The sequence below is a fragment of the Canis lupus genome, chromosome 14 (assembly GCF_003254725.2).
Source record: "Canis lupus dingo isolate Sandy chromosome 14, ASM325472v2, whole genome shotgun sequence".
Lineage (NCBI taxonomy): Eukaryota > Metazoa > Chordata > Mammalia > Carnivora > Canidae > Canis > Canis lupus.
The window spans coordinates 26,765,562-26,837,650 of NC_064256.1; the positions used below are offsets into that span (position 1 = coordinate 26,765,562).

At 36.4% G+C, this 72,089-nt stretch overlaps 1 protein-coding gene and 1 pseudogene across 1 annotated transcript; both read left to right on the forward strand.

Moving 5' to 3' along the window:
* LOC125752433 (60S ribosomal protein L7-like) overlaps nt 1–1,995 on the forward strand; it is a 4,938-nt pseudogene extending 2,943 nt beyond the window's left edge.
* Nucleotides 1,996–23,942: 21,947 nt separating this feature from the next.
* On the forward strand, nt 23,943–24,475 carry LOC112674801 (60S ribosomal protein L23a-like). Its single transcript, XM_049093443.1, has one exon. The coding sequence runs from the start codon at nt 23,949–23,951 to the stop codon at nt 24,423–24,425; it is 477 nt and encodes a 158-aa protein (XP_048949400.1). The 5' UTR covers nt 23,943–23,948; the 3' UTR covers nt 24,426–24,475.
* The last annotated feature ends 47,614 nt before the right edge of the window (nt 24,476–72,089 follow it).

Here is a 72,089-nt window from a genome sequence, read left to right on the forward strand (position 1 = left end):
ATTATTATTTTTTTTTTATTTATTTATGATAGTCACAGAGAGAGAGAGAGGCAGAGACACAGGCAGAGGGAGAAGCAGGCTCCATGCACCGGGAGCCCGATGTGGGATTCGATCCCGGGTCTCCAGGATCGCGCCCTAGGCCAAAGGCAGGCGCCAAACCGCTGCACCACCCAGGGATCCCCGATTTCCTGGAAATTAAATATTACTCTAAAAGATGCAAGAAACAAAGAAAAATGGAAACAAATTACAAAATACTCTGAATTAAAAATATTTCAAAATTTGTAAGGAAAAAAATTTGTGAAATAATATAGGTTAAGCAGCATTAAGAGAGACATTGGTAGCTTTATTTCATTTTTGAGACTTGAGAAATAATTAGTTGTGTTTTACATACTTTAATATTAAGAAATTATTTTTAAACAATTTATTTAAATGAATAATAAAGTGAACAGTTCACCTGTTTCTTCTACCCTAGAAACCCAGCCTCTGCTCTGGCAACTGCTAATCTGTTCTACCTGTGAGTTTTTTGGGTTTTTTTTAAGACAAATTACAAGACATTATACAGTATTTGTCTTTCTCTGATTTACTTCATTTAGCATAATGCCCCTGAGGTTCATCCATGTTGACTCAACAAGAAAGTAAGTGAGAATTCAATAAAAGAAAAGAGATTTACACCCAATACCACCGAAATACTAAGGATCACGAGACTGCTACAAACAATTCTAAGCCAACAAATTAGACAACCTAGAAGAAATGAATAAATTTCTAGAGACATACAATCTACCGAGACAGAATCATGATGAAACAGAAAATTTGAACAGACTGATTACTAGTAAGGAGACTGAATCAGCAATCAAAAACCTCCCAAAAAATTAAAGTCCAAGACTAAAAGGCTTCACTGGTGAATTCCACCAAACACATAAATAAGAATAAATACCAGTCCTTGTCAAACTCTTCCAAAAACACAGAAGAGAAGGAAACTCATTCAAATTCATTAACCTGATACCAACATCAGACAAGAACACTAGAAGAAATAAAAATTACAGGCCGATATTCCTTATAAACATAGATGTAAAAATCCTCAACAAAATATTAGCAAAGTGAATTTAACAATCTATTATTATTATTATATTTATATTATTATTATTATTATACCATGTACCCTGATCAAGTAAAATTTATTCCAAGGATGCAGGGATGATTCTCCATCTGTAAATCAGTTAATGTGATACACTACATTAAATAAAAGATAAAAACTGTATGATCGTCTCTTTTTTTCCAGCTGTGCCACAAATCCTTAACAAAAAGCAAAACAATTTTGCAGAGTAGAAGATCAAGCATCTGAGAAAGAAGTTTGCCCAAAAGGTCACTTCAAAAGGCAAGGAAGAAGCTTATCTATGAAAAAGCTCAGCATTACCACAAGGAATATAGGCAGATGTACAGAACTGAGATTCTAATGGCAAAGATGGCAAGGAAAGCTAGCAAATTCCATATACCTACAGAACCCAAATTGGTATTTATCATCAGGATCAGAGGTATCAATGATGTGAGCCCAAAGGTTTGAAAGGTGTTGTAGCTTCTTTGCCTTCACCAGATCTTCAGTGGCACCTTTGTTAAGTTCAACAAGACTTCAGTTAACATGCTAAGGATGGTGGAGTCATATATATATAGCATGGGAGTACCGAAATCCAAAGTTGGTAAATGAGTTGATCTACAAGTGTGGTTATAGCAAAATCAATAAGTGAATTGCCCTGACTCATTAACACACTGATTGCTCAATCTCTTGGTAAATATGGCAGCATCTGCATGGAGGATCTGATTCACGAGATCTATACTGTTGGAAAACGTTTTAAAGGAGCAAACAACTTCCTATGGCCCTTCAAATTATCTACTCCATGATTCCCCCAATAGAGAAAAAGACCACCCCATTTTGTAGAAAGTAGAGATGCTGGCAACAGGGAAGACCAGATAAATAGGATTATTAATAGGAGGAACTAAGGTATCTTCGAGGATTATTTTGTAAGTTGTAAGTCAGTTAATAAATGACTACTTCCAAATTTTAAAAAATTATGATCATCTAAATAAAAAACGATCTGACAAAATTCAACATCCATTTATGATTAAAAAAAATCTTTATCCAAATGGGTACAGGGAAACCTATATCAACATAATAAAGGTCATATATGGCAAGGCCACAGTTGACATTGTACTCAGCAATGAAAAGCTGAGAAAGCTTTTCCTCTAAGATCAGGAACTCATTTATAACATTAAATGCCTGTACTGGAAAATAGAAAGCTTGAAAATAAATTATGTATGCTTTTCTTTCAAGAAGTTGGAGAGAGAAAAGTGAATTGAATCTAAAACTATAAAAGTGAAAAAAGAATAAAAATAATAAATCAATAAAGTCTAATGCAAACATTCAAAAAAGCAAACTCCCTCTCTCTCTCGCTCTGCCTACTATTCCCCTTGTTTGTGAGTGTTCTCTAATAAATAATTTTGTAAAAGGCTGTTTGTTGACTGATAATTAATTAAACCACATTAAGATCAAACATTTTGTTTATTAAAAGACAATAAACATACTGTTATGATTGATATTTGCATTACACATACACAAAGGACTTAAATGCATCATATATAAAAATCTCTTACATATTAACCCAACTAAAAACTTGTGCCAAAGACCTGATACTTCATAAAAGGAAATATCTTAATGGTCAGAATGCAGGTGAAATGGTGCACAATTTTTTTCACAAGGAAATAAAAACCACAATTCATTTATCATTAGACTCTATTACAAAGGGTAAAATCAATTTTTAAAAAGAGGGATCCCTGGGTGGCGCAGTGGTTTGGCACCTGCCTTTGGCCCAGGGCACGATCCTGGAGACCCGGGATCGAATCCCACGTCGGGCTCCCGGTGCATGGAGCCTGTTTCTCCCTCTGCCTGTGTCTCTGCCTCTCTCTCTCTCTGTGACTATCATAAATAAATAAAAATTAAAAAAAAAAAAAAGATAATACCAAGTGTTGGAAATATGTGGAATAATGGGAGGTCTCAAAAATTCCTGTTGAGGGTGTAAATCGATGTCATTTTGGAAAATTTTGGCAGCAGTTGCAAAAGAAGAGCATAAACACACTCTGTGATGCAGTAGTTCTTTAAGTGTATAAGTGTATATGGCAGTGAGAGTTAACACTCTACAAAACAGGAAAAAAACTTGGTTGACTCTCACTAATAGAACATTGAGCAAAAGGCATGCATGTAGTGTAAGTCCACATACATAAATATGAAAAAACAGGCTAACTTATGTCAGAAGGCAGACGAATGGTTACTCTTGCATGATGGGGGCTTCCCAGTTTAATTGAAAATGTTCATTTTATGAAAATTAATTGTTTATGATATTTCAGTTTTCTGTACATATATTATACCTCAAAATTAGTTTGTAAAAGTTAAAAACTGGGATCCCTGGGTGGCGCAGCAGTTTGGCGCCTGCCTTTGGCCCGGGGCGTGATCCTGGAGAACTGGAATCGAATCCCACGTCGGGCTCCCGGTGCATGGAGCCTGCTTCTCCCTCTGCCTGTGTCTCTGCCTCTCTCTCTCTCCCTCTCTCTCTCTCTCTGTGACTATCATAAATAAATAAAAATTAAAATTAAAAAAAATTTTTTTTTAAAGTTAAAAACTACCTATAATTTCTTCAGTTTCACTCAAAAAAAAAAATTTGCACTGGTACTTCCAACTAACTGAAAATATAGAATCATACCTTGTATTATTGCCCTAAAGACTTTTGCCTTATTTTTAGCCAATTTTAGAAAGTTAATCTAGGTCTTTTTAAAATATTTTATTTATTTATTTGTCAGAGAGAGAGCACAAGCAGAGGGAGCAGCAGGCAGAGGGAGAGGGAGAAGCAGGCTCCCCGTGGTGCAGGAAGCCCAATGCAGGACTCCATCCTAGGACCCTACCCAGGACCCTGAACCAAAGGCAGATGCTTAACTACTGAGCCACCAGGCACCTGATCTAGGTCTTTCTTAATAAAACTAGCTTCAAAATATACAGAAAATGCTTTGAAATTCAAAGAATTTTAAAGTAATTGTTTTTCATTAATAATCCTTTCAGCATCTATAAAAAGGTAAGATGCTGCTTCTCCCTCTGCCTATGTCTCTGCCTCTCTCTGTGTATGATTCTCATGAATAAATAATAAATAAAATATTTTTTAAAACACAGATTTAGTCTGACAAATGAAACATAATTAGTGCAAAGCAAATAATCATATCTCCTCTTGGAAATTTTTTTTAATAGTTCCTTATTGCCCATAGAAAAGTCTATTTTTTCTTTTTTTTTAATTTTTTAATTGGACTTCAATTTGTCAACATATAGCATAACACCCAGTGCTCACCCCGTCAAGTGCCCCCCTCAGTGCCCATCACCCAGTCACTCCAACCCGCCCACCTCCCTTTCGACTACCCCTTGATGGTTTCCCACAGTTAGGAGTCTCTCATGTTCTGTCACCCTCACTGATATTTCCCACTCATTTTCTCTCCTTTCCCCTATGATCACTTTCACTATTTTTTATATTCCCCAAATGAATGAGACCATATAATGTTTGTCCTTTTCCGATTGACTTACTTCACTCAGCATAATACCCTCCAGTTCCATCCACGATGAAGCAAATAGTGGGTATTCATCATTTCTAATGGCTGAGTAATATTCCACTGTATACATAGACCACATCTTCTTTATCCATTCATCTTTTGATGGACACCGAGGCTCTTTCCACAGTTTGGCTATTGTGGACATTGCTGCTATAAACATTGGGGTGCAGGCGTCCTGCCATTTCACTGCATCTGTATCTATGGGGTAAATTCCTAGCAGTGCAATTGCTGGGTCGTAGGGCAGGTCTATTTTTAACTCTTTGAGGAACCTCCACACAGTTTTCCAGAGTGGCTGCACCAGTTCACATTCCCACCAACAGTGTAAGAGGGTTCCCCTTTCTCCACATCCTCTCCAACATTTGTGGTTTCCTGCCTTGTTAATTTTCCCCATTCTCACTGGTGTGAGGTGGTATCTCATTGTGGTTTTGATTTGTATTTCCCTGATGGCCAGTGATGCGGAACATTTTCTCATGTGCTTGTTGGCCATGTCTATGTCTTCCTCTGTGAGATTTCTCTTCATGTCTTTTGCCCATTTCATGATTGGATTGTTTGTTTCTTTGCTGTTGAGTTATTAATAAGTTCTTTATAGATCTTGGATACTAGTCCTTCATGTGATAGGTCATTTACAAACATCTCCCATTCTGTAGGTTGTCTTTTAGTTTTGTTGACTGTTTCTTTTCCTGTGCAGAAGCTTTTTATCTTGGTGAAGTTCCAATGGTTCATTTTTGCATTTGTTTCCCTTGCCTTCATAGATGTATCTTGCAAGAAGTTACTGTGGCCAAGTTCAAAAAAGGGTGTTGCCTGTGTTCTCCTCTAGGATTTTGATGGATTCTTGTCTCACATTTAGATCTTTCATCCATTTTGAATTTATCTTTGTGTATGGTGTAAGAGAATGGTCTAGTTTCATTCTTCACGTGGCTGTCCAATTTTCCCAGCATCATTTATTGAAGAGACTGTCCTTATTCCAGTAGATAGTCTTCCTACTTTGTTGAATATTTGTTGACCATACAGTTGAGGGCCCATTTCTGGATTCTTTCTCTATTCTGTTCCATTGATCTATGTGTCTGTTTTTGTTCCAGTACCACACTGTCTTAATGACCACAGCTTTGTAGTACAACCTGAAATATGGCATTGTGATGCCCCCAGCTATGGTTTTCTTTTTTTAATATTTCCCTGGCTATTCGAGGTCTTTTCTGGTTCCACACAAATCTTAAGATGATTTGTTCCAACTCTCCAAAGAAAGTCCATGGTATTTTGATAGAGATTGCATTGAACGTGCAAATTGCCCTGGGTAGCATAGACATTTTCACAATATTAATCCTTCTAATCCAGGAGTATGGAATATTTTTCCTTCTCTTTGTGTCTTCCTCAATTTCTTTCAGAAGTGTTCTGCAGTTTTTTGGGTATAGATCCTTTACCTCTTTGGTTAGGTTTATTCCTAGGTATCTTATGCTTTTGAGCGCAATTGTAAATGGGATTGACTCCTTAATTTCACTTTCCTCAGTCTCATTGTTAGTGTATAGAAATGCCAATGATTTCTGGGCATTAATTTTGTATCCTGCCACACTGCCGAATTGCTGTATAAATTCTAGCAATCTTGGGGTAGAGTCTTTTGGGTTTTCTGTGTACAGTATCCTATCATCCACAAAGAGGCAGTTTGACTTCTTCTTTGCCAATTTTAATGCCTTTTATTTCTTTCTGTTGCCTGATTATTGAGGCTAGGACTTCTAGTACTATGTTGAATAGCAGTGGTAAGAGTGGACATTCCTGTCGTGTTCCTGATCTTAGGGGAAAGGCTCCCTGTATTTCCCCATTGAGAGTGATATTTGCTGTGGGCTTTTCCTAGATGGCTTTTAAGATGCTGAGGAATGTTCCCATTATCCCTACACTCTGAAGAGTTTTGATCAGGAATGGATGCTGTATTTTGTCAAATGCTTTCTCTGCATCTATTCTCTACATCTATTGAGAGGATTATGTGGTTCTTGTTTTTTCTCTTGTTGATATGATCTATCACATTGATTGTTTTATGAGTATTGAACCAGCCTTGCATCCCAGGGATGAATCCCATTTGGTCATGGTGAATAATCTTCTTCGTGTTCTGCTGGATCCTACTGGCTAATATCTTGTTGAGAATTTATGCATGTGTGTTCATCAGGGATATTAGTCTATAATTCTCCTTTTTGGTGGGGTCTTTTCTGGTTTTGGAATTAAGGTGATGCTGGCCTCATAGAATGAGTTTGTAAGTATTCCATCCCTTTCTATCTTTTGGAATAGCTTTAGTAGAACAGGTTTTGTTTCTTCTTTAAATGTTTGATAGAATTCCTCGGGGAAGCCATCTGGCCCTGGACTTTTGAGTCTTCGGAGGTGTTTGATCACTGCTTCAATTTTCTCCCTGGTTATTGGCCTGTTCAGGTTTTCTGTTTCCTGTTCCAGTTTTGGTAGTTTGTGGCTTTCCAGAAATGCATCCATTTCTTCTAGATTGCTTAATTTATTGGCATATAGCTGCTCATAATTTTTTAAATTGTTTGTATTTCTTGGTATTGGTGGTGATCTTTCCTTTTTCATTTGTGATTTTATTTATTAGATTATTTTCTCTTTTCTTTTTAATAAGGCTGGCTAATGGTTTATGTATTTTGATAATTCTTTCAAAGAACCAACTCCTGGTTTTGTTGATCTGTTCCACAGTTCTTCTGCTCTCTATTTCACTGAGTTCTACTCGAATCTTTATTAACTCTCTTCTTCTGGGCATAGGTTTTATTTGCTGTTCTTTCTCCAGTTCCTTTAGGTGCAAGTTTAGCTTGTGTATTTGAGTTATTTCCAGGTTTTCGAGGGATGCTTGTTTGCGATGTATTTCCCTCTCAGTACGGCTTTGGCTGTATCCCAAAGATTTTAAATGGCTGTATCTTCATTCTAATTAGTTTCCATGAATCTTTTTAATTCTTCTCTAATTTCCTGGTTGACCCTTTCATCTTTCAGCAGGATAGTCTTTCAACTCCATGTGTTTGAATTTCTTCTAAACTTCTTCTTGTGATTGAGTTCTAGTTTCAAAGCATTATGGTCTGAAAATATGCAGGGTACGATCCCAAACTTTTGGTATTGGTTAAGACCTGATTTGTGACCCAGTATGTGGTTTATTCTGTAGAAAGTTCCATATGCACTCGAGAAGAATGTGTATTCAGTTGCTTTCTGATGTAACGTTCTGTAAATATCTGTGAAATCCATCAGGTCCAGTGTATCTTTTAAAGCTCTTGTGTCTTTGGAGATGTTGTGCCTTGAAGATCTGTCATTTGTAGAAAGCGTCATGCTAACATCTCCCAGTAGAAGTGTATTATTATCTAAGTATGTCTTAACTTTGGTTATTAATTGATATACTTGGCAGCTCCCACATTAGGGGCATAAATATTCATGATTGTTAGGTCTTCTTGTTGGATACATCCTTTAAGTATGATATAGTGTCTGTCTTCATCTCTTACTACAGTCTTTGGGATAAACTTTAATTTATCTGATATAAGGATTGCTACCTGTGTTTTCTTTTGAGGACCATTTGAATGGTAAATGGTTCTCCAACCTTTTATTATCAGGCTGTAGGTGTCCTTAGGTCTAAAATGAGTCTCTTGTAGAAAGCAAATAGATGGGTGTTGCCTTTTTATCCAGTCTGAAACCCTGTGCCTTTTGATTGGATCATTAAGCCCATTCACGTTCAGAGTTACTATTGAAAGATATGATTTTAGTGTCATCATGATACCTATTCAGTCCCTGCTTTTGTGGATTATTTCTTTGGACTTCTTTCTTTTACAGAGTTCCCCTTAATATTTCTTGCAGAGCTGGTTTGGTGGTCACATATTCTTTCAGTTTCTGCATATCTTGGAAGCTCTTTATCTCTCCTTCTATTCTGAATGAGAGCCTTGCTGGATAAAGTATTCTTGGCTGCATGTTTTTCTCATTTAGAACCCTGAATATATCCTGCCAGGCCTTTCTGGCCCTCCAGGGCTCTGTGGAGAGGTCTGCTGTTAATCTAATATTTCTCCCCATATAAGTTAGGGATCTCTTATCTCTTGCTGCTTTCAGGATTTTCTCTTTATCTTTGGAATTTTCAAGTTTCACTATTAGATGTTGAGGTGTTGAACGATTTTTATTGATTTTAGGGGGAGATCTCCCTATCTCCTGGATCTGAATACCTGTTTCCCTCCCCAGGTTAGGGAAGTTCTCATCTATGACTTGTTCAAATACACTTTCTGGTCCTCTGCCCCTTTTGGTGCCCTCTGGAACCCCAAATAAACATAGATTTTTCCTTCTAAAGCTGTCATTTATTTCCCTTATCCTTTCCTCATGGTCTTTTAATTGTTTTTCTCTTTTTTCCTCAGCTTCCTTCCTTTTTAACAACTTGTCTTCCATGTCACTCACTCTTTCTTCTACCTCATTAACTCTTGTCGTTAGGACCTCCAGTTTGGATTGCATCTCATTTAATTGATTTTTTTTTCGACCTGATTAGATCTAACTTCTGCAGTCATGAAGTCTCTCGAATCCTTTATGCTTTTTTCCAGAGCCACCAGTAGCTTTATAATTGTGCTTCTGAATTGGCTTTCTGACATCGAATTGTAATCCAAATTCTGTAACTCTGTGGGAGAGAGTAGTTTCTGATTCTTTCTTTTGTGGTGGGGTCTTCTTTCTAGTCATTTTGCTCAGTGCAGAGTGGCTAGAAAGGAGTTGTATTTGTTAGAAGTGCGAACTCTTCTCTCTGTAGCATTCCAGCTGTTCTCTCTAAATCTCAGGCCAAATTCATAGGTTTTCAGGATGATTTGAAAGTTATCTGGGTAAGTTGGTGGGGACAGGTGACTTGGGGACCCTACTCTTCCACCATCTTGCCCCACCCCCAAGTCTATTTTTTTCAACATTTTTTAAATAGTTTACAAAATGACCTTAATCTGGGTTTGCTGTATTAATTCCCTCTACTCTTTATTCTATTCATTTGTATGTTAAACTACTGATTGAATGTTTACATCGCATATACTATTTTAGAAGTTATCTCCATAGAGATAAACAAGGTAGTCAAATCCCTTCTTCCAGTGGAATTATACATCTCATAGAAATGATTTATAAGAAGGAAAAACTATGCATATAGGTCTATACCCCTTATCCCCACAACAACCACGCACTCACAGCTAATGGATGAAATCAGAAAATGCTCTTGTTTCCCTCCCACCACTCCACCCCGTTATATGCAGCTGAAACCCAAAGACATCCTGCAAGCTGGACTGGATTCTAATGATTCTGCTGAAAGGTACTGAGTCAAAAGCTACTGTTAACTCCCTTTATCCTTACTCTCAGTGCACTCCAAGACATGTTGTAAAAAAAAAAGGGGGGGGGACTACCTAATAAATATAAGCAAAAAACTTGAGAAATTACCAAATGGATTATAGTTTTCATTCACTGAAAGTCCACATCAATCCCACTACAAAGAAAAATCATCTTGGGCCTGAAGTTATGGCATAAGTATCCTTTAAGACTATGCTCCTAATATGTCAGCCTATCTCATACCACATTATTTCGAGGTACACTATTTTCATTACTGTACTAGATATCTTGGGCTGCCATAACAAAATTCCAAGGTCTGGGGAGCTTAAATAATAGACATTCCACAGTTCCAGAGGCTGGAAGTCCAATATTAGGGTGCAAGTATGGTCAGGTTCTCATGACAGCTCTCTTCCTGGCCTGCAAATGGCCATCTTCTTCCTATGTGGTGGCATGGAGGATAAAGATCTTCCTCTTTATCTTCTTATAAGACCACCAGTCCCATAGTTGTAAGATTCCACCAACATGATCTCATTTAATTAACTCCTAAAGACCATATTTCCAAATACAGTATTATCAGCATCAGTTGCATTATGAGTTAGAACTTTAATATATAAATTTTGGTAGGGACACAGTTTTGTCCTAAAGCAATTATACTTTATAAGTTTAGAATCTAGACATAGGGAAGCCCTGGTGGCTCAGTGGTTTAGTGGCACCTTCAGCCCAGGGCATGATCCTGGAGACCTGGGATCAAGTCCCACATCAGGCTTCCTCCATAGAGCCTGCCTCTCCCTCAGCCTGTGTCTCTGCCTCCCTCTCTCTCTCTCTCTCCTTGTCTCTCATGAATAGATAAATAAAATCTTAAAAAAAAAAAGAATCTGGAGATAAAGCCATAGTGACAAATGATTGCAGCAATGTAACTATATTCATATTTTGAATAAACTCAAATGTTAATTAGCTTTGACAACCACTTGGAAATAAAATAGAGTTTATAAAAAAGAATATTAGATAACCTCAGGAAACATGGCCAACTGATCTTGGCTTTAGATTTGGTCAAAACATCCTTCAGCTTGATTACACTTTAGACAGATTCCTTTGTGACTCTAGCCCTCTAACATCCTTTTAGAAAACTAAAATTTTCTTACTTTAGAATACGGAAGTAAGTTTTCGTACTTTAAAAAACCTGCTATTGGAAATTTGTTCTCTGATCCTTTGAAATATAAATCTCTCAGCATCTTGCCATTTTTATAACCCAGGAACATCTTTTCTCAAAGACCTAGAAGCCAAACCCTTTGAAATATAATCATCCAGAAAAAACAGTTCCAGGTGGTGGGTAGAGCCTAATTTCCATAATCCCCAACTGGCAAACACAGTTAACCTCATCCCCTTGACAAACCTCCCCTACTAATGCATCCTCCATTAGTTTTTCACTAGCTCATCCCAGTGCTTAAAAACCTTCCAGCCTTTTGAGCAGAGTTGAGTTCAGTCTACCTCTCTCATACTGCAATAGTCTTGACCTCTATTTCAATAATCTTGAATAATGTCTTCCTTGCCCGTTTAACTTATCCAGTGCAGTTTTTGAGAGTTCTAAATAAAGAATAATCTGTAAGATAAAAATAATAAATATCCTGTAATAAATATATACCATAGTAAATCCCATATTCTTATCTTGCTGAGTGGTAAATTTTACAGCCGTTAGAAGCATAAAAACCCCTAACTTATTTTTAACCAAGAGGAAAATGGGACAGATGAAAGAAAGAAGGCCACTGAGCTGAAGTCTTCTCCTTTGCTTTGAGAAAGATGCTGAGCTAATCAACCAATTATGCTAGAAATGTTAACTAACTAGGTAACTTTACTTAGGGATCAGAAGGAAGAGCCAAAAGACAATGAGAACTACTTTCTAAAACATGATTTTTTTGTAGGGTCTATTTATTATAACGTGACCACACCTATTGTTCTAATTTTAATACTAGATTTTTTTTTAAATATTTTTATTTATTTATGATAGTCACAGAGAGAGAGAGAGAGAGAGGCAGAGACATAGGCAGAGGGAGAAGCAGGCTCCATGCACCGGGAGCCCGACGTGGGATTCGATCCCGGGTCTCCAGGATCGCGCCCTGGGCCAAAGGCAGGCGCTAAACCGCTGCGCCACCCAGGGATCCCCTTAATACTAGATTTTTAAATAGAATTATTTTTAAAAGGAAAATAAGTACTCTTATTGGATTTTCTATAAAGAATATTTATTAATAAAAAAGACATCATGCTCTTAATTTCATGTTTTTATAAAAAATGTGTAAGTTGTTTGGTCCAGTACTATTATCTGTTCAAAAGGGCTTTGTTAACTGAAAAAAAAAAAAAAAAAAAAAGATAATTTCTGTTATTGTTTCTTCCTCCTGCTCTGTGTTGTCCCAAAACCAGAAGCATATATTTACTTATCCAAAGGGGAAAAAAGGAAAGTAACAAAACAGAGATAGACTTAAAATAATGAAACATTGCTTTCATCTTATTGTCCCAATATTCACAGCCATGTAACAACAGACAAGCCTCCAAGCTAAATATAAGAAATACAACAAACCAGTAACTTACAATTCTCTTAAGGGATAGAAATTGCTGAGAAACTTTTATATATCAAAGGAAATGCAAATCTACATAAGCATGATTTTCTAAAATTCTCCACAAAATATTATTCAGTAGATTATTCTATACAATCTCTCATTTGTCATAAAGTGTGGCTATTTCCTTAACCATGTTTAAGTGCTGTCTTAAAGAATCTTATTCTCCTAACTGGCTTTTTTGGTGAGGTTTCATTTTGGCAGTGAGGTATATCTCAGTTGCTCCTCCATGGAAAGCTGTATGTTACCTCTTTCATTGATCTATAAGCATCTAGGTCCAAAGAATTAATTCATCATCTGTGCTTTTAATTTTTAAATTGTTATTTGGCATAGTTTTCCAATTAAATTATTAAAAATTATAGGTTCCAAAGTGCCTCAATATTCATCTTACATAATCAATGCATATTTGAGGAAAACGCTCATTAAGTACAGATTTCTATATCCTATAAAAAAAAATCCTTCAACTGCCTGACAAAGACCAGTTGTAATCTTTCTGATGTTTATTTCCATTTTGCCTTGCAAAAGGAAGGCATACAGGTATATGTTAGAGTGAATTGAAGACTTCAAGTGTTCTTGAAGACTTGTTATAGCCTTCATGAATGAAGGCTACTATCTATCCTACTTCTCAATTATTTTCTCAGCAACACTTAGACTATTCATCAAATGGTTTTCTTTGTAGGGATGCTGCTGTTAAATTATTTTCAGAGGAAATTATAAGTAGAAATTACTAGTACAAACTAGTCAGAAATGCAAAAAAAAAAAATACCATCATTTGATTAGAAAGTTTCCTAAAGTGGGTTTTTTAATGCTATTAATATTTCAGCACTGAAGTTAGGGGCTGACAATGTTAAAGATACATACCCTAAAATGTTCAAAAGTGATTATGACCCTACCTGAAGAAAGGTTTGCTATTAGGACACATCAGTAATCTTGGCACCACATCAGTAGGTAGAGACATAGGAAAGTCACATTTAAGAGGTTAAAAGAAGTCTATTACTTGTACTTAATGAAGCCATCAGCTATAATCCAGTTGCATACTGCTGCTTTTTTATAAGTTGTCCTCAATTATATAAAGTGGTGCTTCTGGAGTTAAGAGTTTTAAAATGAATTCCTTAAGAGGAGACAAAACTGATGCTAATAGAATACATTTACTTGGACAGGAATTTTTCAGGTTCAGTATGACTCCAAACAGGGTATTTTATACTCTCAGCTGAATTCCATTGGCATATCTTAAAAAGAGACCTAAAGAGGCTTTTCAAATTGGTGACATATATAACTACAAAAATTCTCTGTAGTGACGTGTATTTAGACATCAAGGACAAGGCTTGGTCTTTATAACCTGGACAACACTGTGGCACTGTCTTAGGTTTCACTCTCTCTCACATATATGTGAAACAGAAAAAATATCATTAGGCATCAACCTCAGAAATGAGATATGGTCACAACAAGAGAGGCCAGGGCCCTTAAAAAATGATCCCTTTAGGATGAACAAGCACAAGTGGTTATTTTGAAGATAATTTACACATAAGTTTGTGGCATATAGACTTAGAGCAAGCTCATAAAGCCACAAGGCTTCTAAGAATACTGGATAGAAGAGAGAAATATTAGTAAGTTGAATATTAAGTGAATTTCACAGACAACTTCAATCCCAATTCCAGGTCCTGTAAAGTCCAAATTGTTCCCCATGTGGCTGAAAACTCACACGAGGCTCATTCTCTAATTCTAGTTGTTGACGTAGCTGGCAACAGGACAACACTGCCTGCCACATCTAGGATACATACATGGACCTATCGTCCCTCATGGATCTGTTGTCCAGAAGGACCAATCCTGTTGGCACCTTGACTTTTGACTTCTGGCCTCCACAATTGAGAGAGAATATATTTCTACTGCTTTCTGCCACCAATTTTGTGGTTGTTGTGGCAGCTCTTAGGCTCTAAAATACAGGGACACTTCCTTCTTCTCAGAGGGCCTCTGCTTCAGGTCTAACTCAAGGCCTCCTCCTTGAGGGGTTTTCCTTGATGATGTCATTAAAATAAATCTCTAAATCTACCAACCTCTATCACTGAATCCTATTCATTTTTAGAGCACTTACCAAAAGTTATAATTACATATTTTTGTGTTTATTTCCCGACTTCTGCACTAAACTATAAGCTCTATAGAGGCTTTGTTTTCTGCAGTTGATTTAGCACAGTGTGTCCAGCAAATCATACATACGTAGCACACAGTTGGGTTCAAAAGTTGTTAATACATAAATGTATTATAAATGAATAATCTATGAATGTAATTGAGCCCTTTAACTGGTTTCTAAAAATAAAATTAAAAGCACACACAAAACATTCATGAGCACAGAATTTACTAAGAATAGAAGGCAAGAGAAATGGATTGTTTTCTACTGCACAGTACAAAAACTTGAAATCTTAGATATTTCTGTTTTCAAAATTCCTTCTGGTAATGCCACAACTATTGGTTTCTTTTGACTTTCCCCCATGCAGTGCTCAATCTCATGTTTTCTCCCTGATTCACGTTCTTTCTGGTCCCTTCTACATTATTTCAGAAACAAAAAAATTCCTATCTTATACAGATGGGTTTTATACTCTTAAGCTTAACCCTGAACATAAGCTCCCAGTGTGGTCACCTCCTAAATAATTTTCCTGTTTTAAAAACATTTACAGAGTACTACTTACACATCAATGACTATTCTGTTAAGAAATTTTCACAACTTAGAAATAAGGCAAAGAGAAAGCCACAAATCTTTTTAATTTTATATGGTGGAGCATTGTTTAACCAGTCCATCTAAGTATTGTTTAATTACCTAAGAGACAGTATCTTTGACTTAGTATATATTATTAATTAAAAGCCCAAAGAAGGCAAAGTTACAGGTTAACTTGTAGGTTTTTGTCTAATACAAATGTAAATGATTTCTGTCTAGTAGAAAAGGGAGTCTCCAAGGTTACAATCCCTGTAGAACATTAACCCATTAGGTATCTAACATAGTCATTCTGGCTCGATAATCATACCACCAACATAGCTCTCTTCCAATAACCAGCTACGTAGATATGTGACATGTGCTCATCCTATTTAGAACTCTCATATATAGGATATACAAAATATAGAATATTCTATATGTGAGAGTTCTATGATAGACTTCTGAAAATGATAGTGTAGCAATTTTAAGTGTTTCAAAAAATGTTAACTCACCAATTACTTATCAAGTTGTGTTTTTCTTTTAAGAAATATTGTTTTCCCTTCTAAATGGAGTTGTACTGCCAGATCTTAGGATATTAACTTAATAGCACCCCCCCCAACACACACACACACCACGTAACACATAGCATGAAAAATGTTAGGAGATTAACATAGAAAGATAAAATGCTATACAGGATTCGCTTTCGCTTTCCCTCTGAGTAACAGACCACATTTTCCTAATATTTCCACTTTCTTTTTTTAACTCAAAGTGATTTAAAAAAGCAGCTACACAGAAGTTAGAAAACTATTCTCTCATTGAAACTAATAACGGAGAGATTATTAGTGTGGCCTGTATTCACATGCTGCTCCTTACCCTTACACAGCACACATAACTAAAGCCATCTCTGGGCAAAGGGTCTTGTAGAAATGGCACTAGGTCAGATATAAAATGTATGGCAGACCATCTTCTTTAAATATTCCCCTCCATTCTAGGGAACATCCCTGAAGCATTTAGTCAAAATAATATCAAGTAAAGCCATTCAGAGTTTATAATAGTCTGATTCAATCATCTTAAATATTTTTTTTTAAAAAAAAGATTTTATTTATTTGAGAGAGAGCATATGAGCAGGGGGAGGAGTAGAGAGGGGGAGACATGCAGATTCCCCATCAAGACCTGAGCCAAAGGCAGACGCTTAGCAGACAGAGCCACACAGGCGTCCCCTAGCCATACTTTAAATACTTGGTTGTCAAGGGCCATTTCTATCACTGCAGAAAGTTCTATCAGACAGTGCTATGTGAGATCTGACAGGAGGGGAATTCAGTACTTCACAATTCAGAACACAACAGCAGCTCAGCTAAAAGTTCTCACATTTATTACTGAACCAACCTACTGGTATAGAGGCATAGTAACAGAGAAAATAATTTCCTTGATAAGACATGTCTATTGGCCAGGTAGGAAGGATGTTTCCATATTGATAGGATAGGAACATGTGATCTCCATGCAGCTTAAATATGTGTGCCAATTATGTTTGCTATTTCATGATGTGTGATGCTTCCTCATAGACCCCGCTTGGTTCTTCTCCAGTGTCTCCTCTTGGAGTTGTACCTGATTTTATTACCAGTTTTCATCCGAATCCACTGGGGATGGGACAATTCTGCTTTTGTTTCTTGGCCAGTAATCACTTGATTCTGAAAGTCTTGTGAGAAGACGTGGAGAGGAACAGTCAACCACATACAACCAGGATGGCGGCGAAAAGGAGAGAATCATCTTAAATATTTACATAAGAATAGTAAGAACTAAAAGCTAAGTCTTCAGGTTATACGTATAAGCATAGACACGCACTTATACATATGAACTTATATACACATATGCATACATTTAAATTCTCACTATCATATTAAAGTGGTAACTTGCAGTTATATTAACTTACAATAGACTATCAGAGTTTAACTTTTTGTTAAAAGATTTGACTGCAGAAAAGCTACTTTAAATAATGTTCTTGTTTCTTTAAAATTTTTAATGTGTGCTTCAAGGTGACACACTGAATATCAAAAAATCTACTATCTTTCACTTAGCATTTGTTTTTAAGATAATAGGAACATTAAAAAATGTAACCTGATGATCATATTAGGATATCAGATAAGAAGCTGACATTATTAACAAATGAGAATATGTACATTTACATGTGTGTATACACATACTATATATCTACTTCTATTCTTTGACATACAGATTGTGAAAGATGAAATTTTTAAGTTTATAGCCGAGGGGAGGGGCAAGATAGCAGAAGAGTAGGGTCCCCAAATCACCTGTCCCTACCAAATTACCTAGAAAACCTTCAAATCATCCTGAAAATCTAGGAATTCAGCCTGAGATTTAAAGAGAGAACACCTGGAATGCTACAGTAAGAAGAGTTCGGCTTCTACCAAGGTAGGAAGACCGGGAAAAAGAAATAAAGAAACAAAAGGCCTCCAAGGGGGAGGGTCCCCGCGAGGAGCCGGGCTGAGGCCGGGGCGAGTGTCCCCAGGACAGGAGAGCCCCGTCCTGGAGGAGCAGGAGCTGCACCGACCTTCCCGGGCGGAAAGGGGCTCGCAGGGAGTTGGAGCAGGACCCAGGAGGGCGGGGATGCCCTCGGGCTCCCGGGGACACTAACAGACACCTGCGCCCCGGGAGATGCGCCGAGCTCCCTAAGGGCTGCAGCGCGCACGGCGGGACCCGGAGCAGCTCGGGGGGGCTCGGGGGCGGCTCCGCGGAGGGGGCTGCGGGGCGGGAGCGCGAATCCAACAGCGCAGGCTCCGGAGCACAGGGCGCCGGGACACAGCCCAGGATACCGCCTCCCCCAGGACAGGCAGAGGCCGGGAGGGCCCAGGACCGCAAGGACGCTCCTGCCCCAGCTGAGCAGATCAGCGGCCCCGCCCCAGAGCCTCCAGGCCCTGCAGACCAAGAGCTCTGGAGTTATTGCGGGGCTGACTCCAGGGCTGGAGAGCTGGCCCCGCCACTGCGGTTGTTCCTCCAGGGGCCTCAGGGGATAAACAACCCCCACTGAGCCCTGCACCAGGCAGGGGCAGAGCAGTTCTCTCAAGTGCTCACACCTGAAAATCAGCACAACAGGCCCCTCCCCAGAAGACCAGCGAGACAGACAAGTTCCAGGGGAAGTCAAGGAACTTAAAGTACACAGAATCAGAAGATACTCCCCCGTGTTTGCTTTTTGTTGTTGTTGTTGGTTTTGTTTTGTTTTGTTTTTGTTTTGTTTTGTTTTGTTTTGTTTTTTTGCTTTTTGATTTGTTTCCTTCCCCCACCCTTCTTTCCCTTTTTTTTGTTTCTTTCTCTTTTTCTTATCATTTTTTTTTCTTTTTTTCTTCCTTTTTTCTTTTTTCTTTTTCTCTTTTCTTTCCTTCTTTCTCTCCTCTCTTTTTCTCCTTTTCCCAATACAACTTGCTTTTGGCCACTCTGCACTGAGCAAAATGACTAGAAGGAAAACCTCACCTCAAAAGAAAGAACCAGAAACAGTCCTCTCTCCCACAGAGTTACAAAATCTGGATTACAATTCAATGTCAGAAAGCCAATTTAGAAACACTATTATACAGCTACTGGTGGCTCTAGAAAAAAGCATAAAGGACTCAAGAGACTTCATGACAGCAGAATTTAGAGCTAATCAGGCAGAAATTAAAAATCAATTGAATGAGATGCAATCCAAACTAGAAGTCCTAACGACGAGGGTTAACGAGGTGGAAGAGCGATGTGAGTGACATAGAAGACAAGTTGATGGCAAAGAGGGAAACTGAGGAAAAAAGAGACAAACAATTAAAAGACCATGAAGATAGATTAAGGGAAATAAACGACAGCCTGAGGAAGAAAACCCTACGTTTAATTGGGGTTCCCAAGGGCGCCGAAAGGGACAGAGGACCAGAATACGTATTTGAACAAATTCTAGCTGAAAACTTTCCTAATCTGGGAAGGGAAACAGGCATTCAGATCCAGGAAATAGAGAGATCCCCCCCTAAAATCAATAAAAACCGTTCAACACCTCGACATTTAATAGTGAAGCTTGCAAATTCCAAAGATAAAGAGAAGATCCTTAAAGCAGCAAGAGACAAGAAATCCCTGACTTTTATGGGGAGGAGTATTAGGGTAACAGCAGACCTCTCCACAGAGACCTGGCAGGCCAGAAAGGGCCAGAAAGGGCTGGCATTCAGGGTCCTAAATGAGAAGAACATGCAACCAAGAATACTTTATGCAGCAAGGCTCTCATTCAAAATGGAAGGAGAGATAAAGAGCTTCCAAGACAGGCAGGAACTGAAAGAATATGTGACCTCCAAACCAGCTCTGCAAGAAATTTTAAGGAGGACTCTTAAAATTCCCCTTAAGAAGAAGTTCAGTGGAACAATCCACAAAAACAAGGACTGAATAGATATCATGATGACATTAAACTCATATCTCTCAATAGTAACTCTGAACGTGAATGGGCTTAATGAACCCATCAAAAGGCGCAGGGTTTCAGATTGAATAAAAAAGCAGGACCCATCTATTTGCTGTCTGCAAGAGACTCATTTTAGACAGAAGGACACCTACAGCCTGAAAATAAAAGGTTGGAGAACCATTTACCATTCGAATGGTCCTCAAAAGAAAGCAGGGGTAGCCATCCTTATATCAGATAAACTAAAATCTACCCCGAAGACTGTAGTGAGAGATGAAGAGGGACACTATATCATACTTAAAGGATCTATCCAACAAGAGGACTTAATAATCCTCAATATATATGCCCCGAATGTGGGAGCTGCCAAATATATCAATCAATTATTAACCAAAGTGAAGAAATACTTAGATAATAATACACTTATACTTGGTGACTTCAATCTAGCTCTTTCTATACTCGATAGGTCTTCTAAGCACAACATCTCCAAAGAAACGATAGCTTTAAATGATACACTGGACCAGATGGATTTCACATATATCTACAGAACTTTACATCCAAACTCAACTGAATACACATTCTTCTCAAGTGCACATGGAACTTTCTCCAGAATAGACCACATACTGGGTCACAAATCGGGTCTGAACCGATACCAAAAGATTGGGATCGTCCCCTGCATATTCTCAGACCATAATGCCTTGAAATTAGAACTAAATCACAACAAGAAGTTTGGAAGGACCTCAAACACGTGGAGGTTAAGGACCATCCTGCTAAAAGATGAAAGGGTCAACCAGGAAATTAAGGAAGAATTAAAAACATTCATGGAAACTAATGAGAATGAAGATACAACCATTCAAAATCTTTGGGATGCAGCAAAAGCAGTCTCGAGGGGGAAATACATCGCGATACAAGCATCCATTCAAAAACTGGAAAGAACTCAAATATAGAAGCTAACCTTACACATAAAGGAGCTAGAGAAAATACAGCAGACAGATCGTACACCCAGCAGAAGAAGAGAACTAATAAAGATTTGAGCAGAACTCAACGAAATCGAGACCAGAAGAACTGTGGAATGGATCAACAGAACCAGGAGTTGGTTCTTTAAAGAATTAATGAGATAGATAAACCATTAGCCGGCCTTAAAAAAAAGAGAGAGAAGAGTCAAATTAATAAAATCATGAATGAGAAAGGAGAGATCACTACCAACTCCAAGGAAATACAAATGATCTTAAAAACATATTATGAACAGCTATATGCCAATAAATTAGGCAATCTAGAAGAAATGGACGCATTTCTGGAAAGCAACAAACTACCAAAACTGGAACAGGAAGAAATAGAAAACCTGAACAGGCCAATAACCAGGGAAGAAATTGAAGCAGTCATCAAAAACCTCCCAAGACACAAAAGTCCAGGGCCAGATGGCTTCCCAGGGGAATTCTATCAAACGTTTAAAGAAGAAACCATACCTATTCTCCTAAAGCTGTTTGGAAAGATAGAAAGAGATGGAGTACTTCCAAATTCGTTCCATGAGGCCAGCATCACCTTAATTCCAAAGCCAGACAAAGACCCCACCAAAAAGGAGAATTACAGACCAATATCCCTGATGAACATGGATGCAAAAATTCTCAACAAGATACTAGCCAATAGGATCCAACAGTACATTAAGAAAATTATTCACCACGACCAAGTAGGATTTATCCCTGGGACACAAGGTTGGTTCAACACTCGTAAAACAATCAATGTGATTCATCATATCAGCAAGAGAAAAACCAAGAACCATATGATCCTCTCATTAGATGCAGAGAAAGCATTTGACAAAATACAGCATCCATTCCTGATCAAAACTCTTCAGAGTGTAGGGTAGGAGGGAACATTACTCAGCATCTTAAAAGCTATCTATGAAAAGCCCACAGCAAATATCATTCTCAATGGGGAAGCACTGGGAGCCTTTCCACTAAGATCAGGAACAAGACAGGGATGTCCACTCTCACCACTGCTATTCAACATAGTACTGGAAGTCCTAGCCTCAGCAATCAGACAACAAAAAGACATTAAAGGCATTCAAATTGGCAAAGAAGAAGTCAAACTCTCCCTCTTCGCAGATGACATGATACTCTACCTAGAAAACCCAAAAGCCTCCACCCCAAGATTGCTAGAACTCATACAGCAATTTGGCAGCGTGGCAGGATACAAAATCAATGCCCAGAAATCAGTGGCATTTCTATACACTAACAATGAGACTAAAGAAAGAGAAATTAAGGAGTCAATCCCATTTACAACTGCACCCAAAAGCATAAGATACCCAGGAATAAACCTAACCTAAGAGGTAAAGGATCTATACCCTCAAAACTATAGAACACTTCTGAAAGAAATTGAGGAAGACACAAAGAGATGGAAAAATATTCCATGCTCATGGATTGGCAGAATTAATATTGTGAAAATGTCAATGTTACCCAGTGCAGTTTACACGTTTAATGCAATCCCTATCAAAATACCATGGACTTTCTTTTTTTTAATTTTTTTTTAATTTTTATTTATTTATGATAGTCACAGAGAGAGAGAGAGAGAGAGAGGCAGAGACACAGGCAGCGGGAGAAGCAGGCTCCATGCACTGGAAGCCTGATGTGGAATTCGATCCCGGATCTCCAGGATCATGCCCTGGGCCAAAGGCAGGCGCTAAACCGCTGCGCCACACAGGGATCCCCCCGTGGACTTTCTTCAGAGAGTTGGAACAAATTATTTTAAGATTTGTGTGGAATCAGAAAAGTACCCCGAATAGTCAGGGGAATTTATAAAAGAAAACCATATCTGGGGGCATCACAATGCCAGATTTCAGGTTGTACTACAAAGCTGTGGTCATTAAGACAGTGTGGTACTGGCACAAAAACAGACACATAGATCAGTGGAACAGAATAGAGAATCCAGAAGCGGACCCTTAACTTTATGGTCAACTAATATTCGATAAAGGAGGAAAGACTATCCATTGGAAGAAAGACAGTCTCTTCAATAAATGGTGCTGGGAAAATTGGACATCCACATGCAGAAGAATGAAACTAGACCACTCTCTTTCACCATACACAAAGATAAACTCAAAATGGGTGAAAGATCTAAATGTGAGACAAGATTCCATCAAAATCCTAGAGAAGAACACAGGCAACACTTTTTTTGAACTCGGCCACAGTAACTTCTTGCAAGATACATCCACGAAGGCAAAAGAAACAAAAGCAAAAATGAGCTATTGGGACTTCATCAAGATAAGAAACTTTTGAACAGCAAAGGATACAGTCAACAAAACTCAAAGACAACCTATAGAATGGGAGAAGATATTTGCAAATGACATATCAGATAAAGGGCTAGTTTCCGAGATCTATAAAGAACTTATTAAACTCAACAGCAAAGAAACAAACAATCCAATCATGAAATGGGCAAAAGACATGAACAGAAATCTCACAGAGGAAGACATAGACATGGCCAACATGCACATGAGAAAATGCTCTGCATCACTTGCCATCAGGGAAATACAAATCAAAACCACAATGAGATACCACCTCACACCAGTCAGAATGGGGAAAATTAACAAGGCAGGAAACCACAAATGTTGGAGAGGATGCGGAGAAAAGGGAACCCTCTTACACTGTTGGTGGGAATGTGAACTGGTGCAGCCACTCTGGAAAACTGTGTGGAGGTTCCTCAAACAGTTAAAAATAGTCCTGCCCTACAACCCAGCAGTTGCCCTGCTGGGGATTTACCCCAAAGATTCAGATGCAATGAAACGCCGGGACACCTGCACCCCGATGTTTCTGGCAGCAATGTCCACAATAGCCAAACTGTGGAAGGAGCCTCGGTGTCCATCGAAAGATGAATGGATAAAGAAGATGTGGTTTATGTATACAATGGAATATTACTCAGCTATTAGAAATGACAAATACCCACCATTTGCTTCAACGTGGATGGGACTGGAGGGGATTATGCTGAGTGGAGTAAGTCAGTCGGAGAAGGACAAACATTATATGTTCTCATTCATGTGGGGAATATAAATAATAGTGAAAGGGAATAAAGGGGAAAGGAGAAAAAATGAGTGGGAAATATCAGAAATGGAGACAGAACATGAAAGACTCCTAACTCTGGGAAACGAACTAGGGGTGGTGGAAGGGGAGGAGGGCGGGGGGTGGGGATGAATTGGTGACAGGCACTGGGGGAGCACTTGACGGGATGAACACTGGGTGTTATTCTGTATGTTGGTAAATTGAACACCAATAAAAAATAAATTTTTTAAAAAAAATTTGTTCATAGCCCTTTCACGAAGATGGCGCCAAAGGCGAAGAAGGAAGCCCCTGCCCCTCCCAAAGCCAAAGCCAAAGCCAAAGCAGAGGCTTTGAAAGCTAAGAAAGCGGTGCTGAAAGGCGTGCACAGTCACAAAAAGAAGAAGATCTTCACGTCACCTACATTCCGAGGACCCAAGACCCTGTGTCTCCGAAGGCAGCCCAAATATCCTCGAAAGAGCACCCCCAGGAGAAACCAGCCTGATATCTATGCCAGCATCAAGTTCCCCCTAACTACTGAGTCAGCCATGAAGAAAATAGAAGACAACAACACACTTGTGTTCATTGTGGATGTCAAGGCCAATAAGCACCAGATCAAACAGGCTGTGAAGAAGCTCTATGGCATTGATGTGGCCAAGGTCAACACCTTGATCAGGCCTGATGGAGAGAAGAAAGCATATGTTCGATTGGTTCCTGACTCTGATGCTTTGGATGTTGCCGACAAAATCGGGATCATCTAAACTGAGTCCAGCCGGCTATAAATCTAAATATAAATTTTTTCACCAAAAAAAAAAAATTTTTGTTTATAAAGTATATTTTATAGTACATTTTTTTCTGTTTCTTGAAATGGTATTTATTTCCCTCTTCCTCTCCATCACTTTTTGCTAATATATTTTGTCAAATTCCAATACTTGCTCTATCCCATATTTGTTTTGGTGGCATGGTGGAGGAAGTCTGTGGTCCACTGTGAGTGTTTTATTATGACTGTGGTTAATCACTGTAATTACTAATCCTGATGACTGCTCTAAAGTTGAAGCATTAGGATAGTAGTTTAGTGTTTTGAGAGTAGTTATTGGAGTGAGAGGCAATTTTCCACATGTATATTTCATTCACATTAAGTTAAACATTTTTTTGATATGGGATATCTAAGTGGAGATGTCAGGCAATTGGATGCCTAAGTTCCGGGAGGATTTTTTATTCAGTTTTTTAAAAAAATGTTTTGAGTTAGAAGATAAATTATCAGATTTAAGCAGGTAGGAGGTATTTACAACCACAGAAGCAGATAAGAAAAAGTAGAGAAGGCTCAACGTCCTCCAGTGCTACAATCATAAGAAATATTTAATTGACAAAAATGGATGTTAATCAATAAGAGGTTATTTAACTTTTAAATTCTGTCTTATAGCAAATGCTCTATTCAAATAATAGTCCTATCTAGTGATTCCCATCCCTGCCTACTAGTGGTATCAGTGGAGCTATAAAGAAATTAAAAAATAATGTCATTCCTCTGTTTTCTAGAAAGAGGAAAAATTGATGGAGGCACTTTTCAATTCAATTAACTTTTCAGTCCAGATCTGGCTCTTTGACTTCAGATTATTGCCAGGAAAATTAAAAGGTAAAAATCATGGATTAGGGGTTTAACAATAACAAAGATAAAACTGCTAACATTTCTTATTTAAACAGATATCTTAAAGTGTGAATGGTAAAAATGAACAATGTTAAAAAAATTGAGTCCCAAGATTATGGGCAGAAATATTACAGAATTAGTAATAACTAGTGTTTCTGAACATAGGCTTTGGATGGATTTAGGACTGGGTTTCAATCCTGGCACCTTTATTTATTTTTTTTTAATTTTTTATTTGTTTATTTATGATAGTCACACACAGAGAGAGAGAGGCAGAGACACAGGCAGAGGGAGAAGCAGGCTCCATGCACCGGGAGCCCGACGTGGGATTCGATCCCCGGTATCCAGGATCGTGCCCTGGGCCAAAGGCAAGCGCTAAACCGCTGCGCCACCCAGGGATCCCCAATCCTGGCACCTTTAGATACTTTGTAGCTCATGCAAGTTATGTAGTCTTTCAAAGCTTTTTTTTTTTTTCTTACTTGCAAAATGCTGATAATTCTTATTTTATGCAATTAATATAAGGATTAATTAGTTGTGATAATGTCTATAAAATATAGAGGTTTATTAAAGAGTCTACAGAATGATTTTAACCTTCCTTAAGCTTTGCTCACAAAAATACCAGGACCAAGAGATAACTCAAGTAACATGACCCAAATCAACACCACACGTAAGTCTTAATTCTCGGTGAGTCATCTAAAATGTCATAATATTCTGCTATTTAAAATAAGACGATCTTAATTATCTGTATTATGAAGGAAAAAAGGAGGATATGAAATTACAATAAACTTGTGGTTATAGAAAATGTTCCTTTCACTTAAGGAAAACTACAGTTTCTTCCATTTTTATATGTAATATCTGACTGTACATGCCACCCTGAAATATCCAGATTAAAGAACAGAAAACTGAATTTGAAATTGCAAAATATTTACATTATTCTGTATTTCTCCATCCATGAATCTCTTTAAATTGTCTCAGCAATCTTCAGAGACCATCACTATCCTGATACTCTGCTTATCTCTAGATTTCTTGGCCCCTGAAGTATGAAAGAACTGACACTTTTAGGACATATTTTGATTATTTACATCCTTTATAGATAAAGCAGGTCAGACTATCACAACGACTCCAACACAAAATCTAAAATATAATATATCCATCATCCTTAAGAAATACACTCAACCAGAAATTTCTGAAGGATTCTGAAAATCCCTTAGCACCCATACCTTCCCAGATAAGAGTTGTTATACTACATATATCATATCCTAAAAATCATTGAAGTGACATTTTTATATATTTCATTTTCCACCATGTATTTAAATGATCAAGACATCCAACTAAGATTATGGAATATGCTGACATATTCAACATATGAACCCTTTTGTATATTTTTGGCCAAAATACTCTTATCATTATGATGGTATGCTCTTAACAATGAAACTATTATATGTTAATCAAGAAAACAGATAAAAAAGCAGCTAGATAAAACTTTAATGTATTCAAAATCTATGCACTGGTTATCCTAATCAAGTTTCTAGAATGCCTGTTACTGAAATGTGATCTTGGCTAGTTCAAAGAATTATTTGCCAACTCTGATAAAACCCTTAAGTCAACCAACAATATTACCATCTAGCCTGGTTTCAACAAATTCTTACATTATTGGGTTTTGCCAACTGGATTTCACAGTGATCAAGTTCACTACACTTCAATGATCAGATCGTTATGAAAAGGCAACATGCAGCTGGGTTCCATGCTCAGTCACTGTATCAACTCATAAAGCACCTCTATATAGACAGAACAGCAGAAATAGGACCCTAAGAGAGAAAGCATAGAAACTGTTGTTTGTTCCTAAAAGGTAGAAAGTCACCAATGATTTTTAAAGTTGCTTCTTGTCATTGTTTTTATGGGAACTATTTGAAAATTATCATTTGCAAAACTTCCATATAGTATAACAACTGCAAATATTCAATAGTAGTATGCTGACCCAAACTTAGAACTTCAAATTAAGCAAATGAAGTTAGATCATCAAAACTGATGTGTAATATTAATTTCAGCACAAGTCAATCAAAACTATCCAATCGTAAATTCTGAATTTAATTTTCTCCGGAAGCTAGTATCCTTGAATGCCTCTCATTCACTGAATATACCTGAGAACGATTAAGAAAAGGGATCCTGGAAAATTTATTCCTAGGATTCCCCTGGAAGAATACATGAAGAATGTAGAAGAGGATAGCAATAATTTCAAGTTTACAACACAAGCCTAGCAAAGCAACCAAGTGCTAGTCTACACATTGGATTGTAAGGTTTCTAATCTATTGGAAACATTGTTCCGCTTTATTCATAATAAAAGAACAGCAAATACTGAAGATTTAAAACATCAGTGAAACTCAGTTTTTCAACATTGTTTAGAACGATGAAAAAAAGAAAAAAACTTAATATCTACCTACCAGAGCATGATTAATCCAGGCAGTGGAATGCTGTGCCACCAGTGTACATGAAAACATTGTAATTGAAAGGAACTAAGTAGATTGAAATTTTTAAAATATCCAATATAATACTGAGTTTAAAAAGACATAGAACAGGAAATACAGGAGCAGCCATAGGGTCCCATTTTAATAAAATGTCATTTTTTTCATAAGAAATCTAGATGGACATATGCTAAGTTTGTAGTAAGTACTCCTCTAAGGACTAATGTTTAGGTGGAGAGATTTTGACTTTCAAAAGTATACACCTTTCACTTGGTTTGATTTGCTACTAGCATATCATTTTTATATGAGAAATATAGATATATTTAAAAACTTTTATTGAGGTATAATTGATATACATTATATCAGTTTCAGCTGTACAACATGACTCCATATTTGTATATATCTGACCCATGTAAAATACCAGTTGGATTGCACAGATATGTGGATTTTTTGATACAGTATTATAAATAAACTTTCCTCTGATTTTTTTAATGTTCTTTTCTATAGCTTGCTTTATTGTAAGAAAACAGTATATAGCACATGACAAAAAAGTTAATGAACTGTTTATATTATTGATAAAGCTTCTAGTCAGCAGTAATCTATTAGTTAAGTTTTGGGAGAGTAAAAAGTCGTAGGTGGAAAAAAAAAGATGTAGGTAGATTTTCATTGCACAGGGGCAGGGAGGAGGGTTAGCTCACCTAACTCTCATATTGTTCAAGAATCAAGTGTGTTGTGAAATGATCAACACAATAAGTCTGTTTACACCTATCACCATACATGGTTAAAGGATATTTTCTTTTCTTTTAATTTTTTAATTTTTTTTTTAATTTTTTAAAATTTATTTATGATAGTCACAGAGAGAGAGAGTGAGAGAGAGAGAGAGAAAGAGGCAGAGACACAGGCAGAGGGAGAAGCAGGCTCCATGCACCGGGAGCCCGATGTGGGATTTGATCCCGGGTCTGCAGGATCGCGCCCTGGGCCAAAGACAGGCGCTAAACCGCTGCACCACCCAGAGATCCCAGGATATTTTCTTATGATGAGACCTTTGAAAGTCCTAGCAACTTTCAAATATGCAATATTATTAACTATGGTTGCCATGGTATACATCATATCCCCATATTCCATATAACTGGAAATTTTTACCTTTTGACTACCTTCATCCATTTTGTCCACCTCTCCCAAACAGCTCTGGCAAACACCAATGTATTTTATTTATCTAGGAGTCTCAATTTTTTTATGATTCTATACAAAACTGAGATAAGATAGTATTTGTCTTTTTCCAATTTCACTTAGCATAATATCCTCAAGGTCCATCATTGTTGTCACAAACAGAAAGAGATTATTTTTTAGGCCTGTATAATATTCTATTATAGACACATTTTTTTCACCCATGCATGCTTTTTCCCTCAGATTTGTTCCCTAATTTGTATTGTGAGTCTGTGAGATTGTTTAATATATAATCTCCCAAAGTAGATGGGTAAGATACTGAAGCTGTGCCTTGAAGTATATGTAGAATTTTTTTCCCCTGAACAATCCTTGATTTAAAAAAAAATTATTACAGTATAGTTAACAGAGTATTAGTTTCAAGTATACAATATAGTGATTCAACAATTCCATATATTACTCAGTGCTCGTCAAGATAACTGTATTCTTAATTCTCTTCATCTATTTCACCCATCCTCTACCCAATTCCCTTCTAGTAATCACCTAGTCTCTAAAGTTAAAAGTCCATTTTTTGTCTTTTTTTTCCTTTGTTCATTTGTTTTGTTTTTCAAATTCCACATGAGTGAAATTATATGGTATCTGTCTTTCTCTGACTTATTTCACTTGACACTATATTCTCTAGCTCCATTCATGTTGTTGCAAATGGCAAGATTTCATTATTTCTTATGGCTGAATAATATTCTATCATATGTATGTGTAGGTTTATGTGTGAGTTCTTCTTTATTTATCTACTGATGGACACTTGGGCTGCTTTCATAATTGGCTATTGTAAATAACAAAACAAACATATGGGTGCATTTATCCCTTCAAATTAGTGTTTTTGCATTCTTTGGGTAAGTACCAGTAGTGCAATTACTAGGTGAGAGCATAGTTCTTTTTAATTTTTTGAGGAACTACTGTTTTCCACAGTGGCTGCATTCACACACAGTGCAGAAGGGTTCCTTTTTCTCCACATCCTCACCACCATTTGTTGTTTCTTATGTTTTGATTTTAGCCATTCTGACAGGTGTGAAGTGATATCTCATTGTATTTTGGATTAACATTTCCCTGATGATGAATGATGTTGAGCATCTTTTCATGTACCTGTTTGGAAAAAGTCTGTTCTCTGGAAAAATGTCTGCTCATGTCTTCTGCCCATTTTTAAATTGGATTTAGGGATGTTGAGTTTTAGAAATCCCTTATGTAGTTTGGATACTAACCCTTTATAAGACATGTCATTTGCAAATGTCTTTTAGTTTTGTTGATTGTTTACTATGCAGAAGTTTTTATTTTGATCTAGTCCCAAGAGTTTATTTTTGCTTTGGTTTCTCCTGCCTTAGGAGACATCTAGAAAAATGTTGCCACAGTCTAGGTCAGAGAAATGACTGCCTGCGCTATTTTATAATTTTCATGGTTTCAGGTCTCACATTTAGGCCCTTAATACATTTTGAATTTATTTTTGTGTGTGGTGTAACAAAATGGTCCAATTTCATTCTTCTGCATGTAATTGTCCAGTTCTTCCAACACCATTTGTGCAACGACTGTCCACCCCCCCCACACAATCCTTTCTGTAAACAAAAAGGCTTTTCTCCATGTTTTCTATGACCGGTTACTGCTAACAACAAAGTCACTTATTTCACTTTCCACCTCATTTGTACCTACATGGAAAATACATACATACAAAGGATAATGAGTGAGGCAAGTAACTTTGACCTTTATTTTAGAAACTTTCATCTCGGCAGGCTCTCTGGCAAACATACAAGATCATGGATTTTGAGGTGTACAGGAGAAAGGTGGAAGAGAGGATTTTAGGAAAACAACCTAACAGAACAATAGAATGGGAAATGACAGCATTCTTCTCTTCTTCATGAACTCTATAATTTCTAGTCTTAATACTATATTCTTTACCTGGTACTGACATTAGAAAAATGTGAAAGAGGGGACTAGTTTTGCATTAACAGAAAAGAACTGAGAAAGGGAATTATAAACTGCAGCATCCACAGGGGTTATGGGAGCAGGGAGTTTGAGTAGACATTTGGCTGAATCAATTATTTCTAAAGTAACTTTTAAGATACACATATAAAGTAATCACCAAGAAGAGATTCCCCATGCACAAAAATACTTAGATAAAAACTAAAAATTTTAACTGGTGTTATTTATTTCTAACATTTAAGTTATTAATGTCATATGGAATATAGAATAGATTGGCTAGGTACCTGACATCAATAGCTCAGCTAGGAGATCAAATAAGGTAACACAAGCAAGGCAAAATAATTGTCATATTGTAGGCAATTAATAAATGTCAACTAGATTTTTTCCAATAATGTAATAAATACAATTGTGTTTCTCAAACAAAATTTGAAAAATCAGTATACTTTTTATTCTATAATCATTTTACATAAAAGGGAACCTAAACTTTGGTCACCATTTTGTATTGTTATCTTCTAATTGCTGTGTCATGATAATTAGACTCCCATTTCCAATCTCCCAGACCAAATCATGCGTAAAAAGCTATGAAATATGTCACACCCTTGATTTTCACCAAAACATCAAATCTAAAAAGTCAAGAAACCATAAATTTTTCAGTTACATAAAAATACTATTCAGACTACTTTTGCTCTCCAACAATGCAAAGAACTGATTAGCATACATGATTAAAATATGGACATGGAGAACTGCAAACATTTGCCATAATAGATTTGAGGCCATGTATTATCTGTTGCCATAAACCAATTACATGAATCAGACCTTTCTCTAGAGCTTACTTTAAAAGTTTGATTTCACAAACAATGACATGACTACCTTTGTATCCCCAGTGCCTCTGGCACAGTGGGTGGTATATAACATTGTAAGTAATCAATCAACTCCTCACAAAATGGACAATGATACTTCATTTGGAACAGTAGATGCAATTCCTGTTGTCTCTACATAACATCATTAGATCACTCTCCTTCCCACTCTAAGACCTTTGAAGAGGTGATAAAAATCAAGCAACAAAATGAAAATATAGTCATATCAGACAATTTTAGAAGAATAGCAGTTAGTAAAGAGAATGATATTTGATAATAAAAAGGTTCAGAATATAAGCAAAGGGGAAAAAAGCCATCAAGAAACATAGAGAAAAATGAAAGGAAAGGGGACTATAGGAATGGTATGTACTAGGGGTAAAGAACAGTTTTTATGTGTTACAACTGTCAACAACACAGATTAGTGAAGGATTAGGACTAAAATAGCAAGCTTCAACTAACCAGAGAAAGTAGAAACAAAAACCAGAACACCATTAGTTAAAGAGAAAAATGTAGGAGCATTCAGAAAAATTGAAGTCTGATACAAATTATTTATCAAAATATTGCAAGAAGCCTAAGGCCCTGAAGGTCTTATTTTACTAACAGTTTAGTATGTAAAGTTCATTTTTCTTAAAGAAAATGTAGCATTTTTGGCATAATTTCTAAAAAATGATTAATCATATCTATTTATGAAAATATTCATTCTTTGAGAACAGCAGCTGTGAGTGCTTTTATTTTTTCAATATTTACCAAAAATAACTTCAAAGGACTCAGATGATTGAGAAGACGATCTTCATTATTCTCAAGGAACCACACAGCATAGACAACCTAAACTCTTTTGTAAATTACTCTGTTTTATGCCCTCTCTCCATAAAAGCATCTCTAATTTTAGTTCTAGATTATCTTGAAAGTTGAAGAAAAACAAAAAGTATTTCATTAAGTTTCCTGGAAATATTTCTACTTGATATAGAACATAATATCTACACTAATTTGAGTGGGAATAAAGAAAGGAAGGCTGTCTTAGAGGCTTTGTTTCCTGGCTTACTAATGTCAGGACAACACGGGACAAATTATTTTATAAGAACTGATTTGGTGAACTCAATTCTTCCCCTCCCTATTATTCATGAAGAAGTCTAGAAATCGAAGAGAAGCAAATAGGCATAGCACCTTTCATTGTCTGTTAACATAAGACAATTTTTAACATAGCCCAGGGCAGGGAAAGGCAGATGCTCTTATGTTATAATAAGGCCAGAGTTATTAGTTATTTGTTTGTTACAAATAAGGTCAAAGTTATGTTAATAGAAGGAATATGAATTTCTTCCAGTACCAGATGGGGACCTTTAGAAATAAATGAGTCATCACAGTGGGAGGCATGTTTGATTTCAGATATTTGGGTGAAAACAAGCTACAGCCTGGAATGAAAACCCCTGCTCCACAATATCATCTATTTCCTCTGCCTAAACAAAAAACAAAGTCTTCATTATGTATCTCTAACACAGGCCAAAGACACAAATCCTAGCACAAAGTGTCACTCTCTGAAGGGCCAGCTGGAAACCAACATAGGGGAGAAAAGGTTTTAGCAACTGCTGTAGGCTGCAAAATTTGAAAGACACAAGAGATAATTGGGCACAGAGGTGTTGGGAAATCCCACATATCTGTGTACATGTGTGGTGAGGGTAGGGTAGGGGGGCCTCCAAACCAAAAGGAAATAGGTTAAAGGAAGAAGACTGAGGGAAAGGGGCATAGAATAGAGAAATTAAACTTTAATATGTTCAGATGTGACATGTACCCATTTCATACTTCTAAACCTAGTCCAGGTAAGTGATCCTGATGTGACAAGAAGTCAGATAGCTAAACACCTTATCTTCCACCTACACAACTAATTAAAACTAACTTTGGTCAACTACCTGAAGTCAAAAGTAAATTCCCTAAATTTCTCTTAATGTTCTATATATTCATTTTGGGAATAGGAGCTTACAACACAATCTAGAATAGAGAGGTTATAGCCCCATGCCATCATCAGTGGACTCAGGCAGCATCCTTGATGTGTTGTACTAGCAATGGGATCTATTGACAAGGCCACGTTAGGTAGATCAGTCATCCCTCCTTTCCCTCTCTTTCTAAAAAGTGGTCTGGGGCAACAGAGGCATATGGATGAGAGAGTAAAGGAAAGACCACTACATGGATTCTAGAGAATGTTGTTTCTCTTGAAATATGGCTATCATCAATTTCAGATTCCTCAAATGTAAAAGAATGATCACCAGAAAAATTTCTTCCCTTGCTATGGCTTTCAAATACCACAATTTTAGTTTTGCATAAAAAAAAAAAGATGATCTACATTGAAAAATGAGTAATACTATAAAAATCTTAAAGATTCTTCAGGATTAAGAGCAAAAAGGATATAAATGTATATATTAAGAAAAAAAGACAAAAATGAAAGGGGACAACTGTAATATTCTCTAGGTTTTCAGGAGGTCATAGTTTTTAATAGTACTTTCAAGTTGTTCCTATGTGTTATTAACATTCCGTGAGAGATTATACTGATCAGTGATTCCACTGCAAAGACCTTAACATAGTACACACTTTTTAATAATCTGATTACTAAAATACCCTGGAATGAAAACAATAGCAAATAGAAAGAGACTGGCATATTAAAAAAATGTGGGCAAGTAATTTTATAAAGCTCCCCTCAAATTGATAGGATGCAAGTGCCTATCAGAGAAATAGTATTTAGAATTTTTGGCAAAATTAAATATAAATACAACCCATAGGGTCACTATCTTTTCTTTATATGGAAAGTATTAAAGCACTGACAGAATATATATATATAGACACAACTGTATGTGTATAATATACAAGCAAATTCAATTTGGAACTATAATGTCTCAGCAGACAATCATTTTAAGTAAAAGCTCAGTGTTAAGGTTTTTCTGACTTAACCATGAAATCAAGCAGTTAGAATAAATGAATGGTGTTCCTAGGGCTGTAACGGGATGGAAGCTATTTTTACTAGAGAAAATAGATAAGGGAGAGGGAAACAAAGTTCAAAGTTTTTTAAGTTTTTTTTTTTTTTATGGCTCACTAGTTTTAAAAAAAATCTTAAATTTTGTATGTATAATTTCTGTTGTCATGGAAGTACCATTTGAAAATAAACAAATTTGACAAAAAATATTTTTAAATCCAGATAATATAAGCAGTACCCGTATGATCCATTTCACACTCTTTCCACTATTGTAAAATAAATTTTTACTATCTCAGAAAATGTTATTATTTTCAAGGCTGTCATACAGATTAACTTCTAAACCATGCTTATACTCTTGAGGTGCTAAGGGTACCAATAAAAGAAGTCAGAATACCAGTAAAAGAACAACTGAGAAACAACCCATAGTTTTCTTAACTACAGAGAACAAACTAAGGGTTGCTGGAAGGGAGGTGGCCGGGGGGTGGTTAAATGGGTAATGGGTATTAAGGAGGGCACATGTTGTGATGAGCACTGGGTATTGTATGTAAGTGATGATTCACTAAATTCTACTCCTGATGCCAATATTACACTATATGTTAACTCTCTAGAATTTAAATAAAAACTTGAATTTTTTTTAAAAAAAAGGACTGATGAAGAGTCTCATAAACTGATCCCTAATTTTTTCCTATATCCAAGCCATATTTTAAATGGCTGATACTATATAATTAGAGCAGAGACAGACTTGAAAATACGGGTTTATTCCTTTGAAAGAACACATTATTTCCTTATTTTTGCTGTCTTTTTTTCCCCCAAACATTCTAACTAAGCATAAAATACAAATCAATCAGGGAGAGCTAGTTCACTCTTACAAAATTTTTTCTTTTAACATTTTTCAAACAGTACTTCAATTGGTCTACAATGCTAGTGAAATTTAAATATTTGAATATGCCCTTCTTGTCAATATTATTGCAGCTGAATATTCTACAACTTTCAACATTATAATTTATTATTTTTCTTTCATTTCTAATGGAAAGCTTCTGTAATTTGCCTGGAATTTTGTCATGTTCATTCCTTTCTGGAAAATGCTTGCTAAATTCATTCTTGACAACAAACCAAACACTGAAAGCAGAGTGTCCCAGGAGTGGCACATTAATATTCAGCATTTCTGTTGAGATTCACAGTTTGTCCCTAGCAACCTTATACAGACATATTCCCATACTACAGGATGATGTATTCTATATGTGAAATTTAAAAATAAAAAGTAGTTGTTTTTATAAGCAATTACCTCCTTCTAACATGGGAGTGTCTTATTAGTAAGGTTTTTCCTTTTAATTGAAGTGTGTGATGGATGTCAAAGATTCACATGCTCCATTGTTGAAAATGTTGTTAAGGGACATGTTGGTATTAAAACTGAGGAGACATAACAGGCTGGATGTGGGAGATGGCAGATTTTAATAAAGTAAAATAATCAAATAACAGCACATAATTATTTTCTGAAAAAACATCATGTTGGATAAATGAAGCAAGCTCCCAAACTGTATGGATATTACAGTTTTAAGCAATCAACTCCCACAAGTATCCACATTACACAGGATGGATACTATTATTTTTGAGTGTAGGAGGCATTCAGCTTTTCTTTTTTTTTTTTTTTCATTTCAGTCAACTTTTATTGACTTATCTTTAAGCTCACTGATTCCAATCTACTGATGAGCCCACTCAAGATATTCTTCATTTCTGTTAATTTTTCTGATTTCTAGCATTTCCTTTTTATTCTTAGAATTTTCATCTCACTGCTTAAGTTATCCATTTGTTCTTGTATGTTGTCCACTTTTTCCATTAGGACACTTAGCATATTTATTAGTTATTTTAAATTCCCAATTTAATAATTCCAAAATCTCAGCCATATCTAAGCTGTTCTGATACTTGCTTTATCTCTTCAGACTGTAATTTTTGCTTTTTAGCTTGCCTTATAGTTTTTTGTTGAAAGCCAGATATGATTTATTAGGTTAAAGGAATGGAAGTAAATAATCCTTTAGTATTAGGTCTTATGCTTATCTGGATAAGAGGCTGTGTTTACTCTTTGCTTTAGGTGTAGTGTCACAGGCAAAAGATTCCTCTAGGATCCCTGGTTTGTTTCGTTTATTGTCTTTGGGTTTCTCTATGGATTCCTTCTTAAGTAAGGACTGAGCTGTAATTTTCTATCATTTTACAGGACCCCTAGTGATGTGATGGTATTGTGTGTGGTGAGGGGGCAATCTATATTCCTATCATTAGGTTGCAGTCTTTTACTGAGACTATGTCCCTGGACTATGACCTACACAAATGCTTGTCAGTTGTTTTTGTTTTTCATCCCCCTGAGGTGAGACAGGAAGGCTAGAGGGAGCTGAATTTAGCTATTTTCCTTCCATAAACTAAGTTAGTTTTGGTGAAGCCCAAATCAGACTCTAGTAAAAAGAGCTTCCCTTGAGGATAGGCCTTCTCTTACAGAACAGAAGCTTTAAGCTTATTTCAAGATAGTTACTTTTCCCTTCTCCCTGCTATAAATATGAATGACATTTTGCTTCAGTTTATCTCCCTAAGAACATGATGGGGCTCCGGGAGGCAAAACACAGGAAAGTGTAGGAGACTTCCTATGGTTGTACTCACAAATGTTTCATGCCCAGCGTCCAACAATAAGTCAATTCTCCTTCAAGTGTTCTTTCCAAGTTGCATGAATGGCTTCTCCTCCAGGTAAACTATGATTCTTTGTGTTCGCCTATCTCTGCAAATTTAAGGTTCGCAGTTGCCTTGTGACTTCACTGATCTGATAAATACATAATTGTTAATTTTCAGTTTGTTCAGTTTTTTTCTCATTGCAAGGATTTGAGTTAACACTTCCAAACTCTTTACATGCTGTGCTTAGCTTTATAAATGTAACTTTAATGAATTATTCATCCCCATTTGCTTAAATATTCTTCAATCATTAAAAATCTGATTACTCAGAGATTATAACCCATCACCCATGTATCCTACCTTAGGTGTCATAAAACCTCAGACTTTATTTTCCTGACTGCCGATCTTCACAATATCCTGACAACTAGTTGAAGCTTCAATCTGAAAAGGCTTATTTGTGGCTTGAGACATGATTGGTATTCGCTAGTATGTAAATACTTTGAATGGCAAGAACTTCTGGGAGATCTCTGAATGTGATTAGCAAGTCTGTCTTTATTATATTTTGCCAAAGGCAGAATACTAATTGTTAATTGAGAAGTTGCCTTCTCTTCTGGAAATCTATGTAAGAAACAATAAATCATCAGAAGCTGGAAAGCAGGCCTACTGTTTTGTTTGAATGCCATTCCCTGAAAATACTTTTACCTAATTTAGCAGACTTTGGTAGTAAGTATACCAAAACATTGCATGCCAAAAGTTAAATAAATGACCTTGAGACAATGAATGGCTACTTAAAAATGTTTTTAAAAAAGTAAATGTTTTCATGGTAAAGTCACTGGTGAAAAATGATCCTGTTGAAGAGTTTGTTTCTATGTAATCACGATTCATGACAGTCAAACTAAAAGATTTTTCTTTTGGCTGCTGTTTTTAAGTTACTTACTATATAGTACATTTGGCACCATTCACACAGCCAAAACAGATTATTTTTACTTTTAAAACATTGTTATCAAACAGAATGAGTCACCACATTTTCACATACCCACTTTGAGCCAATACTTTAAGTACTTTTTTTTTAACATAAAATGACAGAAGAGAACTACAGTAAGCTGCATGAAATTTCACTCAGTATTTGTCTACAGTAAAAAGAAAATGCCTTCATGGAGAAAATCACATAAAGGGAAAAAATATAACTAAAACTCTAAGGGAGGTGGGAACTAATGATGTGTGAGAATTTAATAGGCTTCAGTACGCCTACTATGCTGTACTCCATTTGTTAATGAATAGTAGAAGCAGCAGTTCTCTGGGTAAAGTGAATAAGGGTTATTAGCAATAATAATGGTTTGCTAGCTGATAAATTTGCAGATTAAGCAACCTCTGCCGTGGAAGTTAGTAATATTTCAAAGATATTGCTCAAAGGAGAATGGAATGGGTATTTTATTTTTATATCAAGAAAACTGGACTCTTTACCAAAGTGTGTGGCAGCAGAAGTCTTGATTCTCTCATTTTTCAATTTAATGGGTGGCAAGACTTCTACCCAGTACTGAAAATTTTATGACATTTCACTCACTCAATCATATAATGTTCTAGAGTTATACTCCAATCATCTGCTATTCTGCTCTTCTTGTTAAAGATCACATGAGAAAAAACAACCACCTATTTTATATCCAGGTCAGTTTTATAATAAATATAATGAATAATGTATGTAAGTTTCTCCACCAGGGTTGCATTTTTGCCATTTTTGCAATGAAAATAAATAGCTACTACTAAATTTTCAGAATGACCACTGTGTTTTTTATTTTTGAGGTTTCATTAGACAAAATGCCTTTAGGAAAAGGCCTTTAGAAATTTCATAAAGTGACCTTAGGGGGCCAACTAGTTCTAATTAGCTAGCCCCATGGCTAGAAATAAAGATATGGACCAGCTACATTGATTGATTTGTTGAAAGCATAGAGAATACAAGAAGGTCCTCAAGAATACGGCTCCAGAGGTAAGTGTACTGTGTTTTAGTCTTATCTATGCAGCTTTGTGAGTTGTCCACCAAAATCTCTTGTTTCATGATCATTTAATGGAAGCCCAAAATCTCTTGTTTCATGATCATTTAATGGAGGCCCAAACCACTCAAATTATATAATTATGATCCTTTTCAATCACAATTACTACTTAGCCAATGGCAGTCACTATCAGTAGTTCCATGAGCACCCAGTGTTAGCAGCAACTCTAGGTACTAGACAATTTGGCTAAAATAACAAAATTCACAGTAAAACATTCATAGATCATATCTAAATGGCATAGGAGTATTATTTTCCTGATCCTATCATGAAAGGCACAGTCAAAATTATTTAGGGGACAGGAAGGACTATGCTTTGACAATAGCTTGACTGAAGCTGTGTCCAGAGAGCCAATAGGGATCTAGCCCAGGGTTTCTGAGTGCCCGAGCCAGAGTTCCTCTATATCATGGGCAATTTAGGAAGCACAAGACCAACACTGGAGACCAGCAGACAAAGAACTCCAGTTGGTTTGGAGGCTTTCTCATAAAGGTAATGATCACAATTTACAATATAACCCTGGCAGAGTAAAGATAAGAATCACACCCAGGTGTTGAAGTTGATGATGGTGAAAATGAAAACTCCTGTACCACAAAAAACTCCTAAACTACTGGTTCTTAAACTTTGCTGTACGCTCAAACCATGTAAGTGTTCTTTATATGAAACTCTTGGGGAAAATTATTTGAGTAGATACTAAGCAGTTTCCTTAAAAATAGGGATCAAAAGTTCAAATATATTTTACAACAGTTTGTACCCAACTCCCATTCCCTTTCATTTCTCTACCTAAAAAGAGTGTCTGGCAGGTATAAACATCTCTTCCCTTACCTTTTCAGGTCTGACCAGCAAGATAACTAACAGTGTTTCTAATTTGCAATGTAAAAAAGACTAGCAGATTGCAGAGAAGCCAATCAGGATCATCTGGTTTCCATCCCTGAAAATGTAGTTTGCCCATATAAGCTAAAGGTCTTTTCCAGTGGTTTTCAAAGTCTGGGCCCAGAATAGGAACTTAAAAGACCATCTGAGAATATTTTAGAAATGCAAATTTATCCAGACCTACTGAATCGTTAACTTTTGGGGTGAAACCTGGCAACCCATATTTTAATAAACTCTCTAGATGATTTTGTTGCATTCCAAAGTTTGAGAAGCACTGGTCTTTATAATTTGTGAACTCTTCACTATTTTTCTTCTGAATTGGTGAGCAGCCTTATAATAAATATGTAGATTTTTTAAAAAATCATTCAATTTTCTGTGTTCTAAATTTTTATCCAAATACAAACTCTGTGCTGTCTTGTCTGCATATTTTACTCAGTTTTATAAGTCAGAGGGAACATTTGTTATGACTCTCACTAAAAGTAATCTTTTAAGGACCTGAACAAATAGCCCACATTCTCAGAGGTTTTCTGAATCAGGGATTAGGTGTAATTTTGCAGGACATCCCTTTTCTGTCTGCCACCTTATAAACTATCTGCAATAGCCAAAAAAGAAAAGACTTTTGAATCAGAGAGCCCAATTCAGTTGTTGGCTATCCCTTAACTAGAAACATGACACATGACAATTTTATGAGCTCAATTTCACAAGTGAGAATAAAAAATAAAATGAAAATACAAGTAACCTCCCATGATGAGAATTTAAAAAGATGATTTACATGGAGAAAAAGTCTTACCAAAAATGTGCACATTTTATCAAATAATTCTGCTGTCTGACAGGACCTACTCTGTCCTGTGTAGAATAATGTCCACCCTCCCCAATGGCTGCCCACATCCTAATCCCCAGACCTGTGATGTATAACCTGACATGCCAAAAGGGACTTGGCAGATGTGCTTAAGGTTAAGGACCTTAACATGGGGAGAGTAGCTTGGATTACCCAGGTGGGTCCAATCTAATTATATGAATTCATTTAAGTAGAGAATTATTCCCCGTTGTGGTCAAAGGTCTATGAACAAAAGAATGGTCAGAGAGCTGAATCTTGCTGGCTTTCAAGATGGAGGAAGGAGGCCATGTCCAAGGAATGCAGGCAGCTTCTAGAAGTTGGAAAAAGCAATGAAATAAGTTTTCCCCTAAAGCCTCCCAAAGGGAGCAGAGCCCAGCTGATATCTTGATTTTAGACCTGTGACATGTTGGAATTTTGGCCTCCAAAATTGTAAGATAATTGTTTTTTTTAGGGCACTAAGGCATAGGTAATTTGCTATGGCAATAACAGGAGGTTAATATATACCCTATGCTTACTCTCTTTAAGTTACTTTGAGATGTCAAAACTGGGGTATGCCACACCCATACACATTACAGAGCCACTGACATCCAGATGGATCCAGGACTGTATTAATGGTCCAGAGTATTATGATTTTAACACATAGGCAAGGTAGTTACTAGAGGTAAGCAATATGTATCCTCCTTTCACTGAATCAAAACATAAACTCACCTGAAGAAAACAGAGGTAAATCACTATTTGACAACGAAACTGGGCTTTTAAACTTTTCAACTTGCTTTTTGAAATAGATTTTACTTTCTTCCTCTCTCTCTTGCAAGACTTGAAAAATATATAGCCTTGGCAGCCTTAGCCACCACAAAACAGAGCTAGACTTACCATAAGTTCCCCTTGGAGAAATCAGAAATCATTGGAACAATGATTTTTTTTGAAAGTGCCTAAATGACTTCTGTTTGCCTAACAGCATAAGCAAAGAGTATAAGAAACAGACAATGTTAATCGGAGAAGGACAAACATTATATGGTCTCATTCATTTGGGGAATATAAAAAATAGTGAAAGGGAATAAAGGGGAAAGGAGAAAAAAATGAGTGGGAAATATCAGAAAGGGAGACAGAACATGAGAGACTCCTAACTCTGGGAAAAGAACTAGGAGTGGTAGAAAGGGAGGTGGATGGGGGGGTGGGGGTGACTGCGTGATGAGCACTGAGGGGGGCACTTGATGGGATGAGCACTGGGTGTTATTCTGTATGCTGGCAAATTGAACACCAATAAAAAATAAATTTATATAAAAAAAGAAACAATGTGTTTATATTGGTTTTTAAACAAAATAAGCATCCAATTGCCTCACCAGCAAAAATATTCTAATATTCTTGAAAAGACATTGAAATATACTATATTGACACTGTTTTGCCAGGACTGCAAACAATCAGGATCTCACTTTTAGAAATAACATTTACAATTTTAACATTTTAAATACAAACAGAAATATTAATTGAGCAAAATAGGAGCCTATAAAAAGTTTTAACTAGCTTCTCTAAAGACAATGAGAATTATTTTCAAGATGTTTGCAAATGGCTGTCTTCTCATGGTATCCTCACATGACAGACAGAACAAGCACTCATATCTCTTTTATAAGAGGCATAACCCTATTCATGAGGGCTCAACCCTTATGATTTAATTATCTCCCAAGGCCCCACCTGCTAATATCACCACAGTGGGGGTTAGAATTACAACATAAGAATGGGGGGTATCCATCTCTACTGTTATTAGTATTAAGTGGAAATCTATCAGAGGAAAAGAACAACCTACATTTTTCTTCTCCTTTCATCTAATTTTTTATTGTTGTTTTAACTAAGATAAGATCATATGCCCAGCCCTAGGCTTACGGAAAATATCCAATCAGGTTCCCATGGGACAATACAGCAAGCAGTAGACTGGTTGTCAGCTATGCAACTGCAGGAAAAGGAGGCAAGAGGTATCCCCAGGTTTAACAGGTGGGCTAGACGATGAAATCTGAGGGATCTAAAACTTCATCACCTATGACACCCAGGCTGAAGACAAACTGGCTATATGTACTATTGCTAAACCTCACATAGAAACAAAGTTGAACTTTTTGTGCATTCCCGATTGAGAGTTGACACTATTTGATTGTCTATCCAATTTATTCCCCTTCCTCCTGCATAGGCCCAAGCTCCTGGAGGTCAATGCTCAGTGATAGTAACTCCAGGCCATCACCAGTGATGCATGGGTCCCTGAACAAAGCTGAAACAGATTCTCTTTTCTAGAGCCACATGAACTTTGAGTATGGCTAGACCTGCCACATGCAATATAGGAAAATAGCCCTATCCTATCAAGTATGCAGAAGAGAAAACACGTCAGCAGATAGCAAAACAGACGTGCAGGGTGGAACAAAGATGAAGGATGCCAAGTCCCAGTGACTTTTCCTATTTGTGTTAGCTGAGGCCTGAATGAATTTCTGTCCTTGGATTCTATGCTGTGCCCTAGTACCCTGATTATTAATTTGTCTTTTGACTTAAGAAGTATCTCAAGTTGGTTTCTGTTACTTCAAATCAAAGAATTCAAACAATGTAATTGTATATAACCTCTGCTGAGAGATTTTTACCTCAATGATTACCTTCAAGTTCAATGTGAAAATATTATTGGATCTTCCCCTGGAATAGTGAAAGTAATGGGCAGAAAGAATTACAACTGCAACAGCCTAATCCTGTGAAGTCATTAAAGGTTTTCATGTGTGTCAATGCTACTTTATAGAGATGACAGTATGACATTCTAGCTGACTCCAAATAATAAACCTGAGCCAACTACAAAGCTGCTAAAGTAGCCTGAGGAATCTTAATACCATTATTAACACCCTGTAGCGTGAAAGTCCAGATTTTTGGAACTTTGTTCACTTGTGTATAATTTGGGGGAGATTGTAACAGTTTGCCAAGTAAGCAAAGCACTCTTCATATATATTTATTTAAATATTCATTTTAGTGGTTACTTTGTTTCCATAACAGCTGAAAAAAAAAAAAAAAACTAAGGCTAATGCTAGGACTAAATTTAACTCTATTTTTAGTGATTATGCATTTATTTTTTTAAAAGGATCTTTCCATAGGGGAAAAAAAAATAAACATATGCACCATCTAAGACAATCAAAATATAAATGACAGAGCATAGAGATTTTCACTCCCAAACAAAATTTCAACCTATTCATGGATTTTGGTTGATAGATTACCTTTGTTTCCAACCCTCGCTGCTATCATATGGAACTACTGTTACCAACTTACATTCCAATAGTGTAGCACCATATTCATCGATGGTAGTTTACTCATGAGAACTGGAATCTTGTTGCTATCATCCTACATCTTGAAAGGAAATTAGACTTTTGTATAAAGAGTATTTATAATTAACCTAATTAGAATTATTAATACAGGAAAGAAGAAGCCATGTCATTTAGCTTTAAGTGACATTTTTTTTTTCCTTTTAGCCAAAGATTTACTTGTTTTAATAACACAGAGTTTTATACTAAAATGCTAATGTTCATTCCTTGGGTCAATGAAGAGCATGCCAACTAGAGGCACTTCAAACATTCTGAAATGGAAGACACAGTAGGAAGAGTAAAATGCAAACAATGTTTCATGAGCCTGTTTGTCTAGTAAAGTAAGAATTACAATCCAGTCTCCCCTTGGCTGAAAGAGGTGGTTGGCCTAGAGATGCAGAAAAAAAGGTGAATTATTGTCTGAGTCTTACACAGCCACAAGCTAGGAAAGCAGAGGAAATTTGAACTTTTAAGTACAAGGTAAGTGGGACGAGCACAAGACAAGATTCAGCACCCAAATTTAAGCAAGACTTGGAAGGTGGATTTGGCAAGTCCCTCTGGATGTCAAGTAGTTAAGTAGAATAGCCAAGTCAATGGACAAGGTATAAAGGACACAGAGCGTAACCATGCCTCCCTCTCCTGCCCTGAGTTTCCCTAAATCATCTTATGCAGTGTTCTCCACCCAGGATGTACACTGAATCACCTGAAGAACTTTAAAAAAATATTGATACTTGCTTTCACATAAGACCAATTTAGTCAAAATCTCTGGGGGTTTGACTGCACAGCCAGCATTAAGAACCACCCATAAAATTGAAGGAATTACTCAACTTGAGAAAAAGGTGCTGGTGAAATGGGAGTTCTTACAAGGAATTCCCTGAAATCAAGCCTTCCCAGGGGATTGTGCACAGAGCTGGCAAGGCCATAAGGCTTATACCGTCACAAGCAGTCATCTGAGGAGAAAGCTACCAAGGCACTAAGCCATCTCAGGGGACGTGCTCAGCTTCCTCTAGCAGAAAAAAAAAGTACATAAACTCAGACATAACTTAATGTCTATAATAAAGTTTATTCTAAAATGGATTATCACAATATAGCTAGAACCTAATACCCTACGTAAGTGTCCATAAAAAGCAAACAATGGGAGGTGCCCTAAATTGTTTCCAGCTTCAGTTCAAGGCATAATAGGAAGCAAAATATTCATGTTTCCTTTTGTTTAAAATTCATTGAAAGGATCTTCATTTCTAAAATCTCCTTTTGTTCCAAGTGTTCAGAAATTCATATATGCAAAAACAAAACAAACAAAAGAAACCTCTTAAGAAGCTGATCCTTATAGCTGCAGTACTTTTCTATTCTGAAAAAACAGCATTCTTTTGTGTTTTTCTAGATGTTTTTCTCCTAAAATGTACACCTGACAACCAAAATGAGATGCCATCCTCCTCTGAGAGACAGAAAAGGGGCCTCCGGCCTTTGCCCCGAGGAAGTAAGAGCCCTCTTGGAATGTGTCCATCATTAAAACAGTGCTTGAGGGAATTTACCTGCTCATATTTTAATTATTATTTTAGTCACATTATTTATTTTAACCCTTTCAAAGTCAACCCCAAACCCACTTCCTAGCCATCTTCCTTGTTTATTAAGATATTTGGGATTACATCAAAACAATACTGTTAAAATTCATCCTATATTCTCTAGCGTCATGGTGAAATCAATCCCTTTACCCCACTGGTGCTGGAGGACAAGACAAACATGCCACATGAGTGAAATTTTAGCCTGAGTCAGCATAATTATCATGCTATTAGAGAATTCTGCTCTGCTGATTAGCATACAAATCAGCTTCAGTGTAACCCAAAACCTCTCTCTAAATTTGAGTGCATTTATGCAGTTCATCATCCAGTCCTCACTTTCTCTAAGCCAAAGCTGAGAAACTTAGACCCAAAGAAGGATTTTAAGTAATGTTGCAAAAATAAAAAAAAAATAGCCTGGATAAGACAAGGTTTACTTTGTAAATTAACTATTTTCCTGCTTTAAATATGTAACTTAAGGCAAATTCAGAAAAACCAGGATGGGAGAAAGAAGCAGACAATACATTTGATAATGTGAAGAGGATTCAACATTAAAGGTTGGGTCCCATGTATGTCCTGCCAAGGGTTAAAGAAGTTAAGAAAGAGGGTAGCCCTGGTGGCCCAGTGGTTTAGCGCCACCTTCAGCCCGGGGTGTGATCCTGGAGACCCAGATTCCCTGCATAGAGCCTGCTTCTCCCTCTGCCTGTGTCTCTCTGTCCGTCATGAATAAATAAATAAAATCTTAAAAAAAAAAAAAAAAGTTAAAAAAGAGATCTTTGGACAGTTTGTTGAAATGTGAAAGAAAACAGGAGTTCATTCTCTTTTTTCCCCTCTTTTATTGATACCTTCATTTTTAATATTTTTTATAGTTTTTGTTAAATTTTGTTAGTTAATATCTAGTGCAATATTGGTTTCTAGGGTAGAATTCATTGATTCATCACTTACATACAACACCCAGAGTTCATCAAAAAAGTTATCCCTTGAATATCCATCACCTGTTTAACCCATCCCTCGACTCACCTTCAATCAACCCTCTGTTCTCTGTAGTTAAGGGTCACTTATGGCTTGTTTCCCTCTCTCCTTTTTTTCTTTTCCCCCTTCCCATATGTTCATCTCTTTTCTGTCTTTGGAGGTTCCTCAAAAAGTTAAGAATAGAACTACCCTAAATCCAGCAATTGCACTTCCAGTTATTTACCCAAAGGAGTTCATTCTCTAAAAGGGCTCCTTAAGGATAGGGATTAATTCTTGGAGGCCCCTGAAATTCAGTACTTTTTTTTCTCTCTTCTATGAGCAAAGGCTCTTTAAGAGGCAAATTTTCCTTCCTCAAACCTCCACCCTTTCTATTCTCAACCTGTAATTTAGCTAATTTCACTCTTATCTACCTGTGATTACTATTTGCTTTTTTTACATTATAGGGTTCTAAAAAACAGAAATCACATCTTACCAATTTTTGCCTTCCTCAAAATGCCTAACACTCAATGTTTCTATATATTCATTATGTGCTCCCTTCTAAGAAAGGTAGTAAGGGGTCTGAAAAGGTATTTGCTCAGGGCATTTCCAAGTGAAGGACATGAATGGTATCTCCTATGGGAACAAGTATTACCTCCCAGATTTGGCATGTGCAAATAGGAACTATGCTTACTATAAAAAATTAACATATTCTGACATATAGAAGGTCAAACTGCATATCCAAATGAGTAATGAATCTTATAAAGTCATTCCTCAAAAGTATGAATAGTAATTGCTGAAATGGTAAAGAGCCATGACTTGGAGCCACACATGCTGTAACACACTTGGAGTAAAAGAAGCTCTAGGTTTTTCAGCTGTGCTTTTAGCATGTCCTGTTTCATCCTTGGAGATATCCTATTTACTATCATTTCTGTTTTTGCCCTTTGTTGTATAGAGCTAACGGGTCAGGAACTATAAACACTTTGAACAGAGACTAGTACTTCCTAAGTTATTAATATAGCTAACATAGCTACAATAATAATGATTAAAGTTATCTTGTCTAAAACTATTTTTCCTTTTCTACATGTAGGGATTCTTGGTGGCTAATATGTATTTCCATAATTCTTAGTTCAACAATTCATACAGTGTTGTATCACTTAAGGAGAAACATGTGAAGATCAGGATGGAAAGCATGGTTAAAATAATCAATCCTCAAATACACCAATTGTAATCATGTGCCTATAAAACATTCTATACATTATAAGTAATAGTCACTAAGTAGTAAAAGATAAAAACCAAAAATTAATTTTAACACAAATGAACTAAATCCCTTCGAATTTACTCGGCACATAAATAAACTAAAAAGCAAATAACACAAAGATATAGAAGAGCATGTTTTCATTCATGGGCTCAGGAGGATAATGATCACTATGGTAAAATAAACAATGTTGATATTAATCCATTCATCAAAAAACAAGTCAAAGTAGTAGTTTAACAAATTATTCATATAGGATATTAGTTATTGTATATGTCACAAGTGAAAGTCATGCTACTACTGACCTCCAGTCATTGGAAAAGCTCCAACATCAGAAGCTAAACTTTTCTAGTTATGTATATATGCTAATAGTTCAGTGTCTGCCATCTTCCCAACCCATCCTTCTGTAGAAAGTCTCTGCACATTAATGGATGGTTGTGGCTTACAGGCTGTAATGAGGAGGAATATTTTTCTTGTTAAACTAAGCTACACTGATCATCTATAAAAGGTATCAACACTTAAATGAATGCCTAGAGATTTTGCTAGTAACTCATATCTGAGATTTTTGGAACCAGATATTTCAGAGTATAATTTATAATCTATTTTTCTCAAATCAATCACTTCATTGTTTCGTTAAGTGTTATGTCAAAGCTGTAAGTTACAAGTGCTTCTAAATGATGAAATATCTAAGTCCTTGCATCTGCCTTACTCATTTGTTTGCAAAGCTATGTGAAATAGGCTTCTGGGGAAATGGTATATTAATGTGCATTTGTAGTAATTCATAGTGTTGAGTTATGTGAAGTAATAAAATGTCATTTCCTCTAATCTATCAAAGGAAAAGGTTCTCACCACAAATTGAAAGAAAGGACATTTTTATAAGAAATGTGAACTTACACTGAATAACAGTCAAGAGCAAGAAATAACTTACACACTTCTGTGCTTTTATATTTGTCATCATCACTTTTACTATCATTCAACCTCAAGTGCTTTCCCTATTACCATTTATTACAAGACAGAAAAATTAATTGCAATGTTAAAAAATGAAAAAGGCTAAGTTCAGACATGAGCCACAGTGAGAATCCTGTTGATGCTTGGTTCTAGTTACAGCATGGAGTTTCAGGTACAGGTTACATAGTTACTCAACTTTTAGACTACAAGCTTATGCCATTCAAAAATATAGACTATTATTTGGACTAGGAAATCTAGACATAACTAATTATTAAACCAAGTTATCCATTATATGTTGTCTTTTAAGTACATTAATTTATTTATTCCAGGTTAATATCTATTTGCTGCACAATAGGAATATTTTTGAGTAACCCAGTCAAATGTCCTGAAATCAGTTCTCACACATTCTATAAAGAATAATATACTTAAGTGGGCTTTACATTTTGCACCTTCAGTGATGCACTGTGCTTTCTGCAGGAAAACTTGTTGCTGACCAATGCTCCTGGCCAGCATTGGTTTTGGGAAAACCATCCAAAATCCAAATCACACCGTTTTTAAGGCATTGGAGAATTATCAAAGCTGTAGACTTGCGAGGCCCTGATCTCAGAAGGGAAATAAAAACGATAGATCCATTTATTACTGTTTTCCCTCTTCAATCATTTGGTAATTTGCAAGCAAAGGGTAGAGGCTGAGAAACTAAACAGAACTTCTTATCATTGGGGAAATTAGAATTTGGATTAGAGGCCATGAAGGAGAAGAGATCCTAGTGAACACCCCAGTAAGGACCCATGAATGTTGATATCAATCACAGATAGCCAAACAAAATTATATGTTAGATGTTTAGGCTTGTATTTGTGTATTTTGTCTACACATGTGCACACATACTTCAGAGTTGAAACAAAGGTTGAGTAACCCTACAACTGAACTGCAATTCTGAATAAGCTTCATCCCTGACTGAATACAGTCTGTCCCTTCTCTATGTCTGAAGGAAGCAAAAGCATATTTTCTCTTAAGGAAATAACCAGAGCCCCAAATTACTGTTATAATTTCATATACAATGGAAAGAGAACATTCCTTTACAAAATTTTTGGTATACCAAGAAAAAAGACCAAATGAGTCAAAGTCAGAAAACAAGTAGGACAAGAGAAATTTATGGCAGATGCAGATATCAGAGTTATCAGACATGGATATTAAACATGGTGAGTACAGGGATACCTAAGTGACTCAGTGGTTAACCATCTGCCTTCAGCCCAGGGCCTGATCCTGGAGTCCCAGGATTGAGTCCCATGTCAGGCTCCCTGCATGGTGCCTGCTTCTCCCTCTATCTGTGCCTCTGCCTCTCTCTCTCTCTCTCTCTCTCTCTCTCTGTCTCTCATGAATAAATAAAATCTTTAAAAATAAATAAATTAATTAAATAAATAAATAAACAAACAAACATGGTGAGTACAGTCATGTAATTACATAAAGTGGTAGAAAACTCCAGGCAAGAGCTGGAAGCAACTATAAAAATCAAATAGTCAATCTAGAAATGAAGAGTTTACAATGACTAAAATTGAACACATTGTGTGACTCTAGACATATAAGTATCATACTAAAGTCTATCCAAATGAGATCAATACCATGCTTACTCTAAAAAGTTTAATTTAGAAACTATCTTTGGTTGGAAAAAAGTATCTTTGGCCAAATTTTCTAAAAATTACTCTATAAATATCTGAAGTTCATTATGCCCAAATATGAGAACTCATTCTTATTCTTCATCTATAAAAGTTTGTATGTGTATCAGACCACTTGAAAATTTTACTTGTCTAAGAACATGAAAAATGATTCAATTAATCATACTGTAGTCAGGCTAGCCAAAGGGAATGCTAAAACACTATGTGATCCTCAGATATCATTTAGTATTTCAGCCTCTGTATGTTTTATCTTTTTCATTTGTATCTCTAAGCCTTTTACACTGTTAAGGAACAAGTTAAAGGTAACTGCTTTAATTGTCTTTATTTTTCCTAAATCTTCAAGAAACTATGCACAAAGTAGAAAAAAGCTTCTTAATGTTGTATTTAACACTTTTTATACAACAAGTCTGAAGGTATATCAATATGTACACACACACACACACACACACACACACACCAAGATAAAACTCATTCACCACTGAAGACATCAAGTCAGATACAAATGAAAGATTATCCAAGGGAAGGCTACATATTATTCAGTGAGTAAGGCCATCATCAATACACTATCATGCATGATGTTATCACTGACCTGAGCCATGTGAGGTTGTCTCTGAGCCTATATATATGCACAAAGGAAATGATGCTTAATATCTACACTGTCTCTTTTAGATTGTATTACATATTTGAATATGCTGTTCTATCTTGTTTTCTATTATTTTGTGTCTCCTCCCTCCTTGCCCAGAAGAGCTTTTCTCTTCCCAGTCCCCTCTGCTCTCACCCCCCTTCTCTTTGCCATAATCGGTCTCCTTCCATTTGTTCCCTTCCTGAGTTCCACCCTTCCTTATTCATACCCAGTTGTCTTTTATATTTCTTTTTCTAGCCACTTTGCTTTATTTTTAAAGACTGTATTTATATTTATTTATATATTAGTTATATAATATTTATTTATTTATTTATTTATTTATTTATTTATTTATTTATTCTAAGTCTTATTTCTCCACTGATATAATAAAAGTACATCTTATCCTGGGAAACCCAGAACTCAAGTATATGTTCTAATCCAAAAAGCCTTCTCTATGTCAGAAATTTGGAATTAAAGAAAAATAAGCATTAAATATATCCATCACCTTCCTTCTTTAGAAAAACAGAATAGATTAAGAGGCAGATTGCTGGGGTTCATGTTCCACAGCACTATACACCAGCTATATGAGTCTATAGAATGTACTTAATATCTCTGTGTAGTTTTCTCATTTATAAAAAAAAAATCACCTACTTCATAGGACTGCTATAAGAATAGAATGAAATAACATGTATAAAGGGCTTAAAACAATTCTTGGTAAGCTTTATGTTGTTTGCTACTCTTGCTCTTGTGACCATTGTTATCATTACTATTACTAATATTTACATATTCAAGTCCCTTCACCCATTATGAATTTCTAATCTTCCTTCACTTAGTAAAATATTTCTCATTTTCAAAACCTGACTCAAAAGGCTACCCTGAACCCCTAAAACAATCTCTTTTTCAGTGTTCGCCCAGAGCACTCTCTCTATGCTGTCATTATCAACCAAATTATACTGAAATTATCTATTTGAATATCTAATATCCCTTTACAACTGCATCCCTCCTCCCCACCATAAGGCTACTAGCTCTTCAAGTGCTCCATCTTTGTTTCCTAGCACTAAAGCTGTGTCAAGGTTCATAGAAGAAACCTCAGGTTCAATGGTTTACTGGAGGGCTCACAAGATTTACGATATAGTTGCCCTCATTATTTTGATCACCAGAATACAAAGCAAAATTAGCAAAGGGAAAAGGTACATGAGGCCAAAACCAGAGGAAATCAGGTATAAATTCCAAGATTTTCTCTCAATATGGAGTCACACAAGATATATTTTTTGTGTTGTGTCATTATTCCTCTAGCATGGAATTGTTGTAACACATGTCAAGTGCTATCTACTAGAGAAGCTCATTAGACATTCAGTGCCCAAGGTTTATAGTGAGGATTAATGACATAGGTATTCTTTGCTTCACCAGTAGTAAAATTCCACACTCACAGAATAAAAGCAGATGTTCAGCATAAACCAAGTTTGAACAGTCTAGGCAGAGTGAGCCCTTTCTTACTTTAGATAAAGTTTTATTATCACTGTAAGGAAATGTTTACTATTCAAGTTCCCGGATGCCAGTCAAGGCCCAGCTTTACAAGCAGGCCTTTCTTTTCTACACAAAAGCCTAGCACATAAAACATATCCAATAACTATTTGTGTTAATTGAACTAGACAAGCCAAGCTATCCAATGGAACAATGCTAACAATAGTGAGTAAAATAAACCCAACCCTCAAAATTTCATGTAACTTATAGTGCAACCATAATAGCAGGTTATTATGTACACATTCATCTAATAAACAACTTTCTGGGACGTCTGGGTGGCTCAGTGGTTGAGCATCTACCTTCAGCCCAGGGCATGATCCTGAAGTCCCGGGATCGAGTCCCACATCAGGCTCCCTGCATGGGGCCTGCTTCTACCTCTGCCTATGTCTCTGCCTCTCTCTGTGTGTCTCTCATAAATAAATAAATAAAATCTTTAAAAAAAAAAAAAAACATCTTTCTGGATACTTACACTGTACTTTGCAATGCATTAGGCCTGGAGATACAAAGATCAATAAGACACACACTCTGTTGTCAAATGGACTCATTTGGGTAGGAAAGTCAGATAGATTTAAAAAAAAAATACTTAGAATTCATTCTACCTCATGTAAAATACGTAATTACAGCAATATCAATGTTGATTAATAAACTATCATACTTGATTTTCCAGAATTAGATATTTCAATGTTCTTAGGAGTCTTATAATTAACAATACATTAATTAATTTACAATATATCATTGTTTCAAAAAAGTGTCAACACATTTCAACAGCTTCATTTATGGTTCTGATTTGGATAGTATATGTTGGGCAAGATATCCTGAAGAGTCTTACAACTGAATCCAGTATAAAAGATGCTTTTAATAGTTTACTGGTTTTCAGAAATGAAGGGAAACAATTAGGGCTTCTCCACAAAAACAAGCAGACGTACGAATAAAATCCTGAAACCAGGGCAGAACACTGAGTTGGAAACAAATGTGAAAGCTGCGTTTGAACTGGGGGATTAATCCCAGTATCAACATTGAAACTATGCCTTGGGGCCACACAGAATAGGAGAGCTAAATGGGGAAGGTAGAAAGTTAGGAGAGGAATGGTCAAGAGGAAGAAGGTAGGAGAGAGGGAGAAAGACGAGAAGAGGCAAAGCTTTCACCAGACTCCCATTGTAGTCTTACTTTTAAAACAAATTAAAATCCATTAAACTAGAAATTTATTGTCTATCTCTTTTAGGAATCCAAGCCTTGGCCATTGATCTTTAAGCACCACACAACTGAAGAAATCATGCCAAGTTCCAAAAGAAAAATTCACTATATTTCAAAAGTAGACTAGGAGAAGATTCCATACTAGGACCTACACAGGAATAATTGTTTTTGAAAAAAAAATGATAAGCTTATATGTCTGATAAGCTTATCTGTGTGAATGTAGTAAAATATACCTTCTCATCCTCTTCAACTAGCTTATTGAAAGTATTGAATGATTTTGAGTAATCATGTGTGATCCCATTCTTACCAGGCTTTATATAAATTAAACTCTTTGAAGTATGTCTTCTTGGAAAATATTAAATATTGAGGTAAAAAAATTAAAATATGGAAAATTTTTCTTGACTAGCTAAAGATAATCTTAAAAATACAGCTAAATTTTTATTTTTATTTTTATTTAAATTCAATTTAAAGCTAAATTTTGAATAACAGCTTTCTTACAAAAATCTTGACAGAAACTCTCAATATCCATAGAAAAAGAGAAATGTAATTTGTATAGTAAATATGAAGAGAATGTGGTATTGTGAGAAGCCATGAACATTTAATTACAAACTAGTGTATCTGCTAATTTAATATTATCTATAAAGACGCCCTTTGTATTATCCATTATTAAAAGCACATAACTAAATGGATGTAGTCAGTATAAGGATCTAAATAAAATTCAATCTCCAAAAATATTAACAATTAGCTTAAATCCATTTTATCCTAAATGATTCATCTCAATTTCTCCATGCATAGCCAATTTGATTTGTCAATCAGCCAGTACAAACCTCCAATTAAGTGGATTACAAAACTACCAGGTACTTAGGACATCACGAATACTATAAAAATTCTCATAGGTTATTTAACGGGTGCTTATGTTTACAGATTATATTGTATGTGATTCTTTTTTTTTTTAAATTTATTTATTTATGATAGTCACACAGAGAGAGAGAGAGAGAGAGGCAGAGACACAGGCAGAGAGAGAAGCAGGCTCCATGCCGGGAGCCTGATGCGGGACTCGATCCCAGGTCTCCAGGATCACGCCCTGGGCCAAAGGCAGGCGCTAAACTGCTGCGCCACCCAGGGATCCCAATTGTATGTGATTCTACAAATATAACTTTTGTCATTATTTAAAAGTGTTTCTATTTATGCTCAGAGCAGGAGGAAAAACAAACATATGCAAAGGATATCTTAGATGCTATATTAAGAAATACTGAGGTTTATATGGCTTAATATGATTTAGGGATTAATTCAGGTAGCCTTCCTAAATTCAACTCCAAGGCCTAAGTACTCTGCATATTTTACAAATCAAACACTGTAAATTTTTAAGTAGTATTCTGCTTTATTTTGTAACATATTCATGTATCTGTATCTATCTAACCTATATAGACTATATAAATGTATTTATATTGTCTAAATAGGCTAGGTTATGCTGCAGTTACAAACAGTCTCCAAATTTCATGGTCTTCAAAAACAATTTCTCACTCATACTATATACCTATCCACATTAGTTGGGGGTTCTGCTCTATTTTGTGGTCTTCCTGGGACTCAGGCTAAGAGATGCTACAACTCCATGTTAAAACAATTTGCCAAAGGCTAAAGAGATAGAGAGGGGAGAGAGAAGAGAGAGCAAGAGAAGTAGTGAAAAGAATACAGATTTCTGTACCACTCATGAACTCAAATTTTTCCTTCTGCTCAGTATTTCATTGACCAGAGCAATTAATATGATACATATAATTTCCTCAGTTTATGAGAAATGTCAGTCCTATCATGTACCCCAAAAGTGGTGAGCCAATAACACTGGGTGAACAGCACTAAGAATTACTATAATAGTCAAATATATGCCAAGTACTCTGGTTGTTCCTGCAACTTTGTTGCTACAAACATAGAAGCAGTTTCCTTTCTAAAATCTATTTTAAGAATATATATTATCAATACTATTCTTTAATTTATATTTTTTATGTTGTTCTCCCAAAAGATTAACTGGAAAGTAATTTGAAGTGTGTCAGGGGATAAAAAAGTCTTACACCAAAGACACATATATTACTTTTTAAAATATTTCTTTTAACTATAGTTGTTCCTAAATTACCCAGTAAATTTAAAATCAAATTATTCTTGGCTGCAATTGATAATTACTCTTAGTACACTAATCCATTCAATCAACAACATCTATTAAGTTTTTAGAATTCATGAGTTCATACCTAGTTGTTATGGAAACTTTAACGATATATGTAAATTTCTCTAACACAAGGTACTTACCATTTTATTACATGGTTCCACTAACTCTTATTGAAACATGACTTAAATGCATCATCCAGTATGAAATATCTTGCATTATAACAGTGTTACAGGTCTAGGTATACAATTGAGTTATATATAGAATTTTTTTTTTCACAGTGAACTCTATAGTATTACATCAGGTCATCTAGAGACACTATTAAAATCTCATTGTTGCAGAATAATAGTTTCAGAGTCAGCTATTGAGACCCCTGGGTAGCTCAGTGGTTGAGCGTCTGCCTTCAGCTGAGGGCATGACCTGGAGTCCCACGATGGAGTCCCACATCAGGCTCCCTGCATGGAGCGTGCTTCTCTCTCTGCCTGTGTCTCTGCCTCTCTCTGTGTCTCTCATGAATAAATAAATAAAATCCTTAAAAAAAAAAAGTCAGCTATCCAAAGAATATTTTTGAAATGGTATTAGACCAGAAGAGCTATCTACTGAGAAATCCTAGAACTCTGTTCTATTCAATGTTTTACTGAAGATTAAATTCTCTGTATCAAAGCAGTACTCAACTTCATAACGACGAAGAACAAAACATGAGAAACCAGCATTACGTATGTTTAATTATTCAGCAATAATTAGAGAGCTAACATCTGTAATTTATTCCATTTTTAACTCTATCACCGTATCACTATTCCTAACCTGTTTCCTAAAAGAGTTCTGAATTAGCTTTCACTCCAGAGTTTTCAAATGTTTGTTCCCAAGGAAGTAATTTGGTCATCTCAGGCTTCAATTCACACAAACTATGAAACCCTATTTATGGAAAATATTATCAGAGAGAAATATGCCACAAGATTAATGAAGTATAAGCTTCTACAGCCCTTAATAGCATGAAACTCTTCCAAACTCCTGAGAGATCATAGAAATATGTTCACTTGGTCCTATGATTTTGTAAAGTTTGTTTTGTAGTTTTTTGTTTTGTTTTGTCTTTTACAAATTAGAATATTTTAGATACTTTCATTCAAAATCACTGTTTTTTTTTTTTTCACTTTGCTTCTGTTCAGTCTTTCTTACATACTTTGGGTGCCACTAGACTAACAAGCATCTTTTGATATTTAACCACGCAATGACTGATTTTGGAAACAAGCTTAAAATAGATTCATGCCATAGTAGAATATATGTAATCATTATCTGTCTGGAAATATCAATCATACTCCTAATGATCACTCCCCCAGTGACTTTTTTCATAGAAATGTGAAAAAAAAAAGAAGTGTGAAAAATCCTAGTCATATTTTCAAGACTCCTTCTAGGGCCCAACACCAGAAGTATGTGGGTATTAGAAGACAAATATATGCTCAAATGTAGCCAGGAGCTAGTCATTGGAAAGTTACTGCAGCTTTTATAACTCTTAAAATAATGAAACTTCAAAGAGGTCATCTCAACTCCCACAATCCTAAAAATTTACATAACATTACCGATAAAATGTTGTGAGGCTGAAAGAAAGTTTTCTATTAAAATAAAATTCCAAAACGATACTAGAGAAAACATTTCCTGTTTTTTTCTTTTCACAAAAAATATGAAATTGGCATATGAACAGGTGATCAGAGTATGCCGCCGAAATATAGAAAAACATATATAGAAATGTTTTAGCCAATTAACAGCATTAAGTTATTTTTCAGAATATGGCAATGGCCACAGTATTTAATTCCGATTTCTTTTAGTCTAAGAAATCATTTCATATATAAATCTGTATTTGTGATTTTATAGTTTTCCTAAAGAGAGCTCCTGAAATTGCTTTACACTTTTACCTTTGGGCCACGCAAAATCTAGATCTACCTCCTGAATCATGACCTATAACACTCTCATCATCATCTTTACTTTTTTTTTTTATTGGTGTTCAATTTACCAACATACAGAATAACCCCCAGTCCCCGTCACCCAATCACGCCCACCCCCCGCCCTCCTCCCCTTCTACCACCCCTAGTTCATTTCCCAGAGTTAGCAGTCTTTACTTTATGTCTCCCTTTTTGATATTTCCCACACATTTCTTCTCCCTTCCCTTATATTCCCTTTCACTATTATTTATATTCCCCAAATGAATGAGAACATATAATGTTTGTCCTTCTCTGACTGGCTTACTTCACTCAGCATAATACCCTCCAGTTCCATCCACGTTGAAGCAAATGGTGGGTATTTGTCATTTCTAATAGCTGAGTAATATTCCATTGTATACATAAACCACATCTTCTTTATCCATTCATCTTTCGTTGGACACCGAGGCTCCTTCCACAGTTTGGCTATCGTGGCCATTGCTGCTATAAATCGGGGTGCAGGTGTCCCGGCGGTTCATTGCATCTGTATCTTTGGGGTAAATCCCCAGCAGGGCAATTGCTGGGTCGTAGGGCAGGTCTATTTTTAACTCTTTGAGGAACCTCCACACAGTTTTCCAGAGTGGCTGCACCAGTTCACATTCCCACCAACAGTGTATGAGGGTTCCCTTTTCTCCGCATCCTCTCCAACATTTGTTGTTTCCTGCCTTGTTAATTTGCCCCATTCTCACTGGTGTGAGGTGGGATCTCATTGTGGTTTTGATTTGTATTTCCCTGATGGCAAGTGAGGCAGAGCATTTTCTCATATGCATGTTGGCCATGTCTATGTCTTCCTCTGTGAGATTTCTCTTCATGTCTTTTGCCCATTTCATGATTGGATTGTTTCTTTCTTTGGTGTTGAGTTTAAGAAGTTCTTTATAGATCTTGGAAACTAGCCCTTTTTCTGATATGTCATTTGCAAATATCTTCTCCCATTCTGTAGGTTGTCTTTGAGTTTTGTTGACTGTATCCTTTGCTGTGCAAAAGTTTCTTATCTTGATGAAGTCCCAATAGTTCATTTTTGCTTTTGTATCTTTTGCCTTCATGGATGAATCTTGCAAGAAGTTACTGTGGCCGAGTTCAAAAAGGGTGTTGCCTGTGTTCTTCTCTAGGATTTTGATGGAATCTTGTCTCACATTTAGATCTTTCATCCATTTTGAGTTTATCTTTGTGTATGGTGAAAGAGAGTGGTCTAGTTTCATTCTTCTGCATGTGGATGTCCAATTTTCCCAGCACCATTTATTGAAGAGACTGTCTTTCTTCCAATGGATAGTCTTTCCTCCTTTATCGAATATTAGTTGACCATAAAGTTCAGGGTCCACTTCTGGATTCTCTATTCTGTTCCACTGATCTATGTGTCTGTTTTTGTGCCAGTACCACACTGTCTTAATGACCACAGCTTTGTAGTACAACCTGAAATCTGGCATTGTGATGCCCCCAGATATGGTTTTCTTTTTTAAAATTCCCCTGGCTATTCGGGGTCCTTTCTGATTCCACACAAATCTTAAAATAATTTGTTCTAACTCTCTGAAGAAAGTCCATGGTATTTTGATAGGGATTGCATTAAACGTGTATATTGCCCTGGGTAACATTGACATTTTCACAATATTAATTCTGCCAATCCATGAGCATGGAATATTTTTCCATCTCTTTGTGTCTTCCTCAATTTCTTTCAGAAGTGTTCTATAGTTTTGAGGGTATAGATCCGTTACATCTTTGGTTAGGTTTATTCCTAGGTATTTTATGCTTTTGGGTGCAATTGTAAATGGGATTGACTCCTTAATTTCTCTTTCTTCAGTCTCATTGTTAATGTATAGAAATGCCACTGATTTCTGGGCATTGATTTTGTATCCTGCCACGCTACCGAATTGCTGTATGAGTTCTAGCAATCTTGGGGTGGAGACTTTTGGGTTTTCTAGGTAGAGTATCATGTCATCGGCGAAGAGGGAGAGTTTGACTTCTTCTTTTGCCAATTTGAATGTCTTTTTGTTCTTCTCATTTAGGACCCTGAATATATCAGTGATCCTCTAATTGCTGAGGCTAGGACTTCCAGTACTATGTTGAATAGCAGTGGTGAGAGGGGACATCCCTGTCTTGTTCCTGATCTTAGGGGAAAGGCTCCCAGTGCTTCCCCATTGAGAATGATATTTGATGTGGGCTTTTCGTAGATGGCTTTTAAGATGTTGAAGAATGTTCCCTCTCTCCCTACACTCTGAAGAGTTTTGATCAGGAATGGATGCTGTATTTTGTCAAATGCTTTCTCTGCATCTAATGAGAGGATCATATGGTTCTTGGTTTTTCTCTTGCTCATATGATGAATCACATTGATTGTTTTACGGGTGTTGAACCAGCCTTGTGTCCCGGGGATAAATCCTACTTGGTCATGGTGAATAATTTTCTTAATGTACTGTTGGATCCTATTGGCTAGTATCTTGTTGAGAATTTTTGCACCCATGTTCATCAGGGATATTGGTCTGTAATTCTCCTTTTTGGTGGGGTCTTTGTCTGGTTTTGGAATTAAGGTGATGCTGGCCTCATAGAACGAATTTGGAAGTACTCCATCTCTTTCTATCTTTCCAAACAGCTTTAGGAGAATAGGTATGGTTTCTTCTTTAAACGTTTGATAGAATTCCCCTGGGAAGCCATCTGGCCCTGGACTCTTGTGTCTTGGGAGGTTTTTGATGACTGCTTCAATTTCCTCCCTGGTTTTTGGCCTGTTAAGGTTTTCTGTTTCTTCCTGTTCCAGTTTTGGTAGTTTGTGGCTTTCCAGGAATGCGTCCATTTCTTCCAGATTGCCTAATTTATTGGCGTATAGCTGTTCATAATATGTTTTTAAAATCGTTTGTATTTCCTTGGTGTTGGTAGTGATCTCTCCTTTCTCATTCATGATTTTATTGATTTGAGTCTTCTCTCTCTTCTTTTTAATAAGGCTGGCTAATGGTTTATCTATCTTATTAATTCTTTCAAAGAACGAACTCCTGGTTCTGTTGATCTGTTCCACAGTCTTCTGGTCTCGATTTTGTTGAGTTCTGCTCAAATCTTTATTAACTCTCTTCTTCTCCTGGGTGTAGGATCTATTTGCTGTTTTTTCTCTAGCTCCTTTATGTGTAAGATTAGCTTTTGTGTTTGAGTTCTTTCCAGTTTTTGAATGGATGCTTGTATTGCGATGTATTTCCCCCTTAGGACTGCTTTTGCTGCATCCCAAAGATTTTGAACGGTTGTATCTTCATTCTCATTAGTTTCCATCAATCTTTTTAATTCTTCCTTAATTTCCTGGTTGACCCTTTCATCTTTTAGCAGGATGGTCCTTAACCTCCACGTGTTTGAGGTCCTTCCAAACTTCTTGTTGTGATTTAGTTCTAAATTCAAGGCATTATGGTCTGAGAATATGCAGGGGACGATCCCAATCTTTTGGTATCGGTTCAGACCCGATTTGTGACCCAGTATGTGGTCTATTCTGGAGAAAGTTCCATATGCACTTGAGAAGAATGTGTATTCAGTTGAGTTGGGATGTAAAGTTCTGTAGATATCTGTGAAATCCATCTGGTCCAGTGTATCATTTAAAGCTCTCGTTTCTTTGGAGATGTTGTGCTTAGAAGACCTATCGAGGGTAGAAAGAGCTAGATTGAAGTCACCAAGTATAAGTGTATTATTATCTAAGTATTTTTTCACTTTGGTTAATAACTGATTGATATATTTGGCAGCTCCCACATTCGGGGCATATATATTGAGGATTATTAAGTCCTCTTGTTGGATAGATCCTTTAAGTATGATATAGTGTCCCTCTTCATCTCTCACTACAGTTTTGGGGTAAATTTTAGTTTATCTGATATAAGGATGGCTACCCCTGCTTTCTTTTGAGGACCATTCGAATGGTAAATGGTTCTCCAACCTTTTATTTTCAGGCTGTAGGTGTCCTTCTGTCTAAAATGAGTCTCTTGTAGACAGCAAATAGATGGGTCCTGCTTTTTTATCCAGTCTGAAACCCTGCGCCTTTTGATGGGGTCATTAAGCCCGTTCACATTCAGAGTTACTATTGAGAGATATGAGTTTAGTGTCATCATGATATCTATTCAGTCCTTGTTTTTGTGGACTGTTCCACTGAACTTCTTCTTAAAGGGGAATTTTAAGAGTCCCCCTTAAAATTTCTTGCAGAGCTGGTTTGGAGGTCACATATTCTTTCAGTTCCTGCCTGTCTTGGAAGCTCTTTATCTCTCCTTCCATTTTGAATGAGAGCCTTGCTGGATAAAGTATTCTTGGTTGCATGTTCTTCTCATTTAGGACCCTGAATATATCCTGCCAGCCCTTTCAGCCTGCCAGGTCTCTGTGGAGAGGTCTGCTGTTACCCTAATACTCCTCCCCAAAAAAGTCAGGGATTTCTTGTCTCTTGCTGCTTTAAGGATCTTCTATTTATCTTTGGAATTTGCAAGCTTCACTATTAAATGTCGAGGTGTTGAACGGTTTTTATTGATTTTAGGGGGGGGGGATCTCTCTATTTCCTAGATCTGAATGCCTGTTTCCCTTCCCAGATTAGGAAAGTTTTCAGCTAGAATTTGTTCAAATACATGTTCTGGCCCTCTGTCCCTTTCGGCGCCCTCGGGAACCCCAATTAAACGTAAGTTTTTCTTCCTCAGGCTGTCGTTTATTTCCCTTAATCTATTCTCATGGTCTTTTAATTGTTTGTCTCTTTTTTCCTCAGTTTCCCTCTTTGCTATCAACTTGTCTTCTATGTCACTCACTCGTTCTTCCACCTCGTTAACCCTCGTCGTTAGGACTTCTGTTTGGATTGCATCTCATTCAATTGATTTTTAATTTCTGCCTGATTAGCTCTAAATTCTGCAGTCATGAAGTCTCTTGAGTCCTTTATACTTTTTTCTAGAGCCACCAGTAGCTGTATAATAGTGCTTCTGAATTGGCTTTCTGACATTGAATTGTAATCCAGATTTTGTAACTCTGTGGGAGAGAGGACTGTTTCTGATTCTTTCTTTTGAAGTGAGGTTTTCCTTCTAGTCAATTTGCTCAGTGCAGAGTGGCCAAAAGCAAGTTGTATTTGGAAAAGGAGAAAAAGAGAGGAGAGAAAGAAGGAAAGAAAAGAGAAAGGGGAAAGAAAAGGAAGAAAAAAAAAGAAAAAGAGAAAGAAGAAAGAAAGGAAAAAAAGGGGTGGGGGAAGGAAATCAAAAAGCAAAACAAAACAAAACAAAACAACAACAAAAAAAAAAAAAAGAAAAAAGAAAAAAGAAAAAAAGAACCACGGGGGAGTATCTTCTGATTCTGTATACTTTAAGTCCCTTGGCTTCCCCTGGAAGTTGTCAGTCAGTCTAGCTGGTGTTCTGGGGGAGGGGCCTGTTGTGCTGATTTTCAGGTGTTAGCACTTGGGGGAGCTGCTGTGCCCCTGCCTGGTGCAGGGCTCAGTGGGGGTTGTTTACCCCGTGAGGCCGCAGGAGGAACAGCCCCAGTGGCGGGGCAGCTCTGGAGCCCTGGATTCAGCCCCTGCAGTAACCCCGGAGCTCTCCGTCTGCAGGGCCTGGAGGCTCCGCGGCAGGGCCGCTGATCTGCTCAGCTCGGGGCAGGAGCGTCCTTGCTGTCCTGGACCCTCCCGGCCTCTGCCTGCCCCGGGGGAGGCCGGATCCTGGGCTGTGTCCCGGTGCCCTGTGCTCGGGGCCTGGGCTGTTGGATTCGCGCTCCCGCCCCGCAGCCCCCTCCGCGGAGCCGCCGCCCGAGCCCCTCCGAGCTGCTCCTGGAACCGCATCATCTTTATTATCACTATCATTATCATCATCTTCACCACAGTCACAAGGTAGAACTAAGCAAATAACAATTTTAAAACCCCATTCTCATATTTCCTTCTATTCCTTTTAAAATTATATTTAAGCTGTTAGAATTTCTATGGTGTGTTTGTGTATTTCATAAGATCTATTTATCCTCTCTGTTCTGTCCTTCCAAGAGTGGTGGAGGAGGCTATAGCAGCCCTCATCAATCAGGAAAACATAGATATTGGGCACATCACTGAGGACTCTGTTTCCTGATGGGTAAAATTACAAGGTTGGGGAGATAAACTCTTTTTGGCTTTTCACTTTGTATGATTATATCATGACAGATATTAAGGCAGTTCAGAATGTTTGACCAATAGACAAGAATTCTATTTTCCAGTTATATAAGCACTGTTAATGATAAATTAAATGATCATTCAATGTTTTCTCTATATCAACTGTCCATGCATCCTTGTTTTTTTTTTAGAGAATGGTCAGATAGGAGAAATTTGAAGGTCAAGAGAACAGAATATATAAAGGTTTAAAGTAATTGAGAATATAACTATTTGTGGAACTGAAAGCTGTGAAAAATTGTAACATTCCTTTAGAGTTATTAGTATGTAATCAAAATAAGGCTAGTATGATTAAGGGGAGCCATTTTCTGATGGTACAGTTCATTTATATTAATAATCTGGAAATTTATTTTGAGGAGAACGCATGTCTAATATATTTGGCAGAACAGTAATTTGACCCAATTAATGAATATATTCGTTTCCTATTGCTGCTATAACAAATTATCACACATTTAGTAGTTTAAAAACAACACAATTACCTTACAGCTCTGGAGGTAGCAGTCTGGAATGGGCCTCATAGAACTAAAAACGAAGTGTTGGCAGAACTGCATTACTTCTGAAGGCTGAAAGGCATAAACCATTCCTTGTATTTTCCACTCTCTAGAGGGAATGTGCATTACCTGGCTAATAGCTACATCACTCCACCCTCTTTTGTTGCCAAGACTTCTGGATCTCCTGCCTTGTTCTTCCCCTCCTAGGAATATATATATATATATATATATATATATATATATATATATATTTACATTTTACTCACCCAGATAGTCCAGAATAAACTCTCCTTCAATTCTTGAAAATCTTTAATTACATCTGCAAAGTTCCTTCTGGCACATAAAATATCATTTCACAAGTTCTGGAGATTAGAACACGAACATCTCTGGAGACCATTACTCTGCCTATGTTGAGCTAGATAATATCTCTACAGTCATTTAAAAATATTTATTTAATAAATTCTATGCAGCAAGAAGTGCATGAGTCACTAGGCATAAAAGGCTGAGCAATATGCAACATCTCTTCTCTCATGCAGGACATAAGATGGTAAAAGAGGAAGACATTAGTCAAGCCATCATGCAAATATGTAATTACTCTATGTGATCAAGAAACTGAAGCTGATGTACAGAAAGCTAGGGCAGCTTATGAAAGGGAGACTGGATACAGCCTGACATATCAGAGAAGGTTTCCCTAAACAATAAAAGGAAAATGAGAAGTGCCTATTTCACTTGTGAGGTCAATTAGATAGTGGAGAATTGCAAATAGTTTTTCCTGACAGTAACAGTTGAGAATATAGGCATATCCCAGATTTTACCAAATTGATAAATAAAATGGCAGATGAAAGAAATTCAGAAAAAGATGGGTTGACAACTCTAAAGCTTGGCTGTGAGGAGGGGGAGGGACAAAAACGAGAAGGGAATGTGAATTTGAAGGAAACAAGAGAAATACAAATGTTAATGAGAAAGTAAAAGTAACAAAATAGAGATTAAAGACACAGTATTAGGAAGGAATAACTGACAAAAGACCCCAAACCAACGAGTAGGAAATGGATCCACAGCCCAGATGGAGTAATAAATCTTAGATCATTCCTCTCATTGTATCAGGAGGAAAAGATAAGGTAAAAAGTTAAAGTTAAATTTTAGGTATACAGTCAAGAATTAGATTCTTTCTGATAGAGTTCATATCCTACAAAAGTAGAAGGCATATTCCTATGTGCTTAGCAGTCAAAGTGATGTTTTAGAGAAAACAGGACAGTTGAGTGATGAACAATTAATATTTTGCCAAGTGGATGATATGAAAGACAGGACAATGGAATAGGGTGTATTGCTGACAAACTTGTTATATATGTGAGATTAAAGAAAATACCAAAGAGAGGAGGGGACTAAATAGAAAAGTTATGCCACTGACTCTTTCAATTTGTTCACTGACAGATCTATGAAGATCTACTACATGCCAAGGTATTAAATCTATTCCAGGTATTAAAGAGTAAAGAAATGAGCAATTTCGGTAAGGCTGAATAAGCGAAGTGAAATAAATGTAACAGATTTAGAAAGATTAGCTGAAGTTATAATCTAAAATTGATTTTAAATTGAAGTTATAGATGTTATCATTTGGGAGTGGCTGATTTAAGTATCAGAAACAAAAGTGCTTAAAGAAAAAAGACAGTGAATTCATTGACTCGAGTAAATTAAAAATCCAAGAAATGAGCTAATTCAATTCCAGAGGCCCGAAAGCTCAAATGTGAAGACTTGATTTATCTCCTTTCTTGTGTATAAATTATTATTCTTTTGTTTCAATTCCCAGCTAACAGTCAGCTCAAACCTTTTCCTTCAGAGAAAAATGGCCACAGGAACTTCAACCTCCTATATCCTTTTAATCACATCCAATAAGAAACACCAAGAGTGTTTCCCAATCTTCCGCAAATATTCTGTGACTGAAAGTGATTGGACCATCATAGGGTAAGCTAAACCAATTACTGTCCTGGCAAGACAGCAATACTTTGGTTCCATGAGTGTTCTCCAGGCAGAAAACCACCAAGACAAATGGCCTTGGATTCCCAAAAGAAAAATGAATAAATTAAATAGAAAATTATACTAGAAGAATACAAATTAGAGGGCGAGGAAGTAAAGGATGGCCACTAAAGTCATATTTTTCCCAATATTTCTAATATTAACATTTTTTCTTATATGGCCATGAGAATTGACAAAATCAGAGAAGTGTTGTGTCACAAGTTGAGATATTCAAATCACCCACAATAACAGCATATCTCAAAAAGGAATAGATTTTCATGTGCCAACTTTTTAAATAAAATTGAATGAGAAGACTAATGGGTAAAATAAATGGTAGAGGTGGCAAAGCTAGATGACTTAAACCTACCATTATTTTTCTGAATGTTGTATCCCACACATGGTCAAACACCATTTTAATTGTTCTTAAATATTATCCTTGAAGTAATACTAGCTTTAAATTTCTTAACTTATCTAACATATTTTTAAATGTTTTAGGAAATTAAAATACACAAAAAATACACAATGTATTTTAAGATTTATAACTATCTGATATAGGACATATATTTAATCCTTGTGTTATTTTTAATTGAAGTATAGATTACATATTAGTACTGAATTACTATTCAGCAATTCCATTCATATTGCAATGCTCACCACTACATACTAAGTGTACTTATGAAGTTTCATCATAGTTACTACAGTGTTAGTAACTATTCTATATTTTTCATCCTTGTAACTGACTTTATAACTACAAGTTTGTACTCCCTAATCCCCTTCATCTTTTTTCCTAATCCCCCACTCTCCTCTCCTCTGACAACCACCATTTTTTTTCTCTGTATTTAGGAGTCTGATTTTTTAGTTTCCACAAGCAAGGAAAATCATATGATATTCATCCATTTCTGACTTATTTCATAATACTTACAGGATAATACCCTCTATGCCCATCCATTTTGTCACAAATGACAAAATGTCAACTTTTTATAGCTGAGTAATATTCTATGTGTATATATACTGCATCTTCTTTATTCATCTACTGATAGGTATTTAGCTTGCTTCCGTATGTACTAATATAAATAATGCTAGAATCAACACAGGAGTGCATATATAATTTCAAAGTAGTGTTTTCATATTCTTCAGGTAAATATCCAGAAGTGAAATTGCTGGATCATTGGATATATTTTCAATTTTTTGAGGATTCCCTACTGTTTTCCAAATGGTCACACCAACCTGCATTCTCACCAAGAGTGCACAAGGATTTCCCCTTCTCCACATCTTTACCAACACTTATTTCTTGTCTTTTGGATACTACACATTCTGACTGGTGTGAATTGAAACCTCATTGTTGTTTTTATTTGGATTTACCTGATGATTAGTGATGCTGAGCATCTTTACATGTGTCTGCTGGCCATCTACATACCTTCCTTTAAAAATTGTCTATTCAGGTCCTCTGTCCATTTTTAATAGGATTATTTGGGGGTTTTGGCATCAAGTTGTAGGACTTCTTTATATATTTTAGATTATTAACCCCTCATCAGATATATGATTTGCAGATATTTTCTCCTGTTCAGTAAATTGTCTTTTTGTTTTGTTGATGGGTTCCTTTTGCTGTGCAAAAGCTTTTCAGTTTGATATAGTCCAAATAGACTTTTGTTTCCCTTGCCTAAGAAGACATATCCAGGGGATCCCTGGGTGGCTCAGTGGTTTAGTGCCACCTTCAGCTCAGGGCATGATCCTGGAGTCCCGGGATCGAGTCCCACATTGGGCTCCCTGCATGAAGCCTGCTTCTCCCTCTGCCTGTGTCTCTGCCTCTCTCTCTCTCTCTCTCTCTCTCCCTCTCTCATGAATAAATAAATAAAATCTTAAACAAAAAAAGAAGACATATCACAGTAAAATGTTGCTGAGGTTTATATCCAGGAGATTACTAGGTTTCCTTCTAGAACTTGTTTGGTGTCAGGTCTCACAACTAGTCTTTAATCCATGAACTTTATTTTTATGAATGGTGTAAGGGAAGTGGTCCAGATTCATTCTTCCCCAGGTAGCTGTCCAGCATTCTCAGCACCATTTGTTGAAAAGATTGTCTTTTCCTTATTGTATATACTATTGCCTCTTTTACAGATTGATTGGCCATATAAGCGTGGTTTATACCTGGGCTCTCCATTCTGCTCCATTAATCTATGTGTCTACTTTTGTCCTACAGATACTGTTTTGATTACTATAGCATTGTAACATAATTTGACATCTGGGATTATGATACCTCCAGCTTTGTTCTTATTTCTCAAGATTACTTTGGCTATTTGGGATCTTTTATGGTTCAATACAAATTTTAGGATTATTTTTTCTAGTTTTGTGAAAATATTATAGGTATTTTAATAGAGATCACATTCAATTTGTACACTGCTTTGGGTAGGATGGACATTTGTGAAATATTAATTCTTCCAATCCACAAGTATATGTTTATTTGTATCACCTTCAAGTTCTTTCATCAATGTCTTAAAGTTTTAAGTATAGGTCCTTCAATGCCTTGCCTAAATTTATTCCTATTTATTGTTTTTGATGCAATTGTAAATGTGATTGTTTTAATTTCTCTTTCTGCTAGTTCATTAGTGTGTAAAAACAATTGATTTCTGCATATTGTGTATCCTGTAATTTTACCAAATTCATTAGTTCTAATAGTTTTTTAGTGAAAATTTTTAGGATTTTCTCTATACAATATCATTTGGATGTCTTTCTTTTTCTGGTCTATTTGCTATGGATATGATTTCCAGTACTATGTTGAATATAGTTGTCAGAGTGGGCATTCCTGATCTTAGAGAAAATAGTTTCAGTTTTTCATTATTATGATATTAGCTGTGGATTTGTCATATAAATGTGTTTTTTTTTTACCAGTCAACTATTATTGGATATTAATTGTGAATTAGGCAATGGAAGGATTCAAGGATGCCAGGCAAAAGTCATGGTCAGGAATGCCAAATGTGCTTCCACACTGGGCCCTCTTCAGTGGTACTTGCATAACCGTTCATGTTTGAGCTCCTTGTAAGAATGACAGTAGTTGAAAAGCACATAAGCAGCCAGCACCATAGAAATCCCAGCAACACACCCTTTCTTCACATTGATATACTTGCTGTAATACCAGTAGTAACCTTTTTGAAATGTTCCAGCAATGCCCTTAGGGGTGAAATCCGCATCTGTATCCAGCCTGGCAGCTCTCCTAGTTTCACCTCCATGAGCTTCTTTTCCTTCACTGGAATGGATGAACAACACCATCTTGGAGTCCTGGGTGTCCCTAAATGTGTTTTATTGTGTTGAGTTATCTTCCCTTCATATCCACTTTGTTGAGTTTTTACTATCAGTAGATGTTGAATTTTGTCCAATGCTTTTTCCTTGTCTATTGAGATTGTTACATGATTTTTATCACATGTGATGTATCACATTGATTTCTGGACATTGAACTTTCTCTTTATCCCTGCAAGTAAACCCCCTTGATCATGATAAATCATCCTTTCAGTGCATTTTGATTTTGGTTTGCCAATATGTTGTTGAGGATTTCTGTATCTATATTCATCAAAGATCTGGGTCTGTCATTTTCTTTTTTGCACTATATCTGCCTGGATTTGGTATTAGGGTAATAACAGCCTCATTTTTTAAAGATTTTATTTATTTATTCATGAGAGACACATAGAGGGAGGCAGAGACATATGCATAGAGAGAAGCAGGCTCCTTGCAAGGAGTCAGATAGGGAACTTGATCCCAAGACTCCAAGATCACATCCTGGGTCAAAGGCAGACACTTAACCACTGAGCCACCCAGGCGTCCCAATAACAGCCTCTTAGAATGAATCTGGAAACATTCCTTCCCTCTCCTATTTTTTTTTTTTTTTTTTTTGGAGGAGTTTGAGAGGGATAGGGTCTAACTCTTCTTTACTTGTTTGGTAGAATTCACCTGTCAAGCTACCTGGTTCTGGACTTATGTTGTTGGGAGTTTTCTAAATTACTTAACTTCATCACCAGGAATCAGTCTGTTCAGATTTCTATGTCTTTTTGATTCAGTCTGGAAATATTGCACATCTCTAGGAATTTGTCCACTTCTAGGTTCTCCAATTTATTGACATATAATTTTTTATAGTATTCTAGTTCTTTGTATTTCTGTGGTGTTGGTTGGAAGTTTGTAATTTCTGATTTTGAGTTCTGTTTTTCATGATGAGTCTGCCTAAAGGCTCTTTAGTATTTTTCAGTTTTTCAAAGAACCAGCTCTGAATTTCATTGATATCTTTTTTTAAGTCTCTTTCATTAATTTCCTCTCTGATCTGTGTTATTTCCTTTTTTCTACTAACTTTGGGCTTTGTTCCATTTCTAATTCCTTTAGGTGTAAGCTTAGATTATTTGAAATTATTCCTGTTTCTTGAGGTAGGCCTATAATGCTGCAAACTTCCCTTCTGGACTTCTTTTGCTGCATCCAAAGATTTTGAAATCATTCTGTTTCCATTTTCATTTGTCTCTAGGTATTTTTTAATTTCTTCTTTGATTTCTTCACTGACTCTTTGGCTGTTTAGTAGAATATTGTTTAGCCTCTATGTGTTTGGAAGGTTTTTATTTTTTTCCTTGTTTTTCTTAAAACTGAGTTCTCATTTCATAATGTTGTGGTTGGAAAACATGCTTGGTATGATTTTAATCTTAAGTTTGTTGAGATTTGTTCTCTGGCCTAACATGTGGTCTATCCTAGAAAATGTGTTTCATGTGCAACTGAAAGGAATGTGTATTCCGCTGTTTTTGGATTGAAAGTTTGGTACATATTTGTTAGGTTCATCTGGCCTAATGTGTCATTCAAAGCAATTTTCTTACTGACTTTCTACCTGAATGATCTATCCATTGATGTAAGTGAGATATTAAAGTCTCCTACTTTTATTGTATTACAGTCTATTTATCCCTTTATGTCTGCTAATATCTGCTTTATACGTTTAGGAGCTCCTATGTTGGGTTAATAAATATTTACAGTTGTTACAGTCTCTTCTTGGATTGACACTTTTATTATTATGTAACACCTTTCTTGTCTCTTGCTACAATCTTTGTTTTAAAGTCTATTGTGCCCAATATAAGTAATTCTACCCCAGTATATTTTTTTGCTTGCATTTGCATGCAATATTTTTTTCTATCCCTTCACTTTCTGTATATGTCTTTAGGCCTGAAGTCTTTTGCAGGCAGC

Excerpts from the sequence above, each read along its gene's own strand:
- LOC112674801 (XM_049093443.1), top strand. The coding sequence starts at position 23,949 with ATGGCGCCAAAGGCGAAGAAGGAAGCCCCTGCCCCTCCCAAAGCCAAA.